General features: G+C 49.7%; 1 protein-coding gene across 1 annotated transcript; it reads right to left on the reverse strand.

Moving 5' to 3' along the window:
* Positions 1–7,557: 7,557 nt before the first annotated feature.
* LOC115942161 (gamma-2-syntrophin) lies at positions 7,558–50,364 on the reverse strand. The gene is made up of 7 exons (XM_081797263.1): positions 50,239–50,364; positions 42,018–42,074; positions 41,877–41,934; positions 29,255–29,298; positions 29,117–29,158; positions 13,025–13,112; positions 7,558–8,197 (listed from the first exon to the last, which is right to left on the reverse strand). The coding sequence occupies exons 4-7, from the start codon at positions 29,282–29,284 to the stop codon at positions 8,076–8,078; spliced, it is 282 nt and encodes a 93-aa protein (XP_081653389.1). The 5' UTR covers positions 29,285–29,298; positions 41,877–41,934; positions 42,018–42,074; positions 50,239–50,364; the 3' UTR covers positions 7,558–8,075.
* Positions 50,365–72,089: the final 21,725 nt, after the last annotated feature.

The following is a 72,089-nucleotide window of genomic DNA, read 5'->3' on the forward strand; positions in this document are numbered from 1 at the left end:
TACTTCTAACAGTTTTTGGTAGTGTTTTTAGGGTTTTCTCTATATAATACCATGTCACTGCAAATAGAGACAGTTTCACTTCTTCCTTTCCAATCTCGATGCCTATTATTTCCTATTCTTGCCTAATTCCTCTGGCTGGGACTTTGAGTCCAATGCTGAATAGGACTAGGAAGGGTGGCATCCTTGTCCTGCATCTGACCTTCGATGAAAACCTTTCAGCTTCTCACCACCGAGTACGCTGGTAGCTGTGGACTTATCATATATGGTGGGCTTTATTGCGTTGAGATACATTCCCTCTGTACACAGTCTGTTGAGCATTTTCATCATGAAGAGATGTTGAATTTTATGAATGACATTTTTCTGCACCTATTGAGATGATGGTATGATTTCTGTCCTTTGTTTTGTTAATGCAGGGTAGCACAGTGACTGAACTATGGATAGTGAAACCTCCGTGCATCCTTGGGACAAATACCCTTGACCAAGGTGTACGATCCTTGTACTGTACTGTTGAATTCAGTCTGCGAATATTTTGTTGAGGATCTTTGCATCGATGTTCATCAGGAATATTGGCCTGTAATTTCTTTTCTTGCCTGGTTTTGGAGTTAGTTTGATGCTGACCTCGCACAGTAAGTTTGGAATTCTCCCCTCCTCTTCAATTTTTTAGGAGAGTTTGAGAAGATTGGTGTTAATTCTTTAAATGTTTGATAGAATTCACTGTTGAAGTGATCTGGTCCTGGACTTTTCTCTGTTGGGAGTTTCTGCTTACTGATTCAGTTGCCTCACCAGTAAAGGGTCTGTTCAGATATTCCCTTTCTTCATGATTCAGTTCCAGTTAGTCATATATTTCTGGGAATGTATCCATTTCGGCTGGGTCATCTGATTGTTGGCATGTTATTGTTCACAGTGGTCTTGTGATTCTTTGTATTTCTGTAATATCAGTCATTTCTTCTTTTGAGTCCCCTCTCTTTTTTCATGGTGCGTATAGGTAAAATTTTGTCTATTTTGTTTATCTTTTCAAAAAACTAGCTCTTGGTTTCACTGATCTATTGTCTATTTAGTTCTTATTTCATTTATATCTACCCTGCTCTTTATTATTTCCTTCCTTCTACCAGCTTTGGGCTTTGTCTGTTCTTCTGTTTCTAGTTCCTAGAGTTATAATGTTGGGTTATTTGAGCTCTCTCTTTTCTCCTAATGCAGGTATTCATCACTACCAATGTCCCTCTAAGGATTACTTTGGCTGCATCCCATACACTTTGGCATGTTGCATTTCATAATTTTCATTTGTCTAACGATATTTTTGGATTTCTATTTTGATTTCTTCACTGACCCATTAGTTGCTCAGCAGCATGTGTTTTAATCTCTACATATTTGTGAATTTTTCAGTTTTCTCCTTGTAGTGGATTTCTAGTTTCATATCACTGTGATTGGAAAAGATTTCTGATATAATTTCAATCTTCTTTTTTTTTTTTTTTTAAAGATTTTATTTATTTATTTGACAGAGAAAGACACAGCAAGAGAGGGAACACAAACGGGGAGTGGGAGAGGGAGAAGCAGACTCCCCGCCGAGCAGGGAGCCCGATGCGGGACTCGATCCAGGGACTCCAGGATCATGACCTGAGCCGAAGGCAGTCGCTTAACCAACTGAGCCACCCAGGCGCCCTAATTTCAATCTTCTTAAAGGTTGAAATCATCTGTGGCTCTTAAGTAGTAAACTTAGCCTATTTATACATATTTTATTACTACTATATTTGTATTCATATTTAGCTTCTTACTTTGGTTCTTTTGTTACCTTATTTTCTATTATTTTTTTCTTTGTGCATTTTTAACTAAGAGTTTTTTGCAATTTGTTCTTTTTCTTCTGATCTTTAATTTTACTGGTAGTTTTACAATTTGTGAAGCAGTTTAACAACAGAGGGACTTCCACACATTCAATCCAGTCCTCTGACTCTGAGTAATACACACTGTGTTCACTAGTCTGTATCTCTGCTCTCTTCAGCTGCTAGTACTTTCCACAGACTATGTTTGTGTAGATTCACATACATATTTGCCTCTTTTAATCTCCAACTGCCCTTCTGAGATCACTTTAATTTCTCTTCCTGAAATATGTTCCTTAGAAATTCTGTTAGTGAAATTCTCTGGTGACACAGTCTTTCAAATTCTCTTAATATTACCACGTCTGTATTTCTACCTTGTTCTAGAGAGATGGCTTTATGAGGAACACAAAGATATATCAACAGTTATTTCTGTCTCCATAGTTTTGAAACTGGACTGTTATATGTCTTCCTCTGTTACTGTTGAGAAATCAGCTGTCAATAAAATTATCATTTTTCATAAGTGATCTACGATTTCTCTAGTTGATTTTAAGATTGATTTTTGGCAACAAATCAAAGTATATGATTCCATCAATCTGAAATTCAAAAATTTTTTAATTAATCTATGTTGACTGAGGTCAAAGTAGTGATTATTTTTCCTTGTCAGGGGAGGGGTAGCTTTGAGAATCTGTGATGTGCTACAGGTTGACCAGGGTGTTTTAAATTTCTTAAGCTGTTGCTTCTGAATTGTATACTTCCCTGTATGTGCCTCATCCTTCAATTAAACAGTTAACTATCATTCACTCATAATCTCTGCCTGGAAGCCCAGCTGTTCTTTCATCCAGAAAACTTTATTCCTTATTTATATATTTAATATTTGTTACATTGTTTTATTGGTTTAATTATTTTTATGTCTGCTTTTTCTTTTTCACAATTATTTACTAGTTTTTATCTGTTCTCATATAATTTCTGTAAAATTTTATTTTGTGTTTTGATGTATTTTTCCAGTACATTTCTTGAATCATTCAGTTCTTTGAAATGACCTCAGTCTTTTTGAGTTTCTGGGTTTTTGTTTTGTTTTGTTTTTGTTTTGAAATCCGTAACTTGGAAAACCAGGTATTTACTATGAGGTATTTTTTCTTTAATTGCAGCTCCTTATTCATTTTTGGTAAGGTTTTCTTACGAGGGGAAGTACTCAGAGCAGTGTTATTCTGCCTCTGCCGCAGGTGCAGCAGGAGACAGGCAAGGGTCTGGTGTCTCAGGATCCGGTGGGCGCCCGAGAACCCGAGTGAGAACACACAGTGAAAGCACCCACTCTCAACTCAAGACAATGGAAACCTTCCTGACATGAAAACGTCAAGGAGTGGTCTGCTCTGTGCCCTCCCTGAAGGCCTGCGTGAGCACCAACCAGGTATGTAGGGGGCCAGGGGGGCTTGCAAGTGGGAGGTCAAGGGGACAGAGGAGAAATCACCTAAATAGATGATATGATGTGAATGAGACTTTCTTTGTTGTAAACATTCGGTGAGGATTTCTGATAGAGAAATAGTGTAGCAAACAGATGAAGTCAGAATTTTAAACTGTGTGAGGCACACCCAAGGGCTAACCCTCGTCTTATGGGAGGGGGTGGGGAGAAAATGTCACGTCTGGGAAGGGGAAGGGGTGGTTAAAAGGTTAGTTCAGAATAAACAAGGCAGCACAGGAAACCCGTCCAGTGATGGCGGACAGGAGAATGTGCATTCCACGAGGCTTGGCCACCTCTGCACAGAGAGGCTGCAGATGCAGCTGGGTCAGAAGCATAGGTTGTAAGAGCCGGAAACCCAGCCCTGAGGGATCCTGTGATTACAGAGCTGCTCTGAACTCTGTCTCTTGATGAGCTGGGCTCAGTCCTGGGAGAATGAAAGTGATCTGAGCAACTCTGAAAATGTCACCATTAGAAATTCTGAGAGTCTAAGAATGATTCCAACTCACTTTTTCCATAAAACAAAGTGCAGGGCAGGGTCTGTTTATTCTCTGACCCACAGATGCATGACCACTTCGCTGTGTTTGACATAATCCACTGTTGAGTGCAAAGGATGACTGCAGTGCTAAATAGCATTTAGAAGAGAAAAAGCCCAACAGCTAAGAATGTGGAGCAAGCCAGCTGCTGGATTATTAATGGGATGATTAGTGTTTCCATCTGGAGAACCAAGTAGATGGTCTTTAAAATTTTTATAGGATTTTGAGTCTTGGTATCTTTTAAAAAATGATGATTTTCCGACTCTCTGAGATTCAGATTCTCTGTAATGTGTTTTGAACAACTCTTGACATTTTGTTTTGAAGGCGAACTGTTTGACTAGTTAGAGAGATTGATAAGCTGTGCATCCCTCTTTCCCCCTTTTGTGATAAGGATGAGGAAGATGGCTGAGGACATGCACTCACAGCACCTCACGCTGGGCACTGTGCCCACACCAGTGTAAGGATCGTGTCCACTGAGCCCAAGAACAGAGATGGCTCGAGGCCGTGAGAGAGAGGTGCTGGGGAGACAGTGGGTAGGTTCTCCCCAACCCGTCTGCTCCTTTCTCAAGTGCGCACCCCATCTCCCACAGACTGCGTCACCTTTCCTGAGTGACTCCTGGGCATGTGTCCCACGCTCTGTACAACTCTCTCATTTAAGAGGAATCGCATTAACGTGATCCTTGATGGTCTTAAAAAAACAGCCCTCAGCAGGCAGTTCAACCAGGATACTGTACAAAGGTGAAAAAAGCAGTGAAATAAAAATCTTAGGAAATTTCCTAGAAAGCAGCCAAATGAGAAACAAAAGGAAATGTGGAGAAGTAACGGCTCTGACTGACAGAAGGAGGCACTCGAGCACGCACGGATTCTGAGTTCCAGGGTGGGGGCCGGAGGGAGGCCCGCAGGGTGCCGTGCACCCTGATGAAGGCCGAGGACGCAGCCTCAGCAAACACGAGATGTCAGAGACAAAGAAGAGGCCATATTCGGTCACCACGTTGGAAGCTGTCTGAGCAAATGCCCCCAGACCCTCAGCCACGTGAAGAGAAAACTTCCTGGCATTGCCACTAGAAACCACAAACAGTGGAAATAGGCTCAAGTTTAGAGAAAATAACCCATTTTAAAATAACTTGAAACAGACTGGCCACCCACAGGCCTTGACTTCCAGTCAGAGTCCTTGAGGAGAAAGGATGCTGATTCTGTAAGAGCATCAAATGCAGGAGTCCTGATGAGGTCAGGAGGCTGCAAACTTCTCCACATGGAGTGACCCTAGAACTCATGACTTGTGTGGGGTGAGAGTGGGCTCACACACATGACAGCAGCAGGGGAGTTACAAGGACAGAGTTATAAGGTCCTTGCATCCTTCCAGAAGGAGTGAAAAGACGTATGTTTCTATGTTGTAAACCAAGTAGATATATGGCAAAAAAGCAAGGGCAAGCTCTAAATAAATGCAAATGAAGTATATACATTTCAAGCATGCAAAGGAGAATTTTAGAAAAAAGACACATGAAAAACTTAACCAAAAGCATATAAAGATCAAGAAGAAGAGAAAGAGTATAGTAAAAAGGGACCAATAAAAATTCAAAGTCCGTGATTAGAAACAAGCTAGAATACACATCAGTCATCACCACACACTCCACCAAGGGGCACAGACTATCAGATTGGAGCATAAGAAATAAGAAAGCACAAAAATGCAAATAAAATGAAAGGAATAAGGGAACAAAAATGAGTAGAAACTGTGGTATGTGGATCCATGGAGCCAAAAGGTGGTAAAATGAACAATCTTCTGTTGAAATTAATCAAAAAGAAAAAAAATAAACTCGATTGAAAAATATTAAAGAAGACCTAAGATTCTTTCAGCAATAGGAAAGATGACCCCCGCTATAGATCTAAATTTCATACAGTTACAATAAAAATCCGAAGACTTCTGTGGAATCTGATCAGAGGTTTTAAAAATTCCCAAGAAAAACAGGGAGAGAGAGGATGGGAACAACAGAGTGAATTAAAAGGAGGTAAGGCTTTTGCCTGCAGATAAAAATGCATTATAAACACGTAGCAATTAATGTGGTACTGGCTTTGACACTGACAAAGAGAGTATAAGCGGGGCTCAGCGGTAAACCTGCGGCCAGGACACGTGGCTGAGGATCCAGGTGGCACCACGGCCCCTGAGGAAACAGGTCACAACAAGTCGTTACACAAGAAAATGAATCTGACCCCCATTTTTCACATGTTTTACAAAAACAAATCTCATATGCTTTAGAGATATGAAGTGAAAAGCAAACAAGAAAATATTTAGAAAAAATACAAGCAAGTTATCTTTTATGAACAAAGGATAAGAAAAGTTTCCCTGAGGGCGCCTGGGTGGCTCAGTTGGTTAAGCGACTGCCTTCGGCTCATGTCATGATCCTGGAGTCCCGGGATCGAGTCCCGCATCGGGCTCCCTGCTCGGCAGGGAGTCTGCTTCTCCCTCTGACCCTCCCCCCTCTCATGTGCTCTCTCTCATTCTCTCTCTCTCAAATAAATAAATAAAATCTTTAAAAAGAAAAAAGAAAAGTTTCCCTGAACCAGATTCTAAATCCACGCAGGAAGACGTGGATGTGTTTAGCTGTGCTGAAATTAACTTCTATTTACCAGAAAATAGTGTAAGTACAACAAAAAACTAGCTGTAAACTGTGAGAGGTTTGTGACCGACAATCAGCAGAGTATTAGCTCCAAGCATATGTGAAGAATCCTGATGGGTCAGAGAGGGAAAGACAGACAACCTCATGTCCACATGCAAGCGTGCTGGACGGCATTTCACCGATGATGAGAAACCAAAGGTAAACACAGAGGAGGAAGCAAACAGACCTCCTCTGTGATGGCGGAAATGAAAATAAATCCCCAGCGAAACAGCCATTTTACACACACTGTATTTCAAAGCATTAAGCCCCAAAAGATACCTAGCAGTGCGGGAGTCGCGGGCCAGCAGGGACTCCCCAGTGCTGCTGGGAGGGGGAGCAGGTGCACGCGTGCACGCGTGTGGAGAGAAGGAGGCGTTACTTTAGAAACCAAACACTGGCATACTCGACCTCTGTCTGTGGCAGCCTGATTTCAACAACACTGAGAGAAGCCCACAGAACAAGTCAAATGTCCATTGCTGATCAATAATCGATAAATAAATTGTAGTATATTCAGAGAATTAACATCACATAGCAACGAGCAAACAAAACATTAGACCCATATGCCACAACATTTGTGGATCTTAAAAACGTAACGGTAATTAAAAGTGTAAATCCCAGAATGTTATAACAGAGTAAAATTTTATAAGGCTCAAAATGAAATGGCACCTTTTTAGGGATACACATATATACATATACACAGACAAAAACACATACATATATATACACACACACGGATAAAGCTATCTTCTGTTAAAGGGATGACAACACAAGATTCAGGATGCTGTTTATTTCTGGATGGGCCAGAAAATGGTACAGAGATGTGACACGTAGATTAAAAAGCTAGTGACAATATTCTAATTATTGATCTGAGTTGAGTTTGTGGCCTTTTGTGTATTTTGCTTCACAGCTCACAAAGATGCTAAATGCAATCTTTAAATATCAAGAGCTACATTAAAAGGTTAAAACGAAAAACAATGTTATTTTCAGAATGTTATGTCTGAACACGGACCTTGTTCTCAGGTCCCACTGCAGGCCCAGCATCCGGTGGTGTAAGGAGTGCAACTGGGTATGATTTCTGATAAAACATTCTCAGACTGTTTACGGGATTCTGATTTGCGTCCACTGATGCCGTGGACGAGGAGCCTGCATCCTGGAAGGAGGCTGCAGCAGGCCCTCTGTGCGGAAGTGGGATCGGGCCCCTGTGGGGGGAGGCCACGCGGCCAGGCCACTGCCCTGCTCTGGCCCAGCTGCGCGGTTCTCTGGGTGGGGAGGGGACTTGGAGCATGATGAACACTCACTGCAAGTACACAGTATCGTGCTTGCTTGGGGGGCTTCTACTGATTCGGGAACAAACCCTGTGTAGTGTCCCTGTCAAGGGAGCCTGACAGAGGCGTCCTGAAAACAAGGTCAGCCTTCGGGCAAATCAGAGCAGGACTGTGAGATCTGCCTCAGAGCTGAGCATGCCCACCTGCTTGCTGAGATATAACGAATCACGAGTACAACATACTACACTGTGGTGCCGAGGCCTCCCCCATCCTGTCCTACGTCTGTCCTCTGCATCTGTCACCGTGCGTGACCTCTCCATCTTGGGGCGTCTGTGCTGACCGATACCCCGCTAAGTTAGAGGAAGAGAAGCCGCGCTTACTGTGCTGGTGGGGTTGCCGTTCAAATGCAAGCCGCTGTCAAACAGTGGAGAGCAGGCCCGGCTGCCGTGGTTGCTGGCTGGCCCTGGGGACCCTGCGAACAAGCAGAGACGTTCCCTCAGACAGAGCACGGGTAGCCCTGGACTAGAGCACCTGCTGTTTCCCGAAGCACCAGGCAGGCACCCAGGACCCCACACCCACCCCTCACGCGGAATGGGCGGTTATAGGCTGAGCCGCCAACACCTGCCTTGCTCTGGGGCCCTGTGGCCTCCCCCGCCACTAATCCGGCCTCACACAGGAAATGGGGCAGACAAGGGACGACAGGCCACCTGACCGGAGGCTGCAGCACCAGGGTTCAGAGCCTGCGTCCACAGGGCACGGGGGACTGTCAGCATGGGTCCTGGGGACTCTACCCTGTCCTTTCCAGCACTAGCATCACATCGGCTGATTTTTTAAACACTAGTTCTGATTTTCTGTTCTTAATCTTCAAATTACTTATCTGTTTGACATTTTCTGACTATGTTGGCACTGCAAAGTGCTTTAGTAGAAAACACAAATATGAAACATATAGATTTGTGGACAGTGGTATTTAAAAACAAACACCTTGTGATCGGGCCAAGAGCAGAGGTCCAGGGCCAGGAAATGCCCGCACCTCACCTGCAGTCAGCCAGTCACCACTCTGAGCTAAGGGTTTCTCTTCTCAGTCACCTACACCCACCCCTCTGAACGAGGCCCCCTGCTGGGGAGCCATGGGCACCCGCAGCAGCTCCCTGTAGGGCAATGAATCCCATTTGGTGGGGCCACCCAACTGGCAAGGGGAAGCGGACTCTGATCTGTAAATCTGTTTGTTTATTGTGAGAGGGGAAGAAGGGAGAGAGGAGGAGTCAGGGAGGGCAGAGGGAGAGAGAGAATCTCAAGCAGACTCCACCCGCAGTACAAAGCCCAATGCAGCTTAACCGACGGAGCCACCCTGGCACCTCTACAAATCTGTTTTGTGTGAGAAAAGCCAAGGCACTGCATTAAAAATCCAGATTTCTGACTTTCCACCAGCCTTGCTCACTGTAGACAGAAATGTGTGCTGAGCTACGCGGAGCTCGGCAGCCAGCCTTCCCTGCCTCCAATCCTGCCCCGTCGCTGTGTGATGCATGGGGCACCCACTGATACACCCCTGTGGCATCCCTCTCCCGTCTATATAAAATCTGTGAGGACCTCACATTCCCACTGAACGCCACGTTCCTGTGTGCATGGCGAAGTGCATAGCCCCAAGAACTCGGGGGAAATGCACCCGGTCCTCCTTTGTTCCAACAGTGGTGCTCGCTCGTGTCTGACAACCATGCTTCTTTCTTGCTTTCGACCAGCTGCCGACTGCACAGTGCTTCCCCAGGCCAGCACTGAGTCTGCCTCTCAGCGTCTCCCCCTGGGCTCTCCATACTGGCTTAACATTGACTCGAGAGCAGAGTCAACACCTCCCTAATTACCCGCACCCTCCACAACTCCCAAGGACATGGACTGATGGTTCCAGATACAGACACGGATGGGGTGTGAGGACAGAGCTGCAGCTGCAGAAGACACGGGACTGATGGTTCCAGATACAGACACGGATGGGGCGTGAGGACAGAGCTGCAGCTGCAGAGGACACGGGACTGATGGTTCCAGATACAGACACGGATGGGGTGTGAGGTCAGGGCTGCAGCTCCAGAGGACACGGGACTGATGGTTCCAGATAGACACGGATGGGGTGTGAGGACAGGGCTGCAGCTGCAGAGGACACGGGACTGATGGTTCCAGATACAGACACGGATGGGGCGTGAGATCAGGGCTGCAGCTGCAGAGGACACGGGACTGATGGTTCCAGATACAGACACAGATGGGGCGTGAGGACAGAGCTGCAGCTGCAGAGGACACAGGATGGACGGGTCCCAGGCTCGTTCCCTGCTCTAGTGTGTGGCTGGCTCCCACCAGCAATGACCTATCGTAGGATCGAGGGTTGAGCAGGCAAGAGCGAGTTTGCCTTCGCTGTGGCTTCACCAGAGGAAACTGCTTGAATTTTGGGAGAGATTATGACCACTATAATTAAATTTTTTAGGATACTAAAGTTTTAACTCTTGTAGATTATAAAGAACCAAATAAAAGCAAAAGAGACATTTATACTGAATGGATAGAGAATTCAACGTCCCTGCCACGTGGGAAGTCTGGGAGGCAGAGCTCACATGGCTCAGATGGCAGGCCACGTCTGACTCCCCATGGGAACCGTGAGCACCTTTACAGGAATGCTGACCCATGTGCCCAGCTGAGCTCACCATGCAGGTCCCGAGGACTCAGCCAGGTGGTGCCAGGACATCAGCAGCAACACGGGGGAAGTGACGAGGCTGCTGGCTATGCATCATTGTGATCATCTCTCAACAGAACAGCCTCCAGGAGCTCCGGCTGACGCGTCAGAGTTCCACAACGATCCCGTGACCACGGGGGCATGGCCACCTCAGGCCGGGGGTGGCTCCATATTGACAGGCTTCAGTGCAGGGCATCCCTCTCCGACCACAGCTTCAGGATGCTACTGTGGTTGTTTGAATTCTGCGCTGTCAGTCACGTTAGTGAAAGGTGGCCTGGAAACCCCACCCATCCCACTCTGCCACGGAAGTCACCTCCCCTAGAAGACACGGCAGATGAAGCCAGCACGTGACCATCTTCAGTGTCGATGCGCCAGCCCCTGCCCGTCCCCCCGTGCCTTCTGCTGCAATGTTACGTGATAAGCTTTCTAGCCACGCACGAGGACACCAAGCGGATAGGCGCACAGGTAGACAGACTGATAGAGAGGCAGACACACAGACCACCTGGTGGCACCGCCCTCCGTGGACACGTTGCCACGCACGTGATATCCACATGCACGCCCAACACTCACCAGCCTTTACATTCTTCTGGAAAGAATCACTGTGAAGCCCTTGCTCAGAGTCTGAACCCAGACCCAGAGGGTCAGGAGGCCACTAAGCCCTGTGTGCAATCAGCTTCTTCCAGCCATGTTTCTTTACAACACTCTGAGATTTAGAAAAAAGAGGACAGACAATTCTGCAGCCCTCTTGCTGTCAGGGAAGGAAGCTTCCGCTGCACTTTCCCCACCTACACTAACCTCTGTGTCTCACCCGAACCTCTCTCTGTCGTGAACTGAACGTCCGTGTCCCCAGTCCCCCGACGTGAAGGTGCTGGGTGCCTGTGGGAGGTGACGAGGTCACCTTGTAAAAAGCCCCCACAGCTCCCTTGCTCCTCCTCATAGGACACGGCCAGGAGAGGCGTGTACGAACCAGGTCCTCACCCGACGTCCAGCCTCCAGAACCTGGAGCGAGAAGCCTCTGTTGTCCAAGCCGCCCAGCTGCGGTGCTTTATTACTGCAGCCAAGCAGACCGACCCACACCAGCCTGCCTCCTCACTCAAACTGCGGGACGTGCCCGCGGGCTCCAGTCCCTGCGCCCCAGGACCCGGTGCAGCTTGCCACGGGCAGGAGCTACTAGCGTCGCCTGCAGGCCTGAGGCTCCTCCTCTCCCGTGAGCCGGTGGGCAGGCCAGGGGCGACCCGGGTCGACAGTCCACCCAGGACTGGAGCCCCACCAGCTCCCAGGACCTACACACATCCTGCACCGTGGCTGCTCCTCTTGCAGTCCATATTCCCCCAAGCCCCACAGGATGTGACGCGGTGTTACGTATGGTCTTTGCTCGTCTTTGGATGGCTGGCCTGACGGCTAAAACTCCCACTTCCGCTAATCTGGGCACGCTGCCTTCCGCCTCTCCAGCCCCTCGGGCTGTTCTCCTGACCCCGGAACCCTCTGAGCACTTTCATTGAGCGCCCCAATCGCAACGGGCAGGCTTGCAGGAAGGTAGGCCATGCGGTAAATCTTACTGACGTGTTTGTACAGCAACAAGAGGGATGGCCATTTTCCCACGATCAGTGAATACAGGTGAAGTTACCCCACTGGGCTCTGATGGGAAAACATGCAGTTCCTGAAACTGATCTGCTCAGGTTCTCCAGGAGGGAAAGCAGAAAGCTGAATGAGTTCAACGACCTGCTGTCAAACGAGGATCCTCCTGCCACCGATGTGCCCAGGGAGCCGCACCTGGGCCCACGGACGGCAGCAGATGGCGGGCTCCACTACAGGGGAGCAGAAGAAGAGGGACAGGAAACGAGGCAAACGGGGTGAGCCCAGGGTGAGGGCTGCTCTTCCACGTGAGGGAAAGGGGGGCAGGGCCCACGCTCGGTGAGCCAGAGACTTGACTGCGAGGGGCCCCCAGCAGAGCCGCAGCCCCCGCGAGCATGAAGGTGCCTAACGCCCATTCTGGCTGCCGAGGACAGCACCCCAACCCCTTGTTCAACCCCTGGAAGGAAGATAAACTCACACATGTTGTAAAAACATGGCGGCCGCATAGAGTCAGTAAAGGTCATGGTGACTACTTGGAGTAAAACATCCTCATGGATGTGTGATTCATCACTTACAACTGGATCACACCTTAGGCACGAGAGAGAATTAAATCCCGGCGTGAGCGCGGGGAAGGCACTTCACAGTATAGACTTACTATAATCCTTTCTCGGCATAAATTCCTCAAGTCGACATTGATATTTTAAGAGCAAACTTGGTTTCTCTGTATGTATGTGTATGTAGGTGACTATAACCAGCGAGCCGACCTAAAGAAGGAGGTTTACGGCTAATCAATCGACACAGCAGTCTGAGGGCGCCTTCTCTAGAAAGGCCTGGGGGTGTGTGAAAATGCAGGGTCTCAGGGACACGGACGGCTGAGGTGTCTATCCATGTCCTTCATCCCCCTGAGCACGAGCTCGGGCCCTGAGTCACACCCACCAGCCACTGCCGTCCGTGTGGATAAACAGTGTTGGGAGAAGGAAACGCCACTGGGCCCCTGAAGATCTCGCCACCCCTTACCTAACGGGAGCTTCAGAAATGATGGCGCGTCCCTGAGATACTCAACAGTGATGGTCACTTCGTCGCCAGCATTTCTCAAAAGATGCACCTGTCAATGTGACAAAAAACAGCTACTTTACCATCACAAAAAGACCAGACACAGAGTTAAAAAAACCAAGATTCCTATGCACCTGGCCTATTTCTCAGCAACTCTAGGTTGGCGATTACCCGAGACACTGAGACCCCGCGGGCTCCAGAAGAAGCTGCACGCCCCGCAGTCCACACCAGTGTGCCATCTACACGGACACTCACACGCACCAGTGGGGGCGTGCCACCATTCAACCACGGACCGGGCTCACTGCAACCTCCAGGGTGATCTACCAGAAAGTCATGTCAGGTGAGGAGTCGGTTTATTGGCACAAACAGCCAAATTTCAGACATTGGCAGAACGCAGGCGAGCTGGGTAATGAAGACACAGCAGATCACAAGCACGAGCTTCGGGGTTTCAATGACATTTGAATCCTGGAGACGTGAACGGGCGTCCCTTCAACGTGCCCACGCTTCTCTGCTGAGTGTCACATTATCTTCAGGGTTCGGTCACTTCATCCACCATCGCTGGGCTTCCATTTCTCGTGACATCTCCGCACACTCACTGACATGGAAGCAAGCATGATGTCGCCGCTCCAGAGCCCAGAGGGGACTGGAACTTGCCAGAGTGTGGCTGGTGCGCGGCCAGCCCGCCCTCAGCAGCGTGGCCCTCCCCCACTCCTCCCTCCCCTGGCTCCCACTTCCTTATTTGTCCCGTCACCCTGGGGCCAGCGTCTTACATGGATACCACAGCTTTCTCAGACACCTGCTATCATCCCCTCCGTGGCCCAGAGAGCCACACATGCTCTCCTCTATCATCACACACAACCTCAAGGGCACCAGCATCTCCGCCCCATGGACTGTGCCTGTCCATGGCCCGTGTCCCCTCGACCTTGACCTCACACCTAGGGACCCAAGCCCTGAATTCCCCTCAAATACGCCAGGCTGGAATCAGAGAAACTGCAGACGCACCTCCCTGGGGTCCTACTCCTTCTTCCCCCTGGCGGTGCATGGACAGCCTCCTGCCTCCCGCATGCCAGCCTGCGCTTCATAAGGATTAAACTGCACGATCCTGTGGCCTCACCTCCATCGCACACGTGGCCAAGGCAGCCAGGGCCATGCCTTCTGTGCAGCCACCTCATCCTCCCACTGTCTGGATGCAGGTGCACACAGGACACACAGGCCATTGTCGGCCCACTGTCATGGGCGAGGTGCAAACCCGCCTTCACACACGCAAGAGACCAACTCACTCAGAAACGGACGCACTTCTCCAAGGAACTCATGGGAGAGGTCACAGCCCCCAGACGAGGAGGCGCGTCGGGAGCATCCCAGGCCTGCAGCCACCTGTCCGCACCAGCCTCTCCTCGCTGACAGGACGCAGCAGGACCTGACCATCGCTGTGGTGCCAGGGATCCACCGTGCACCTGTGGGAAGCTCAGTGCAACTGGGTTCTCTCCATCTGACCCAAGAGACCCCAACCAGCCACACGGGCCGTGAGCAGCCCTCCTCTCTGGATGGGGGTGGGATCCTGCGACTCAGCACTTCCGAGAAACGGGACAGCACTGAAGCATCCAAAACATCCTGAGCTCACGTAGATTTAAACTTCGAAGGGCAAGTGTCCCCTGGACAGCAAGAGTCCCAGACCTTGACCCCGCCGCAGCAGGCAGATATGCTCCCAGCCAGCCCGCTCCAAATTCTTCTTGAAATGAGACATGCACACCCCACCTGCTAAAATTTTACGTTTAATAACTTTCACAAGCCTTTCTGAAGACGAAATTACTTTGAAGCATTAAAATCTCCTACCCATTTGGTAAAGGCTGACTGACCCCAAAAGGACCCGCTGCATCTTTCCACGACTCTGTCCTTGAGCTCGGTGTGCTGGGTCCTCAAGGAGAGACCACTGTGGACATGCTGATTTTGTCTGAGGGACCCTGAAGTGTGCGGCGAGTGGCCCGGAGCATCAGGCATTTTTACCGGAGGACGGGTCTCCCCTCGGCCCCTGTGCCCGCCGTGATGCTCGGGGCTCCCAAACGCGGGTCACGAGGGCTCTGCTTCACTGCGCACCTTCCCCAATTCGGTGCAGTGTGTATGCGCGTTCAAAAACATCTGTGAGCGCTGATCACTGATGCCTCCAAACTCACTGAATGGACGGCTTCAAAGCGCTCTCTCCCCCCACGCCATCCCTGAAGAGTGACAGCCGCCGGGAGGAGACCCCCTACTCCAGCGTCCAGGCCAGGCGGCTCCTTTCCGCCCAGAGCGACACGGACCCGCCTTTTGCCTCTAATTAAAACCCGGCATCACGCCCGTCCGCCTGCACTGCTGACCCCGGGGCACATCCGTTCCGTCCCCACCGGGAAAACGGGAGCGGATTCCAGCCTCTGATTCGCAGCTGTGCCCTCAGAGCCCGCAGGGACGTCAACGACCTTCCTCCCCAAAGCATTCAGCTTCCACAGGAGCTCTCCCGAGCTCCCAACAAAAGCCCCTCAAGGCTTCCAAGAGCCGGGCGTCTTCGCAGCTGGGCGGGGAGTTCGTCCGCCAGGGTTCCGAGATCGGGGCCGAAGGTCGGGGGCCGGGGGCTCGACGCCGGGGACCCCTCCCCGGCCGCAGACGTGCACGGGGCCGCGCAAGCTGAGAGGTCCCTCCCTGCAGGGACATCGATCCCGCTCGGGGACCCCGACCTCACTGAACTGATCACCTCCCGACACCACTCACGGGGGCACAAGCCCTGCGTCCACGTCGGGGGCTGGACACGCGCAGGGCAAGTGCGCCACGCCGTCGGCACAATTTTCCCACAGCGCCTTAAAACTCACCTCAATTCACGACGCCTCTGAGGCGAAGAAACCACTCGGCGTGGTCCTGCACGCCGCTGATGCGCACACAGGCGCACGCTCGCACGCATGCGCAGGCTCCCACACAGGCGCATGCTCTCTCTCACACACGCACGCATGCACGCGGGTGCACGCTCGCACGCATGCGCAGGCTCCCACACAGGCGCATGCTCTCTCTCACGCACGCACGCACGCACACAGGCGCACGCTCGCACGCATGCTCTCTCTCACACACGCACGCACGCATGCACGCACGCGGGTGCACGGTCCCACACAGGTGCATGCCCGGCCCATGGGCTCCCTGGCCTTCTCCTCTCCCTGGGGTCGGATCGCTCACCCGACCATACGAACAAGGTCATACGTCCGGCCTTGCTGCGTGTCCACATCTGCACCACCACGTCTGTCCTCCAGCTTATTCCCGAGGCTGACCCCACTAACACTGTCATCCCTGGGACCATCCGCCCCAAGCTAGCACCTGACACCCCTCCTTGTTCAGCGTGAATTCCAAGATCCGTCACCCTCCCCCTCACCCCCGGCAGCGCTGCACCAGCCACGCTCAACCGACCCCCCACCCGCCCACCGCTAAGTCCCTGGAAACGCACAACTCGGCCGGGCTCGGTGCGTGTCACGTGGTCACGCTGTCGGCCCTGCGGGCCCAGCACTTCTCTCTTACGGAAGCTGAGCCCAGGACCAAGCACACGTGCGTGCCATCTTGACCCTACCCCCGCCGGCAAACAGAACGGCTGGTGTGCACGGTGGGAGCCCGACGTGTAAATCCTTCCCTCAACTGCCTGGCATGCTAAACGCACCCAGCTACAGTCTGTTGAAATAACCTGCCTGTTCGCCGTGTGACTTCCTAAGTGCTTCATTCCCATGCAGGTAAGGGAATAAAAGGTTAGTTTATGAGCGCTCCCCTTAAGCTCAGGTGTAGAACCAGCACACTTTGAACAAAGAAGCTACGTCATTGTAAATGGTTAGTGCCACAGTCAGCAGCAGGGTATCCTAAGTCAGAAACAGTTCATGCAGCGGGTCGTGGGAGCCACACCAGATCTGCTGGACCTGGGAGCCTCAGCCGAGACCGGTGCATCCGTGCACCTGATGGACCAGGTACCAGCCTAGTTGGCAAGGTGACCTTGACGCACGACCTTCTGTGCGGAGAGGAGACCGTGCAGGGCCAACTACCTTGCCTTATAAATCTCTGCAGGGACGGGAAGCTCAGCATCTGTCTCCAGCCTCGGGGAGCACCGCTGCACGGGGTCCTGCTGCCCTTAGTCAGAGCCAGCGCCCACGCCTCACACTCCTCATATGTGTGCATGACGGAGCCGCTTCAAGAGTCTGGAAAAAGGGTTTTGCCCAGAGACAGAACTGCACTGTGCTTCCCAAAGGAACATGATGTTAGTTGTTTCTACCTGAATCGCTGCCTTATCCCCAAACAAAACTTACGTGTTAATGCCTCCTCACTGATAACTTCCCTCTCGTTGCTCCTTCCACATGTGAGCCTGGCGCGTGGGTCCATGTGGCACCTGCCTGAGCACCGAGAGTCTGCATGGGACCCAGAGTCAATCCTGTGAAATCCTCTTTGCGGGATCTCCGCTCCTACCTGTGTCTTTGCAAACCATAACCACAAACCGCCAACCTGTGACCTAAGTGACCCCACTGTCCACTCTCAGCGTCTTGAACTCCTTCAGTCCGTGAGGAAAAAATGCTGGACACTGTGCAGAGACTGACAGTAAAAGTCACTTGCTCCAGGAATCGCAAGGACGCCCGTGCGCGAGTCCAGTGGGCATTACACCCTCGGGCCTACCCAGCACACGTGGGTCACTATTTACTAAAACCAGATAAAGCTTGGCCGCCTCCCTACTTGGCCCCTTGTGACTATTCGTTTGCTGATGTGTCATCACTTCATGCCCCAGCAAGGGGCCAGTGACTCGGACAGTGGATTCCTGGCCCTAATGCCCTCGGGGGTCCCTCTGAAGCCTGCGTTTAAAGAGGCACTGGAGGTGTGGTTCACAACAAGGTAAATCCCCGGGAAACAGTGGCTTCGCTCTGAGCCTGGGCTCCCCGCACACCCAGTGGCCTCCACATCTGTCCTTCACCAAGTCTGTCCACAGGGAACCTCACATCAGACACTGCTGTGGACGTCCCCACACGACGTCCCAGCTTCCAGGTGTGCCCCTTCCCAAGCTCCCAGACACCTGCTGTCATGGGTAACACCTGCTTCATGCTCACATTCTCCTTGTGTCCCTCGAGCTCTTGCCCTATGCAGCCGGGAGGTATCGTGAGAAGCCCATTCCTCACAGCCTGCTCCAGCTGCCCAGCCTGGCCCACGTGTCCGTGCCCCTTCTCCTCCCACACTCCCGTGCTCCCTAATCACGACCTCTCCGAGAGAATGCTTCAGCCGCTGGGCTCCCCACTGACGTGACTTCACGTCCACCCTCCTGCCTTCTCCCCTACAGGACCTCACGCTCCCCCATCACAGCCCCACACCCCAGAGACTAAGAACGCCTCTTCACCAGTGACGCCCGTCGGGGTCTCCAGTCCCGGCCGCGGCGCTGGGTGTCCCGCTAAGCAGCTGCCCACCGCCCACACACCAGGCAGGACAGTGGGGCTGGAGAAGAACAATGTCTGGCTGAGGAGTCTCACGCCACACTCATGGCCGCTATTCTCGGGGGCGTCAGGAGGTGTTCTTATCCACGCTCCTGCAGGGGACCTTCCTCCTGGTCTTCTCCCCTCAGCTGAAACCCCAGCGTCGCCTCCTCTTCCCACAGCTGGTCCTCGCGGGTCACAGGGCGTGACTCCCTAGAAATAAGACCATCTGCACTGCCATCGTGACGGGTATCACAGCGCGTAGTGGCCCTGCCTCCCCTCTCCGCAGAGGGAGGCCCCTCGGACTGTGAGTCCACCTGCGCAGCCTGCAGCCCCCGCCACCTGGCGACCTGCTCCCCTCGGAGCAGGAACAGACCACCTCCCACCCCAGATGTCCCTTCATGCACATATGTGTGCGCAGCTGCGGCAGCAGAAAAACCCTGAAAGACTGTCTGTCCCTCCGCCAGCCCCTCACTTCCCCAAGCCGGCCCCCGACCATCACACTGCAAGGCCGGTCCTCAGCCTGCGCCTCCGCCGGCCTCCCCACGCTCTGCCCTGTGTCCACTCCCCTTGGCCTCGGGATCGACGCCATCCTCACCTCCCTGCTCCCCCCTGGGTTTCTTTCCTGGTCTCCCAGAACTCGGAATGGCGGAGCTCTAAGGGGCAGTCCCTGGGCCCTCCCCCCCACACGTATAACCGCCATTCTTAGCTATGACATAACGATTTGTATTTATTCCATTATTTATATTCTTTTTTTAAATTTTATTTTATTATGTTATGTTAGTCACCATACATTACATCATTAATTTTTGATGTAGTGTTCCACGATTCATTATTTTCGTGTAACACCCAGTGGTCCATGCAGAACATGCCCTCCCTAATACCCATCACCAGGCTAACCCATCCTCCCACCCCCTCCCCTCTAGAACCCTCAGTTTGTTTCTCAGAGTCCATAGTCTCTCATGGTTCATCTCTCCCTCCAATCCCCCCCCCTCATTTTTCCCTTCCTTCTCCTAATGTCCTCCATGCTATTCCTTATGTTCCACAAATAAGTGAAACCATATGCTAATTGACTTTCTCTGCTTGACTTATTTCACTTAGCATAATCTCCTTCAGTCCCATCCATGTTGATGTAAAAGTTGGGTATTCATCCTTTCTGATGGCTGAGTAATATTCCATTGTATATATGGACCACATCTTCTTTATCCATTCATCTTTTGAGGGCATCTCGGCGCTTTCCACAGTTTGGCTATTGTGGACATTGCTGCTATGAACATTGGGGTGCATATGGCCCTTCTTTTCACTACATCTGTGTCTTTGGAGTAAATCCTCGGGAGTGCAATTGCTGGGTCATAGGGTAGCTCTATTTTTAATTTTTTGAGGCACCTCCACCCTGTTTTCCAAAGTGGCTGTAACAACTTGCATTCCCACCAACAGTGTAAGAGGGTTCCCCTTTCTCTGCAACCTCTCCAACATTTGTTGTTTCTTTCCCTGTCCATTTTTGCCATTCTAACTGGTGTAAGGTGGTATCTCAGTGTGGTTTTGATTTGAATTTCCCTGATGGCTAATGATGATGAACATTTTTTCATGTGTCTGTTAGCCATTTGTATGTCTTCTTTGGAGAAGTGTCTGTTCATATTTTCTGCCCATTCTTTGTCTTGATTATTTGTTTTTTGGGTGTTGAGTTTGAGAAGTTCTTTATACATCTCGAATACCAGCCCTTTGTTTGTAATGTCATTTGCAAATATCTTCTCCCATTCTGTGGGTTGCCTCTTTGTTTTGTTGACTGCTTCCTTTGCTTGACGAAGTGCCAGAAGTTCATTTTTGCTTTTGTTTCACTAGTCTTTGGAGATGTATCTTGAAAGAAGTTGATGATGGGTGATGTATTAGGGTTCTACTAGAGAAACAGCCATAGAGGGAGATACTGGATTTGTGTGCAAGACCGAGAGAGAGAGAGAGAGAGAGAAATCTGTAGGTCAGAATTCAGACTGGAAACCTTCAGCAGAATTTGTGGCTTCAGCTGATAGTGAGAGTTTTTCTTCCTCAGAGAAATCTCAAATTTTTTTAATCTTAAGGCTTTCAACTGGTTAGATGAGGCCCACCCACATTATGGAGGGTGACCTGCTCGACTCTAAGTCACTGACTGTAAACATCAGCCACATCTACCGAATACCTTCACAGCAACACCTAGCTTAACGTTTGACTAGGGAGCTGGGTGCTGTAGCCTAGCCACATGGACAGATAAAACTGTTAATAAACTGACATATTGATATATGATGGTTATTTAAAAATATGTAAAGGAAAAGAGCCACATTTTAAAAATTGGATTATCTTGGGCACCTGGGTGGCTCAGTCGTTAAGCGTCTGCCTTCGGCTCCGGTCATGATCCCAGGGTCCTGGGATCGAGCCCCACATCGGGCTCCCTGCTTGGCGGGAAGCCTGCTTCTCCCTCTCCCACTCCCCCTGCTTCCGTTCCCTCTCTCACTGTGTCTCTCTCTGTCAAATAAATAAATAAAATCTTTAAAAAATTGGATTATCTTTGTTTGAATGACACATGGAAAGGATCTACTCCTTTGAGTTATAAAGACAATATGTTATTAGGAATATAAATATATGGAAGAATAAATGATCTAAGTATAAGCAGAAAGCACGTGACCGTCCCTCGGATGGACGTGGTGCACAGGCTACTGGCCAGGACGCAAACCTGACTGGTCTTCCCAGAGCCAAACATCTCAGCTCCACTCCAGTGAGCAGAGGCCGCTGGGGGTTCTGCCGAGGATGGGCTGGACTTGGAAACAGATCAAATGAGGAGCAATGATGAGTTGAAGGCCCCACATTGGCATCGCAGGCGGCACGGGGACAATGCAGGTTGGATGTAGCAGGCCTCCTGGAGGGATGGTACACACACAGCGGCGAGAGCAGAGGGCTGGCGCAGGTGGGATTCCAGGCCATTCCAGCTCAGTGACATGCGTTTGGACGGAACCTGGAACATGCTGGTTTTCTGGGACATGAAGATGGGGCAGGGAATCTCTAAGTGTCCCGTCAATGCCTGGCTTCCTTCAAAGGGATGCAGGATGGCAGATACTTTCCACATGATCACAGAACACGGTCGATCATGTTCTACCTCAGAAGGAAGTAGAAGTGTTTGTCAAACACATGACAACCAATCAGGCCCCCAGTCCATGACCTCAAACCACGACCGATCAGTGAGCGCACTCTGTAACCACCCTGACACCCACCGGCCATGGGTCACGCTCTTCGAGTCCATGGATGTTGGGTAAGGAAGCCCTTAGGATGCCCACCGACTTTCCCCAGCAAGGCAGGGTTCTCGCTCAGACAGCAGGAAAAGGGTTCGCTCCGATTCTCACCGTGATACTCCCAATTCCAGCTGGGCCTTCTCCTGGCTGATGCACCCTCACGTGGGAGTCTCATGACCAACATGGGAGTTTGATGAGCAACACATCCCACACCCAAGAAAGGGCATTACTGCAGAATGCTCTGCACGATGACGTGCACCCAAGGAAGCTGGGCAGGCAGGCCAGAGACTGTGTCACAAACTGCTCTGTCTTCCTTTTCCGACATGCTAACCCCACAGGGACATGCACAGCCCCGGGGGGGGGGGTCCCAGGAGAGGCATGAATGGGTCTCCGTGTTTTATGAAGCAAGATGCTCATTGGCATTCCCTGCAACCGTCTGCCAGGCAAGCGCTTGCTTGGTAAGCATCAGAAATATGAGCTCAGGTGTCCCACTGACCCCTTTCGACTGTTCCCTGAAAACCATCCACGTCAAAACAGCATCTGAAACTAGTTCTCCAAACCTTCAAGTACAGGCTGTTAAGTGTGATTCACTATTTATTACGGGACTTGTGATTATGCAGTCTTTCCCAAGGAAACATTATGACATCAGTGAGCAACATTTTAATAATGGAGAAATGTCAGATAAAAAGTCAAGATCAAACTTTACCCCTCAGTTCAGGATGGGCATAGATAATTTTGTCACCAGCACCTAAGTAGATAGATTCTTCCGGCCTGCTGGTTCCCCACATCTCAGAGCCGTAGACTTCTAAGGGCATGAGAGTGGCCACAATGTGCAGATCCGCAGATGGGGGTCTACCGATGGGAACAAGGCAGAGCTGTGATCTCTACCACCTGGGTTTCCTTCCTGTTGGAGTTGACTGGTTTAGAGTGACCCTGTTTGCTTCCAATCCTATTAACATTGATACCCTTACGTGATGTAATCAGAACTGGCTCAACAGTGAGGAAAATGCCAGAAATGTCCATGTGTCACATTGCCAAACCCTCACCTTGCCACCCCTAACCTCACTTCTCCCAAACCGGCGTGCAGACACGCGCCCACATGCACACTTGACAAGAACATCCGTGTTTTCACTTCAATTTAACCACTGACTGGTCCAGCGACCCCCACGGGATGAACCAGGGGATTGCTCATTTACTTTTCTTCCCAGGACATGTCTCTAATACTTTACTGACGTCCATGGAGAATAACTGGAATAAAGAGGTGCACTCATGGGGGCCTGCTGAGCATCACCACCTGGGCTTTGCAGGGAAGGTGGCGCCCAAAGCCGTGGTCAACCTGGGGGTGCAGGTGGGGGCGCAAGTGAGGCCGCAGCCGCGGGTTGGACAGGGACTTCCCACACGGCCCCGACCGTCCTCCTCCTTCCTGGCTTCTGTGTCCTTCCTTCATCCCCGGAAGCCCACTCTGTGCGAGCTGGAGTGCAGCCCGCTGTAAGGAACACCCACACGGCCTCAAGGAGCCGCTGGCCCGTCTTCCTCATCTTTGAGGAAGATTCTGCAGGAATCGGCAGCACGCTCTCCTGCTCTGTCCTGATCACACAGTCCTGAGGACCTCACAAGAGAGCAGCCTATAAACGTGTCCTTCACGTTCCTGCTTAGCACTGTGCTGGCCGGACACAGGAACGTGCCACGTGCAGCACAGTGTCCCCGCTCACCACCCGTCCTGGGCTCTCAGCTGTGCATGGGAGTGGGACCTCCTGGAGCCCCGGCAAGCCTGCTCCTCCCCTGCTCCTCCTCCATGTTAGTCCACACAGACAGGAGCAGACCACCAGGTCCCTGGTCGCCTCAAAATCCTCCTGCGTGAAATGAGGGGCTGGACCAGGTATCCATGAGGTCTCTCCATATTTCATGTTTTTAAAATACCCCCAGGTCCACGCGACAGGACAGTTTGCTCTGCGATGACCATGGAGGTCATGCCTCAAGCTGTGCTTGCTCCTGAAATCTTAGCTGAGGAGCTGCTCTTACTCAATCCAATAACAGAGATGAAAGACCCAAACAGAATGCACAATGAGTTTTTTCATTTCAACCCCTCCCTTTAAAGAACACGGCTACTACTTTAGTTCCTTTAAATGTAAAATTAAAATATAAGACACTTCCAACTATTGATTCTCTTCCTTCAAGAAAGACCACAATCAGGCCTGTATCATCTTCCACTGCCTCAGCAAATTTCACATTCTTGACTCTCCCAGAATAATATTTGTGAAGGTAATGGGCACTTCCACGTGGTGTTACCATATCTGAGCCATTCAGGATCTTACACCAGGCGGCTGCAACTCAGAGTTCCCTTCTGTGTTAACTTGCACTGTTTTGGGTAAATCATCTAAAATTTCCTTTGCTGTATGTGATCCTTGACATAGTCCTTGGATTACTGCTTGGTGGCTCTTATGCCTGAAGTCCCGGCACAGCAGGAAAAACACCATGGGTTACCACGGACGAACCACGTCATCTTCTCTCTGTCGGGATGTTGGCCTTCCGCCAACAGAAGCCACCGTGAGAAAGAATTGAGAACTTACGGAATGAACTGAAATTTGAGAATAAATCAGTTTCAAAGAAGGAAAACACTTTCTTCAGCATGTCTGCTCTGGGGACTGGGGCAGGACAGCTTAGGGGGAGAGGGGAGGTGATCTGGGGTCACCACACTTGGTGAGCGCAGATTCCGTCCCACAGCAACTCACAGACACGGCAGCCACTCGCCTTCCCGAGACTCCCCTTCCTGAGCTCTCATGGGACAGACCTGACTTCTCACAGCAGAGCCACGGAGCCTCAATCAGCCTCCAGAACCGAGTCAACTCAAGGACCGCTGCCCTTGAATCCGGGACAGAGTCCTCAGGAGGAACGTTTGTACCACCCGCCTCCCCACTGGCTCCCACAGAAGGACGTGCGTCATCGGTGCTGGATCCGAACTGAGGCCACCTCCCAGGGACCCAAGCCCACGATGGTGGGCCAGCGACAGTCGCCTTTCCTTCCTCTTGAGCCTACCGCACACGCGTCCTGGGGCTGTAGACGCAGCCTGCGGTGATTCTTCCCTTTTCTGAATAGAGTTGAAGAGACGTATTCACTAACCGGCGGCATCTCCATGCTGGCTTCCTGACTCACGGTCAGAAGGGGCCTGTGGAAACCCTCAGAACCGCTTCTTCTGGCGCAACAGAAGCCCAGCCGCCGGGCCACAGGAAGGACGGGAAGAATGGCGGTTCGTCCTACGCTCCCAGTCCGCGTGCCTCTCCGGCCCAGGCGGAGCAGGTGAGTCAGCCATGACGACGGCGCTCCACTGTAAACATGAACACACGGACCCCGACGACGACTACAGAGCTGCCCCCGACGTGCCCTGCTCCTGCTCCCTCGGGTGCGGCCGCTCACGCGGCCGTCTCGCCTTCTCCATCCTTGCCGGCTGGAAGCACTGTGTCCTTCCTCTCCTGCCTCAGGGCTACGCCGGCCATCTGTCCGCCTGTCCTTCTGTCGTCTACAGGAAATGGGGCCTCTGCCAGGGCTGTCTGCTGGTTTGCTACCTCGGTGGCATCATGCTTATTCCACTTGGGGAAAATGAGGTAACACCTCGGAGAATTTGGTAACGTGCCAGGGGGAGCGAGACACGGCCCCACGGCAGACGCGAGCCTGCAACCTCCGTGCGTTTGCTGTTTGCTGGTGGCCTGGGGCACATCAGGCATTCCAGGCTGAAGGACGAGTCACTGCAGGTCGGACCTCCGGCTAGGAAGACAACAAAACTCCCAGCGGTCTCTGTGGGTTCTGACGGGAACAGAAACCACATCTGGCCATGCTGCTCTGCCCACTTACCCGACAACCCATCAGGCAGCCAGTTTTGAGAAGCAGCATATCCATGCTACCGTCATGCAAGGGTTCCGCCACCCAAGGTGCTGAAGCGTCCACATAGACGGGACTGCTAGGCGGCGTCTGGGGGAGGCTAACAGGACAGTCACATGCATACCCTTGGGTCTGGGGATAAAGCCATGTCAATAAAACCATATCTGCTAGTAAATGCTGTCTTCTTGGAGAAGCTCGTTGGGATAGTGAGCTGCTGCTGGGCTCTGGCAGGGTCTGAATGCTTGACCACAGGCCCACGAGCCACAACACAAAGCAACTGTCCACCAAGGCTCGAACATCACCTGCCCTGCAAAGCCACACAAGCTGGACGTGGGCAGCGACCTTTCCAAGGGGGACTGGTCTATACAAGACTGGGCTGGACCAGGTCTCGGTGGAAGAGGTGAGCACATGAGCAGGAGTCTCGACCCCCTACTGCCGCCACATGACACTTGTGTCCCATAAACCATACCCGCGACCTTACAACAAGTTGTGTTCCCCACTCCTGTGATTTTGAACACTACTAATTAAGAGGTCTGGAAATTATGGAGACATCATGCTGAAACTAACGTATCTCCTGAAATCTCTGTGTGGTGCTGATTCTAATGTGCCCTGGGGTGGAGAACCACCTCCCCCAGCAATTTCCCAGCTCATGAGTAAGAAAATATTGTCAGTTAGTTATCTTTACATGTCTCTGTACCCATCGGTCATCTAATCTTCTATCTATAATCCACCTGCCCACCCATCAGTCTAATCCATGCTTTTTGGCTCGTGTCTGATCCAGCTCCAAGGCTCCTTTTCACGAGATGGAAAGGCTTCTGGAGCCACCTGTCTGTTCATAGTGATGGAGCTTCTGGGCACATTCTCACCTGAGCAGAGACGCAGGGGATGATAACACCTGATCCCAAAAGACAGGATGTAGGGAGGCGGTGGGAGGAGACAGAGGGCGACTCCACTGGGACAGGGTGAGGGGCGTCTCTGCCAGGAGCTGAGCTGAGAGCAGAGGGTGGCTCTCCTCCAATGTGAATGCAGCGCGTTGCTCCGCATCAGACCACACTCACCCTTGAGGGCAAGGCCTGGCTTATGCACGATTCGATGCCCTTAGTTCCAGCATAAGACATGTTCCATAAATATCTGTCAAGTGAGAATGGCCTGGGGAAAGCGAGCCCCCCTTCTAACAGACGGAGCGAACCTCGGTGAGGGGCGCCGGGTGAGTGGTGGTGCTCCTATGGGTGGGCACAGCCTGGGACACGCAGCTGCTCTGAGCTCCACACCATCTTCTGTTCTGTGTTTAACACACGTGACTGACTTTGTTTCTGCCCTGAGGCCTTACTGAGGCTGGATGGGTATGGAAACATGTGAAAAAGGACTGATTTTGACTCAACTAGGAGACTTAGGAATTTTTACTGATCAGGGCAGTTCTCACCAATGTGTTCATAGTACCCAAGAACTCAGTCTGCTACATCAGACTAGAAGTAACTTTCTACCACGATGCTCTCATATCTGAAAGGTCTTTTTAAAAGTTCTGACCATATTGCAGGGAAAATGAAATCTGTCCGGTGGGCCATTCTGAGGTCCTGTCAGCCCAGCCCACTCAGCCTAGCCTGCCCGTGAGCCCCGCCTGCAGACCTGCCCCGGTCCCTGCTCCTCCCCGCACACGTCAGGCTCAGTGACTTTCCTTTGTCTCGGATGACGTGTCTCAGAATTTGCCCAAGACACAAACTTGCCCATGGACAGTCTGACCCTGCCGCGGCTGCTGTAACAGCAGATACCGATGTGGAGAAAAACCCGAGTGTATTAAACAGAGGGAAGCTGTAGGCTTATCCCCACATATGTATTACATGCAAATAAGCAGATTTCTGCCCCTGTCATGTAGCAAAACTATTCCGAAGCTTGGGACGGTATGTCCATGAGGAAGATTCATTTTGTGGATCCTTTGTGTTCAAGCAGAGCTGACATTCTTCCTTTTAGAATTAACTGAAACTAGGATTTACTCTGAAAAATGAGGGTGTGAGGCTATGTGATTTATGAGGCCTTCACAAACTTAATATTTTTATGAACTTTATGAATCTGAAAAACGGAATCTGTCTCATTAGTAGTGCTAAAACCACATCTTTTCTGTCACATAAGAATCTAGACATATCATTTGATAATGTGATTTAAAGGTATATTTGTACCCAATATTGGAATAGCTCTGTTTACAAGATTTGCCCATCATTCATTCAAGGATGAGCATTTGGGTGAACACTGCCTGCTTTCTCTGGGCTGGGGCGGGGTGCACGGGGCCCTGTGAGTCATGTCTTTCTTCACCCTAAGAAAGCAAACCTGCAGAGAAAACACAGACGTGCAGCTTAGAACGTGGACAGTTGGAAACACTCCATGCACATACACCCCAAACTGTGTGTCCCTCGAGAGCCAGTACGTGTTTATGCTGACTGCGAGCGCCTTCTCCAGGCCTGGCGCAGATCAGGAGCCATGCGTGGGCCCCACAGGAAGAGGTGGGGGTGCATACGGATTCTTCGCAGGTGAGCAAACAACACGGGCTGTGAGCAGGTGTCCTGGAAGCTCAGTGTGCTTCATCTCGGGGGACCTTCCAGCACAGCGGCTGTCTGCCCTCACCTGGAGCTAACGGTTGGTTTCCTGGGAAAACAAACCCTGAGGCAGGGGTGTCCACACGCCAACCCTTCAGGGGATGTTCACAGACTGAAAGTGTGCTGGGAACCCTGTAACCCTCAGAATAAGCTCCCTGTGAGAGGCGTCCGCACCAGTGCCTCCGGGACCAGGCGTTCCTCCTGGTCTCGCCCCCTCTCCCCCAGGTACCACCCCTGCACTGAGCTGCACCTGTGGCTGTCCCCATCGCCCTCCCTCATCGACGTCACCCTCCTTCATCGACGGCACCTGCGACCTTGACCCCACCGCTCCGCGGTGCCGTCCTGGCATCAGCCATGCCCTGTGCATGGACGTCAGAGCTTCTCTGTGCCCAGCATCCCGTGGGGTGTTTATTCCATCCTTCCTTGCATCCTGCGGTCTGACCTGACCACAGAAGGAAGTCCGGGGCAAATGCATGTTGATGAGCCCTCGTCCCAGGTATCACCAGGTGTGTGCGTCACGAGATGTCCTGCAAGGTGTCTGCCCACATTACACACAAGCGTGTGAGAGCAAGCCAACAAGGGGACACCTGACAGACTCGTCTCACCCCGGCCGGGCAGCATCCACACTCCCCAACGCTCAGTCTTCCCAGTTAGAATGGGAGCGGCACCGTTCACCCTGCACAGCTTGTGAAGGCCCATCGCAGTGTCCAGGATGCACCTCCCCGCACACGGGCATCTCACAGGGCCTCCGGCAAGGCACCTGCTAAGTCTTTCTAGCGTTCTTTCCGGTTCACAAATACACTCAGTGAAATATGATTTACAGAGAAAAGTAATCACAACAAAAGAATATACAACAAGCAGAACAAAAGTTACAAAAGGAGGCACACTCACCACTTCTTCATGGGTTGCATCTTCTACGTTAATGCCGTTAACCTGAAAAGACGACAAATTGAAAAGTTTGAGGATGATATTGGTCACTAGAACTTTAAAGTAACAACAGAGCCAAGGGCTAACATTTGCAATACTGACCTGCAGCACGGCATCTCCTACGAACAACATCCCTGTCTGGTCAGCTGCAGGGTTGCAAAAGGGGCACAAGTGTTAAGAAACATTCAGGGACGTCATGCTTTGTTAGGGCACTTGTCCAAGCTTAGTGTCAGCAGCAACTGGAATGGCTTGTGTGTTGGCACATGCGCGTGCATGAGTGGGAACGTGCGTGTGTGCATGTCTGTGGGTGAATGTGTGCATGGGCACACGCATGCAAGAGTGTGCATGTGTGGGGAATGTGTGTGCCCATGAGTGTATGCACATGTGTGTGTATTGGGAATGTGTCGTGCATGTGTGTGGGTGAGCGTGTGAGCACGTGCACACTTGTGTGAACATGTGTGTGAATGCGTGTGCACGAGTGCGCACATGCGTGGGGAATGTGCATGCTTGTGAGTGTGCACACATGCATGTGTGGGTGTGGTTGTGTTGCACATGTGTGTGGGTGACCGTGTGCACTCATGTTGGTGAATGTGTGTGAACATGTGCATGTGAGCATGTGTGTCAGTGTGCATGGGGCGTGCAAATGTGAGTGCACTTGGGCGTGCATGGATGTGTGGACTGCATGGGTGCACATGTGCATGCATGGGCCCGTGTAGGTGTGGGAAAACATCAGCAGCCAAGCAGCAGGCACCCCACCCATCAGGCTGAACAGCCAATTTGAAGCACATTAAGAGAGTTACTTCGCAGACATGTAAGTGTTGTTTAATATGGAACACGAATGTCACCTCCTCCTAATGAAGAATTTCACCACCTTATGTGTAAAGTCTGATTCCCGGCTTTCATTAAGTCGGCACAGACAACGGAACAGGAATCCCAAAAGCTGTTCAGCATTTCCGCACTTTCTCGGGAACAAATTTACACAGACAGTTGTAATTAAGGAGACGGTGCGGAGAACACAGATGGGAACATGCCCTGGGGAGCCCGACAGAGGCTCACGGCACCATCCCCACCGCCCCTCCAGTCCTCAGGGGCGGGGACAGCTGCTTCCAGTAGATGAGCACATCTGCCCAAAATGCAAAGCATCTCGAATTCCCACCCTCCTATGAATTTGTTTCAATTTTTTAGTCTTTGGTTAAATATTGGAGACCAAATAATAAGCTATTCTTTTAACACTGCGATTCTCTATGTTCCCCGAATGCATTTAATGCTAATTGTTAATATTATATCTGGTCATTGACAAACTTTTTTGAAAATACAGTACAGCCTTTATTTGACTAAATGTAATGGTACTGAATTTAGGTAATTAGCAATGTTCTCATTTACACAGCAACCTTGCCCAGAAAGCCTGCATGGCCTGGCGGTGTGACCTGTCTCTCTCCGTGTCTATCTCTGGGTCTCTCTCCGCTCTCCCCACCCTTCTGTTTTTCCGAACCCTGTCCAGCTCTGAGCTGGGGGCAGGGAACAGGACAATGCTGATTTCAGGGGCTCCAAGTCTATCAGGTGACAATCCACACAAGGCAACAGAAGGATTATTGACTACTGACTATACAAATATTTTGTAAAATTATGCATGGTAGCATCCATATCCACATATAGCTCTAACAAGCACGAGAGGTGCAGACGGTCTGGTGAACCCCAGGTGCAGGACTTAATTGTGCAGGACCTCGGAAAAACCTAGAACACACACACAGTTCTGCCCTGAAGCTGAACAGAAACAAGGGGGGGTCCACACCAGGCTTGGTCAGGTGGAACGGGGTGAGGCAGGATGGGCAAGGGACGGAGCACTAAGGACAGGTAGTCATGGGTCATGGTGTGAGGCCCTAGACACCATGTCACAGGAAGGGACTTAATTTCACTGCTATCATGCATCCTTCAGGGCCGGGCTACCCCTCTGAAACCCTCGCTTAGTGACCTGCACATACTTGCCACGCAGTGAACATCAGTGAAGGACACTTTTATCCCCCGAGTCTTTCTGGGAAAATGTCATCTATATGAACAGTGAACTCAGGCAGTGAGAAGTTCAACATTATCTGAAAAAATATTTTTTTTTGTTTCCAGACATTCAGATATGAAGTCTTAAGAGTTTGAATAGTGAGGTTCTTATCTGCAAAATTACACAAATCTACTCAATAAATATTAACATATTTGTATATGGACATTTAATTGTTTCAAGTGTATATGTGATCTATCCCTTTGACGTGTCTGTGCCTAGAACCCACTGACTCCCAGCTCTACCTGACCTGTCTGAACCCCAAGTTCTCAGCTCTCTGGCCTTGGGACCAGCCCCTCTGTGGCCGTGGGACCACCCACTCTCCAGCCATGGGACCAGCCCCGCTCCAGCCGTAGAAGCAGCCCCTCTCTGGCCGTGGGGATCAGTCTTATAACTGAGGCAACCCCTTGACTCTTCCTGGGGCCGTGTTCTCACGGTGTGATCGAACTGACTTCCTCCCTGTGCACCACATGGCAGCGCTCCCACAGGAAGCCTCTGCCAGCTCTCAGGGGTCTCTGTCTTGCTCCTTTCCGCAGAACGCTGACCAAGGAAAAGCCTCAGGTGGTGGCCAGTTTGTGGTCAGGCCTCCCCAAAGACGCTGCACAGCCCTGCCCTTCCCCACGGTCTGTGTCCCCGTCCCTGCCGTGCACCAACCACCTCAAGTCACTGCTCCTTCGCAGAGCGTATCTGTGGCCTTTGAGACTGACCTCTGCTCAGGTATTTAAAACAAATATTCTTGTCTTCGCTTTTGTGAGAAAGAAAAGGACAAAAGTAAAAGTTTTTTCTATTAAAATTAAACAATAACAAAAATGTGATGGTGTTAGGGATCTGTTAAAAATAATCATTTGGTATCTTTTTGAGACCGATGTCTCAAGAAGAACCCACGCAAGGCTCTGCAAAACCAGAATTATCAGAGAGAGACTCATCATCTTCCGTGGTCTTGGTCTAACTTTCTGAAAACAAGCCCACGTCCAGGACATCCCCCGTTCTCGGCAATTCTGCCTAAAGCACAGACTCACATCAGCAGTGGGGCTCCACGTGATTCTTGGCGCCGTGTTCAGCCCGACTTCAAGGGCAGCCTTGCTTATGGATCCTCCCAACGCTGAGGGAGGTGAGATGCAGAGGGAGAGGCCACCACCCACATGGTCTCCACCATCTCCGCAGGTACGGGACACGCACCAGCCCTGGTGCTCACCAAGGAAGCCCTAAAAGCTCATGACCACCAACCTCAGTTCCACACCCTGAGCCCCACAACATACCCGGTCCAAGCACATGCCAGTCCGTTAGCCATGTGCGCGGCGACCTCGTGTCGTGGTCATACGTGTTTCACCTGATACTTCACGTCAGGTGAAGCAAACCAGTGGCGTCTGCAGTAGCCAGTCAGAAGACGGGCCCCACAGAGCGACAGTCCTCGGGTCTGAGCGCAGTCCCAGCGGCGCTTGACAGTGTCTGCACACCACACTGAGCTCATTTCCAAAACAGCACCCTTGTTCACCGTCTAGACTCTCCCAGATGCCATTATTCCATGTGCACAAGGGAGACTGAGTGCACCTGCCTCGAAGGCCTGCAAGGGCTGCAAGGGCTGAACGTCAGTCCTCGGAAGTGTTCACAGAGGACCTCTCCTCTCCTTCCTAGGAGCCCCGGGGAGATGTGCTTTTGACAATGGGAACACCTAAATTTTTGAAGTAATTTAAGGGATTTCAGACCTTTTGAAGTAAATAAAAAGGTATTTCCATCTCCCAGGACGGCCCTCAGCAGCGGAAGCCGACGCAGTCAATGGAATTGGCAGAATGTAAGGAGTGACAGCCAAGCAGGTCCCAGGCCAGTGCCTCTGGGGCAGACGGCACCATGGGGGACGCACCGGGGGACGCACCGGGGGACGCGCCAGGGGACGGCCGCAGCCCAGCCTACTGGGTCCTTGGTGCAAACCTGCTTCCCTTGATCTTCACACGCAGCGACCTTCAGAAGCAGGAATGTCGGCAGCCTCCAGTCCCCTGCTCTGCTTTGGTCAAGCTCTCTGCCGTGGGCTGCTGAAGATGAAGACTCTCCCCACACAGGAGTCACGTCCCACCCATCCTTCAGAGCCTGGGATCCACCAGAACATCGAGGTTTCAGCATTTCTCTTCAGCGCTGAAGTTCTCTTTTATTGTCTGTTTAAGTTGTTTATTTTGATGGCTGTAAAAACATACCTTTCATTGATTCGTCTACAATAAAGAAGAAGGAACGTTGAAATACTCCTCGTTCAATTTTCTCCAGCTCTAACCAGGCCCAGGGCTGGACCTTGGGACCCTCTCCCTCATACAGCCTGCGCACTGGAGATGAAGAGTAGAACGTGGTTGGTTACAGAAGCAGGGGGAGGTAGTTGGTCTCAAAATTCCAAATCCAGCTCCACACTCACCCACCCCAAGGTGAAAGGACTTTCTCAGGCTACATCTACACAAATCCGGTCAGGTCCAGGTTAACCCATCTCAAAGAGAAGGAGTCTACCAAGATTCACAGACCCCCAGGAAGAGTTAGGGGAAGGGACTCCTCTACCCGTGTGGGCACACGGGCCTGCATGTCTAGCCTACATTCTACACTCCTCTACTGAACGGACGGGAAGGTGAGGAGCTCTGCGGGCAGCAAGACCAGAACCCGGGACACAGGCCCCCAGGTCTGAGCAGTGACACCCCAAGGACACGGTGCTGTGAAATGTTCAAGTCTACAAAAAGGCAGCTCAGACTCTTCCATCCGCTCCCTGAGGCTGGCCCTCTGCTCTCCTGGTACCTGTCATACACTTACCAGGGTGTGCAAGATGGCAGGGGTCGCAAAGACCTCAACATGGGCTACACATACAGGAGTTCTGTCAAATGGAACAGGGGTCAGACGGGAAAAGCTGTAACATGCATTTGTTAAACTGATGAAATATCATGGGCATGAAAATAAATCAATCACCGATCCTATATTGTGACGACATGTTCATGGCAGCAAGATGCTAAATACAAGTGAGAATACCAAAGCAAAACAGAGGGGTGCCTCAGTGGCTCGGTCAGTTAAGCATCTCACTCTTGATTTCAGCTCAGGACATGATCTCAGGGTCGTGAGGTGGAGCCCATGTCGGGCTCCTCTCTCAGCAGGGAGTCTGCTTGAGATTCTCTCTCTTTCTCCCTTTGCCCCCCCCTGCTCATGCTCACTCTCTCTCTAATATATAATTTAAAAAAAAAAAGTAAAATAGAAATCAGGGGTCCAGGAGACCCACAGCTGCACCCCACACAGCTCAGACACTGGAGGAGGTCTGATAAGCACAAGACTGCAACTGCGGGAGCTCGGCCCCTTGCAGGCCGGAGAGCAGGGCACACCAAGAAGTTTCTGCGATCAACAACTGAATCAGAGAAGCTTATGATGTTCCTTTTGCTTTTTAAAAACATAAATATCATTAAGAAGGTACGTGTGTGACTCAAGACACTCCCTTCATGGGGACCCTGTTTGTGACCAAGCACTAGGGGCGAGTGGGGGAGTCCGCATCCCGAGAGGGTGCGGGGAAGCCAGGCAAGGTGGAGCTTCTGCAGGTGGGCATGCGCCTCAGGAGACCTGTGGGTCAGCGGGTGACCATGGCCAGCAACACTCGAAGGGCTGGATGTCCACCTGAGCATTTACGGTTTTCTGAGTGGAGAGGGTCATGGGAGATTTCTAGAGCTGCCACATAGAGTGTTAAGTATTAAGTTCAAAGGATGTGGACACACACAACACACGTGTGTTCTCAGTGTGAGTGCCACACTCACACAAAACTCCTCTCGGGCTCTGATGAAATCTTCATAGTAACCTTTACGGAAGGGGCCAAATCCTACTGCCTATGGCCATTTCAGGGCTTTAAGTGAGATCTGGGGTGATCACATCGCCAGCACCCCGCGAGCCACCCCGATGAGCCTGCACTTGCAAATCCTGAGCAGGTGGGCCTGGGCAGGTACACTCAACACCTGGCGGAAGCAGGGAGCGCACGTCTGAGACCGATCTCGTCCCACACAGCGGGCTGGCTGGGCTCAAGGCACACAACACAGCATGACACACCTCTCCACTAGTCTGTGAGGGGAATGCCACACGCACTGAGCAAGTTCTGTGGGGCCCCTCTCGCCTCCCAGGTGTTGCCAAGACCAGAAAGACTTCCCCACCCACTAAATACCACTCTCCTCACTGGCAGAATCAACAGGATCCGCTTGAGCTGCACGAGGTGGGGATGCCAGGAACAAGCTCTGTGCACCCCTGGATTCTGAGAAACCAGGGAGGGGCCCTGACTGTCAGCACTGTGGGGGCAGAGGCCGCCGGGCAGAGTGCAGCTCCCCAGAGCTGTGGCACCCTCCTGAAGAGAAGAGGGAGTGAAGGCCTGGTCACAGCACCCGCCCAGGGGGGCTGTGATGCCCCCCACGGCCTCGGTGGTCACCCAAGGACCCAGCTGGTCCAGCTTCCCGCTGTCGTGTGGAATCTCAGCATGCCCGCTCAGAGAAGCTTGACTTCCAGAGCCAGGCAAGATCTCCACACTGATGACTTCACAGCAAGGACAGTGAAGCCCAACCAGGACAAGTGAGCTCCTCAGGAACATGCTTCAAGGCTCCAGGGCCGGCTCTTCTGAAAGGCCATCCAAAGTCCACCACCCACAAAGCCCCAGGATCGTGAAATTTAATTACATCCTCAGACAGACCTGAGCGCAGCTTATCCTGCTTACTGGCAACAGCACATCTGCTCTACACACCTTAAGAGGTAATTAACCTTCAACTATGAAGCTTAATCTCTTGTTGGTTATGTGCATGTTCTGTCCATGCTCACACATACAGTGTACACATGATACATAGAACAGGCTCCGACGTAGGCATCCACATGTGCACATGCACATACACTCACACAAACACAGCAACTTGCATGCATGCATTCAGGGAGGCATGCAAAGGTCCTGTGCATCCCATCTCCGTGTCCCTGGGGACTGGAAAGGAAACAGGCATCCAGGATGTATTTAGGAGATAGAGAAAGTTGTAAGAGAAGGGTGGAGGTACCAGACAGAGGGGAACCATATGCAGATTGGCAGAAAGGTGGCACTGGACCCTAGGTGTCCTGGGTCTAAGTTCTTCACTATTTCATTTGACCCCTATATTCCTTCGTATTCTCATTAAAAAAAAAAAAAAAAAGCCCACAAGTGTATAGGCATTTCCTGTATACATTTTAGACATTTCTTCACAAGGTAAATGCAGCATCATCTCAGATGCATATTTGGGAGACAATGAAATAAACAAGAGACTTGAGGAATAAGTGCTCACCGACTAGTCCCCACTATCCAGAGGGTGGACTGGTATGAAATGCTGGAGTTTTCTAATTTTAGTAAAGATAATTTTACTACATTATTTCTAAGATTTTTTTTCTAGTTGGTAACCATTTATGGCTCATTAATTATTAACAAATGGAGTAAAAAGTCATATAGTTAAAACCACATATTTTAGGAAATTTATGCATAAAATACAGTAAATTAGGAAAAATTTCAGTGTGAACTTGGAGTCTGTAAAAGGAAGTGTTTTCTAGCTCACTACATTAAATGTTCTGACAGCTGCCATACCTGCTTCTCTACTTGTCACCACGTCCTCGTGTCCCTGGCTCCCAGACCTCGTGCACCAGCAAGAAAGTGCTCCCCAGCAGGTGCCGATTACACACTTGGCACAGAAGCAAGCACACAGGTTGGGAAGCCAGTCATGAGCTTAATTAACAGAAGAACGAAAGAGAGGCAGCACGAGAAAGTGGAATACAGCTAGAAAGGTAAGGACCAAGTAGGGACTTTGTCATCACAATGTGAAGAACTGGTCATAAGTATTAAGAAAAAGCATCCAATGGCGTGCCCCAAAATAAGGATTAGTCGAGGTTTTGAAAAGCAGGGCTAATGGACACACGAGATCCTTTGTCTCCAAGGAAATGAAGCTGCTGAAGGCACAGTTGCTGACAAAATGCAAGTGAGGGCCCCCCATGCTTGCCCAGGCCCCCCCCCAAGCCACCGCTCCCATGACAGGTGCATCTCCTCGTACTGTTCCAGCAGAGGGTGGGTCTCCTCCTAGTGAAAGGAGGTCCTGCCCTGCCCTAAACCCAAGCTGGAAAGAGCTGTCCCAACAACACGGGGCATGCTCATTCCCTCGGCCTTTCTGGGGGTGGATTTGGGGTCCAGTTCCAGTTACTGAGGTGGAAAAGATGTTTGAAGGCCTTCTTGAATGAAGAGATGGCCCTTCCTAGGGGTGGCCTCCCCCATTTCTCTTCTGCCCTGCATCTTAAACCGCAAGTGCTATTTTGCAAACGTGAAACAGGTAACTCGAGGAGAAGCCCTAGTTGCTAAGGATGGCTCCGCGGAAGGACGGGAAGAAGCTGGGGCCTGGACAGCTGACTTCTTGTTGAGTGAGAACAACAGACCCGCATTCCTTTAGGCTGCTGTACATTTAGGTTACTTCACAGCCAAACACATCCCTACCTGGACCTGAATCCGGATTTTCATGATGCTAATTTATCAGGGCAATACCTACTGAGGACCTCAGAGACGGGCCAGTTTGGCTCTTTGCCGGCCGTGTGTCTGAGGACCATCTCTGCCGTGTATCTGTGCCTCAGTGTTCTCATTGTACAGTGAGGGTGGCCACAAGAGTCCCTATCCAATAGGGTCCTGAAAGGTCCTAGGATTCATGGCTGGGCACAGAAAGCATTAGCTTAAGTTTATATTACATTAGGTATGGGTACCTAACTGAAGGCGTGTGCCTCAGCCTGGCTCGGGCCACGGTGCATGGGGGTCGGCCAGCGGGCTCCCCACGGAGCTGGCGAGGGACAGTGCCTGAGGTGTGCTGGCAAAACCTCTGGCTGTGTCCTGCGTGCAGGCCCCGGAGGGACTTCAGATGCTCGCTGGAGGTGGAAAAACTGTTGCGGAAGAATCAGAGGTGCCAGAGGCCAGCCCAGCCCAGGGCCTCTCTCTGTGCCTCTGCACCCCGCTCAGGCCCCCACTCCTTTCACAGCCCAGGTGGTCAGCTGCTCCTGTTCTCCGTGGACATTGCATCCTTAGGACATCACCCATTAATTCAGGTGCTTCTCCTGTTTATTCCCCTGAGCCTCACACAGGTAACTGGGCCCAGTATGCCTGCACCTGCCACCACACGGATCCCCACCCCCACTCTCATTTCAGCATTCACCTGACCCCCAATATCCACTGTGTCATTTTACCAAATGCCACTGGATGCAGCTGAAGCTAAAGATACAGGGACTCCAACAGGAGTCCTGTGGAGTCTCAGTAAAACCGCGCCCGGGGCCCCCCTTCAAAGCGCAGGAGAGTCTGGTGGCCGGTGTCCACATCCCCGAGCTGCTAGCATGACCACTTCCTACAGCAGCCAGGTGATTGCTCGTTAATGGAAAACAGATCTCACCACCCTGCGTTTGGGAAGTCCTCAAACCACGCTCTCACTCACAGATACAACCCAGGCTCCTTGCAGGGGCTTCGGAGCCCTGAAACCCTGGCCACTGGCTTCTCCCTGCCCTGAGCTGCTGTGTGTCCTCTTGTCCATGTGCAGAATGCTCCTGCCGAGGGCCGACTTCCCCTGACCACGTCACACGATCCCCCTCACGTCCACCCCCACACGGTTTAGTCTCATAAACAGTGGTGGTCACCACCTTCTCCAATTCCCTGTAACGGCAGGCTCACCACTGAATGCCCAGAATAGAACCTCTTCTAAAGAGGTTATCTGTTGAATGTGGTTGCACAAATTCGCAGATGAATGAGTGGACAACCCAATTTCCCCTTTGACCTTCTAGTTTATAGCCCCCCGGTTCCTGAACGCAAAGCCAGGTAGACGTCAGGTTCCCACGGTAAGAGACTGAAGCTGCGGAGAATCCCTCAACATCTAGGCCTTTCTTCTGGGGACAATGACCCCTGCCCCCAACAGGAAGGGTATCCAAGCTATGGAGGGTGCTGGCCATCTCCCTGGGGACAGTCAGTATCCCCACTTCCCACCGCTCACCCGGAGTCTCCGGTCTCCACAAGCAAATCCTAACTCGTCAAGTTGCTGGACTGGGTACCAGTCTTCGATGACATGTGATGGCGGCCACGCTGCGTCCCCGGGGCTCCGGCACACGGAGGCCCCACACCGCTCGCACCAGGCACCAGATGCAACGGCAGCTCTGCGTGGATTCACGGCAGCCAGAGCCTCCCTGCCCGCGAGACACCCGCCCTGTGCCATACTCGGAAGAGGTGAACTACACCAGACCAAGCCCCCGGTCTCTCAAGCTCCCAGGTCACTGAGCAGTTTATGCTGACTCTCAAAGTGCTCAGGGTGTAGAACATGCAGTCGGTGGAAAAGGGAAGCGAGGGTTCTGGATGGCAGGCAGACCCTGGCAGCAGCAGGGTGGGGGACACCAGCCGTCGCATCCAAGAGTGGCCTGAGCTGGTGGGGCCTACGGAGCAGAGGGATAGGTGGCCACGGGGTGGGGACAGGGCCCTGGCTCTCAGTTCGCAGGCCACTGACGCTGGAGACAGAGGCAGCCTGAGAAGACAGGACAGCTCCGTTCTGAGACCAGCCGGGCTTGCATCCCTCGTGAAACTCCCACCAGCACAGGCAGAAATCTCGGCTCAAGAGGGAGACCTCAGCGTGTTCTGGCTCCAGGACTGGTAAGAAGTCTGGGAATCCACTGGGTCCCAGGTCCCCCGGGGAGCCCCCAGCTCACAGCGGATGAGATGCATTCGGGTGACTTGGCGTCTTTCTTAAAACTGCAGCTTGGTTTCTCACGTGTGGACACGGTGACCTGTTCATCCCTCCACAGATATAGGAGGTCTTCTCTCCAAATTAAGCATGAAATCCCTTTCTGCTTTTTATCTGCTGGTTAATCTTACTTCCTTGTTGTTGTTCTTTTCTGACACTTACATTCGTATCCATAAGTCAGAAACTCCACTAATGCAAAATAACTGTGAATGTTCACAAGATTACAGAAACAAATACCTCTGAGCCACCTTCCTTCAATTACCAGCCAGCCAAGCAGCTGGGCCCCAGGGCGCAGAAGTAACCAGATGCCCTCATTCAGGAATAAACTGATTTCTTTGCACCTGGCCGATTCTCACTTTAAAGGCACTGGAGAACTGTGCTCTGCAAAGCCTCAGCCCCACAGTGATGCTCCGGGTGGTGCACACCAGAAACACTTCAGTGCCTGGAAGGTCTGTTTGGAGATGCTTTAAAAATGTCAACAAGAACGACCATCTGATGCGGAGACCAGTGGAGCTCCGTCCTGCCGTACATAGTTTTAATAAAACCATATTTTCTTACAAAACTGAAACTCTTTTGTGTCACCAGGAAAAGCAGACTCAGGAGTACCGTGCTCTGGCTTCGCCTCGTGACCTGGTATCCTTGGAGGCCCCGCTTCCTGGCAAGGACGGGGATGGTGTCTTTACAGGCTCATTTGCCTCAATCTCTGAGTAAACAGGATCCCATCTGCTGCAAACTTCAAAGGCTGGTTTGCAACTTTGCTCAACAAGGGGAAAAATGTGTATTGTTGAGCCGATTCCACAATGTCCTTTTGGTGAAAAGGAGTGTTTCTGCAGATACAAATGTGGTGATTAAAATCCTTCTTCTCTGCACCAATGAGTCAAAGTTGGTGTGCAGAAATTCACATTCCTCGTAAACACAACTCCAGCCACTGACCCATCACCACTGCCCTTGTGCACGCACACCTCCAGAGCACGCAGTGTGGGATCCCAGGCCTGCACCACCTCTCCCGGCAATCGCTGGGCTGCCGTGTGCTCTGACATTGGGCTGTGGTTTGGCAGATGGGGTGAACCGTATGAGTGTGCTGAGTAAAAGCATGAGCTTATTCTCCACTCTTCACCCACACAGGAACGATTCTAATGTGTGGGCTGCCAGTCCACGGTGGGTCACCACATCCCTTACCCCCGTTTTCAGGGTCAGGGACCTGAAGTGGCCCCTTCCCACGTCCTGTCCAATCCTGGCTCGGGGACAGGAGTCAGTCCCCCTGCACACACTGGCCGCGTGCCCCCCTGGCTCCCACACCAGGCAGGGGACGTGGTCCCTGAGTGGCAGGGACCAGGCTCCTACAGACAGAGTAGAGGGCCCACTAAGCCGAGCTGGTCTGTGCCATCCATTAAAGTGATCTTATTAGAAAGATCTCCCAGCTTATGAACAACAACCCCCCAACACTGGAGGTGACCAGAAGTCCCACGTCCCCTTTCCGCTTCTGCACACAGTGACCTCAGTCAGTGGCAGCTGTGGTCTGATCATCCCTCCCGAGGCCCAACGGTCCAGCCGTTCCGGCCTCCCCGCCGAGCCGCTCCTGGAGGGTGGGATGCGATTTTCACCGCAGACCTCCAGGAGCACCGCTGACGGCCAGCAGTGGGGGCAGGTCTCCTTTGCTGTCACCCCGCTGCAAACACCCAGCATCCCAGCCTCGGCATGTGTCCCCAGAGCACTGCTCCCATCGGCCACACAGGGAATCGGTACCTCTCTTAAGGGCTTGCAGTGTCAGCGGAAATGAAATAGGCACAGTCGTGTCAAGGGGAGGAGAGATGAGGCAAAAATAAAATGTCAGCTAAACGATGAAGTAAATGAACAGCAACTGATTTCCATCATTTTCAAACACGTGTTATCTTACAAACTGCCGCGAGGCGTACTTGGGACATCCTGGCCGTGTTACCTGCGTGGCCTCTGAATATCCTCGATATGACGACAGGGACCCTGTGCTCGGCACCTCCCTGGAAGACAGGCAGAGAGAGGGGTCAGGCTCAGCGCAGACCCACACACAGAAAGAATGTCACATGGAAGAATGCATTCATACCTTTATACTCAGGCCCAAGCCACCAACGGGCTCTCTGCGAAGCGTAACAGTTCTGTGCTTTAAAAAATTTTAGAAAACAAAGCAAGTTGAGGTTAAAATGCATGATCAGAGAGCGAATGCAAAATGCAGATATAAATTCATAATTTAAACTTAAGTAACTGTTTAAATTCAGCAAGACACCATTTCACATCCTCAGTCTGTGGTATTACCTAGAGGAACAAAGACCTTGATTAAAAAAACAGGCAAACAAACGACAAACCAGGCCCTACTGCAGCCGTATTTAAAATCCGCGGGCAATCCCTGCACGTTGGCCCTGCCTTCCCGTTCCATGTCAGAGGACCGCAGGCCCATGAGAAACGGCCCACACTCTCCCAGGGAGGGACCAGAGAAGCTGCAACCCATACTCAACCCGCCTTCAAAACCTGCTCTTCCCGCCAACCCCCAGCCTGGCTCCCTCCCACCGTGCCTCTTGCCCAGACCAACCACTTTTAGGCCCATTTTTAAGTAGTCAGTGTTGACCCATGCATGCTGGGCATCACCCTGTCCTCTGACCACGGGGCCGGTGGTGATGAAAAGCTGGAAGCCGAGCAGCACCCGTAACCAACAACGCCCCCAAACCTCTCACTCCAGTAAATTAGCAGTGCGCATTTTGCTTGGTCTAAAGTGACCAATCCTTAACCAGATGCACCAGATCTGTGGCTGAGGGTGAGAAACGGGCCCAGGGGTGGAGGAAGCGGAGGGTCAAGCATGTTCGTGCCTCAGAAGGATTCCATGGGAACATCAAGAATGACTTGCGCTATCTGCTTTCTAAGTGACAGCGCAGACGCTTTCGGCCTGTACGGTGGCCAAGAGTGTGCTTGCAGAGCAGGGCAACCGGGGACAAGCCGAGGTCAGCAGGGCCCCGAGGGGCTTCCGCACGAGTGCGAGACCTGCCTGCCGCCAGCAGCGAGCCAGTGGGAACTGTCTGGCCGAGGAGGACGCCGGGTCTGCAGCACATCTCAGGTGTGACTCAGGTGTGACTCCATTCTTGGGAATGAATTCACCATAAGCTCAAAGTAAAGAAACCAAAAATTGGAACAAATACAGCTCCTTTAAAGTGCTCATGTAGGCATCCATTAGGTAACACTTTAATAGAAAATTTTATATTTTGAGCTTCCCTGTGGCTGTAACATTCTCAGCTGTTGATAGTTTATGCAATCACAGTTCGGGGACGCAACTTCACGGCGATGGCTCGTTTTCTCCTCGTCTCCGGGCGCACCCGAGTGACGGTGAGGAGCGGGCCCAGTGCACGCCCGGGACACACTCATGGGGCTCCTACTGGGTCCTTTCCAAGTACTGAAACACCAGCAACCTGCCCCCCGACTCCACACAAAGGGCAGCAGGAGCAGAGGTGATTTAAATCACCTGGCGGGAAGACAGAGATGCTCCTGTGTGTGGGGAGCTTCCCTCCACAAACTCCCAGAGCGGACTCCCAAGTCAGCCAGCGTCTTGGGGAGCGTGAACAAGTGAACAAAGCAGAGGGATATCATTTATTCACACTCTCACTCATTTCATAAGCGCCGAGTTCCTACTGTGTTTGGGGTGACATGGGAATGTGTCTCAGGCTTTCCCAGGAAATACTCTGGGCAAGAGAAGACTGGAAAATTGGGTCATCCGATATTACACTAATCAAAAATCTCTACTATAGGGAATTTGTCGAAATATTCAACAATGGTTTTCAACTTTCCCCATTAACAGAAGCATTTGAACCTCACTGAGAGCAAGCAAATATACATCAGAGAAAAGAAACAAGAGTGTTTCTGTTTTGACAGACTTTGTCACATGACATTATAAATCTGTCGTTTTATTCACACATAGATCTCAAGAGGATCATTCAAAGAAAACATCAGAAAATGGATCACCTGTGGCAAAATGGGTTAACGCACACCAAAACTCTGGACTAAGAGTCCCAAATTCCCAACAGGTGAAAGATGAAAACATTATGTCATCAACTTCTTTAACGTCTCGTTAACAGAACAGAATTATCTGTTATTAAGCCAGAGTACTATTTATTCAAATATTTAGTCGATGCAATCTGTCAAAATTCCTTTTCCAAGCAAATGTGTCTCAGTCACATAACCCTCTGCAAAACTGAATTTCTGCATCTGGAAAATGAGGGTTTTTTTAGATTCCAAACTTCATTCTCCAGAAGTCTCATTATACATTTGATTGTCCTACCATAGGATGTCACTGTGGACTGAACTGTGTCCCCTCAAATCCCTATGTTGAAGTCCCATCCCCATGGGACCGCATCTAGAAGTAATTGAGGTTAGAGGGGTCACAGGCTGGGCCCCGTACACAGGGCTGCTGTCCCCATAGGAGCAGGACGAGGGGGACCCCAGAGCCCTCTGTGCGCTCAGAGTAAGGCCGCGGAGGGCACAGCAGGAGGATGCTGTCAGGGAGAGAGCACCTGACCTGTCCTGTGTGGGCAGCTGGGCCCACAAAGACGAGCCAGCCGAGGGAATTACGGGAAACCACCAAGTTTCACAGAAACCTCTGGATGGCAAGTCTCTGGGTGAAAAGTTCTTCTTCCCGATCTTCCAACTCCCTCAAGGAGCGTGGAGGAATCTCGCATTTCACCGTTGGGAGGAAAGTTCAGCCAGTCCGTGTTCTCACAAATGAAGAGCATGTAACTACTAGGGCTCTAGAATGATTGTGGTGTTGTCATATTTAAGAATTTTGTTTTTCAAAACAAGATTTGTAAAAATTGGTTCATGGTGATGAAACCGTCCACAGGGTGGCCTGGCTCAGGCCCCTCCTTCAGGTCCCGATGTCTCAGGACCTCACAGCTAAGTGAGAGATGGACACATTAACTTAAAGTCCTGGGAGAAGTTTCCAAAGCGGTTCTGCTAACATATGCAGATGCTAATGTCATCACAAGGCATTTTCTAATTCAACCGGCCTGTCGTTCTTCACCGAGCACACTCTGCAGAGTCCGTTCTCCCGAGCAGAGGGACCTCCTCCAGCGAGACGCACCTGCCCCATAAATATGCTTCTCTTTGGTGTCTGGGGGCGGCTCTCACTTACTGGAGGAATGAATTATGAATTCAATCAAATGTATAATGAGACTTCTGGAGAATGAAGAGAATGAAGTTTGGAATCTAAAGTAACTATTCAATAAACTCATTTCCAACCCAATTCAGCTGTGTTTTTCACAAACATAAGAGATAAGGTCCTAAAGAAAATATTCTGTTTTATCATTTAATCCCAAACTATGTTTTGACATTTACCGACTCCTGATTTATGGAGCAAAGAATAGGATGCAAAAAGGAACTAGAGAAAGGATATAAACTTAGGTGGATAAAGGTAGTAATAATGTTTATTTTATCACAAACAACAACAACGGAGTCGTGTGCGCTGAACACAGAATTTATCAGTAGGGCCAGCACCCCGGCAGGCGAGACAACAAATTCATCTGTCTCGGGAAGTTTAATACAAGTTTAATTCTTTACTCCAAACTAAAATATCAGTTTGTTGATAGTCCTCACAGTACTTGTTATGTAAGAAATGAGCCTAATTTTTGAAAATGATTTTATTAAGTTCATTCGTTGTGATATACCTGAACAATCTGTAGGAATCGCTGAAGGAACGGCCGGGCAACTGCCAATCACTCTATTACTTATGTTCTTCCGCATCTTAATTTACATGTTCCTTATCGCTTTTTCTAAAACTTTTGAACTTTTTAAAAACTTTAAGCCTTTTTTTTCAGCAAAAATGGGGGGACTGACGATTTTTCTGGAAGGCATTGTAAGCTCAGCTGACCATCGGTGCCGCTCTGTGGCCCCCTCACAGGGTTTCACAGATCCGTTTCTAGGGAAGGGGTTTTGTGCTCAAAACTGATCAACTCTTTGTCCTTTCTACCAAGATAAGTGACACCCAGGACCCAGGAAATAAATATTCCAAAATGCATCTTCTGGTACGTATAAACATATGTGCGGGAAGGTGGAAACAGGCATGGTCTTGGATGTGAAGTCTACAGGGTGGCAAAGCCAACCTACAAATACCCAGAATGGCAGAGTGTGGGCCACGACCTAACATACTTATAGGGCAAAAGCTGAAAAGCCAGCACACGAGGAGCCTAGAATGCGGAGCCAAAATGTCCCAGACCTAATCTAGATCCCCAGTCGGTATATAGATCTGTGACCCTCGCCAGACAAAACCTGCCCACGAGGAAGACAAGAGCGAAGCCGCCCCAACGCATGCAGAGGGGAGAGGGGAGAGCGAGCACCGGACAGCAAAGCGAGGAGAGACTGCAGGTTTGCCCTCTCCACCCAGAATCTGCCAGGCTCCTGCAGCCAGGGCCTGACGCCTTTCATCCACCAGGTGAAATCGGCTGTTCTGCCTCACGCAGCGGCAGCGCCTGCTCATTCCAGGGGTCCCCCCTTCACCTGCGCTCAGCACCCACCACCCTGGGGTCTCCCGTCTGTGCTCACGTGGGATTCTTCAGACGCTTCCCGGACTGCGACTTTCGTGTCTAATGTGTTGTTTGCCCGACACACAGAGATTCCGGTTCCGTGCTTGGTTCTCATCTTTATTTCAAGACGTTCCCTGCTTGCAGGTCTGCTGGGTCCTCTTCTCCCCCGTCACACTCCCATAACCTCTCGTGTCTAGAGGCATGGTAAACACCTGCGCTGCAAAGCTGCCCGTTTTAGGTCAACGTCTGCATGGGTCTCCAAGTCCGCTCGTGAAGATGTGACTTCCCGGTGCTCGTGCAGAGCAGGGGAGAGAGTTGGGGCTCCCGTGCCCGCCCAGCCCCTGGACTGTCTCCCAAGGTGTCAGGCAGACACCAAACCAGGCCGTGCGCAGGCAGACGCCAGCTCCCTGTTCATGCCAAGTTGGCAGTCCTCCTCCTCTCCGGCGGACATTCCGCTGGCTCGTCCCCCTGCATCTCATGCTCCCCCTGCGGGGCTCCCGGGAGCCTCCCCTCGGCCCCATGCGAGCAGAGGAGCGGCTGAGATCCTGCCTGACCTCTGCCACTAACTGGGAGCTGAGCTCAGACACTCCTGAACCTTTGTGTCCGAAACAGTAAAACGAGGACACGGAACCCTCTCAGGTACATTCACTGTCACTAAAAGTAGTGAATACAACACAGATTTATTACAATGTTGTCTTTGTGTGCATCTTCCTGCCACATTCATTCAAACCACAAGCATAAACTCACAATTAAGGAAAATGTAATGTGTCACATGTGCAGTGAGGATTATAAAAATAAAACAATCTAAACAAAAACTCTGAAACATGAGAAAAAGCTAGTTCTTTCCCCCAACAAAGCACACACTTTCTTTAGAAGATAATTAGAAATCCTCAGATTTTCCACATTCAAAATGCCCTGTTGCTATGGATAGAAATATAAATGAAATAGGAGTTTGTGGATTTGAAACTCTGGTGCTACCCTGGCAGATTTTAAAAATCCACTAAATTTAGTTTTGCCTTCTCTCTTTTGTGACAAGAAGAACACCTGTCCTTAACTGACACTTGAGTTATTTTTCAGCAGGTTCAAATTCAGCGCCCAGCGGTGTTTTCTGGAACGGGCAGCCTGAAAAGCGGATGCAGCTGGAGGAATGGAGTTCCGCGCAGACTCTGCCTTCCGTTCCCAGAGAACCGAGCTCCCGCCGGGCGTATCCCCAGGGCCAGTGCCGAATCACAAAGCTCATGGACGTTGACGCGACATGGACCGTGATGTCGGGCCTGGCGAGCAGGGCGGGCGCTCTCGGGCTCGGGCCGTGTGACTGGCGTGTGCGCACGCAGGAGCTGACCCCATGCCCTAAACCCTGTCGCCTGTGACGTGGGGGTCAAGGTGCACCTGCTGCATAACCATGCTGTGCGTTTTTGGTGAATTAGGGTATAGAACACACTCAGAAATGCCCTGGCACCGGGGGCAGAATCATGCATGTCAGCAATGACTGTTCACGGTAGGTTTAGCATCCAATCTTGGGGTCCGACTGATAAGCTTATCAATGTCTGCTAGAATTTAATATCTACACTGTGTACCCAGTAAATATGTGTTGCACCAAATCTGACAATTTTCATCTCCCAGGACCCACATGGAGACTCCAGGTTCGGCGAGGCATGAGGCTCCCTCATTCCTTCTGTTGATCCACTGTGGATTGATCAGACCTTCTACACCTGCCCTTCAGAATAATTTTAAGTGGAAAACAGTCATGCTCAGCCAGCTTCCCAGTGCAGGTGCCTTGGACACACTCAACATATAATGCGGGGAGCTACTGCTCTGAGACTCCCCAGAGGTGCTCTGACTCCAACTCTAAAAACCACTGTGACCTTTGTTAGAAAGAGTTCTTCCTGTTCTTCCAACACATGATGAGTTCTCACAGCGAGATGGTGTTATTCTTATCAACTGCAGAATTCAGGGTTCCGGTTCAGGTTCTGATCTCAGGAGTGGATCATGTCTTCCTGCAAACAAAACTCTCCCCAAATTGCCTCCGAAACCATCCAACCCAGGGACGCGTGTTCTGGCAGAGATCGCTGGAAGGGGCCCGGCTGATGCGGAACACAAGTCCGCGTGCCCCGCGGCTCTCCTCGGAGCAGGGCGGTTTGCGGGCATCCAGGAATCACTGGAAATTATAAACACAACTCTGCAGCTGTGAACACACACTCCTAGGAGGGAGAACTTAACCTTAGGTAGAGAATCTGACGTTATGAATAAAACAACGTAATTTACTTTTCCTGGACAATTTAGCATAGAAACATCAAGTGTTTTTTGCTATAAGCTGCGTGGGATTCTCTACAGGTTATGGACTCACTGTGAAGAAGGATAATTTTTTAAAACAGTTACAAACTCTTCTCTGACGCTGCTCTCCCCAAACCCACCACTGCTGGGTATTCAGAACAAGTGGGGGGACAGTAGGTCGAATGAGGGGTTAGTGACCCTCGACCTCCGACCCTGCTGGGGCCCCCAGGGAATAGCAGCAGGAAAGGCAGCCCCCGTCCTCTGCCCTCCGTTGTGGTGACTTCACCCATCCTGGACCCACAGGGAGCGTCCAGAACGGGACCAGAGACCCAAAAAGGGCACAAGAGGGGCAGACATGGGTCTGGGGCAACATGGGGGGGGTTTCAAGTGGAATACAGGAGCACTTCTGTTCTCCACGCATGTGGCAGGGGCCGCGCATGTGTAAGACATGCACATGAGCCCGGCATTGCTTCTGTGGGGGTGAGGGGGGCCACATCGGGCCTGCCCAGGAAAGATGTCACACTCTGCAAGCACCTGCACCTACTGAAGAAACACCGATTTGGGGATTACAGATGGGGAGCAAGTGCCCTGTTTACTTTGTTTCCAAGGTGAAGGTCATGAGGACCCAGAAAATCATGAAGTAAGGGGTCTCCAGGGCCCACGCTCTACGAGACCCAGCCGTGAACCGGGGAATGGGAACGCTTTGGGGATATTTTCAAAAACACACTACAAACAACTTATTTTCAGCAACATGATTTCTTGAATATCAGTTTTTGTAGGTCCTGGGTAGGGATATTCGAAGGACAGAGCAGTGAAATGTTGATTCTGTAGAAATATATATATATATAATTGCAGGTATAAATATATATATATATTTATACCTGCAATTATCTGAGCTCACAAGAAGGAAAATAGGAAACTGACTATGGTTTTAATAGAGTATACTTCATACACTACACTGCATATTTCCTCTATCACTTACAGCTGTCCTGTTTGACCTAAACTGAAGTAACACTGGCCAGAATTATTTTCCCTAATCTTTACTCGATATTTAACTGTATCTGCTCAGTACGTTTCTTACCCTTCAGGAAAGTTCACTGTGACTGAAGCCAAAAGAAGGGCGAGCCTTAGCGTGGAAGCGCCTGTTCACGTCCCAGAGACCAGGCAGAGCTGACACCTGACGCGGGCGAGTGCCCGCTCTGTCTGCCGCTGCTCATGGTTTCAGATGTGAGGAAGCCCTCGGCAAGTACGGTACTCTCACGTTCCGTCTTCACTTCCGACAGAGTGTGTCCCATGGCACACCGTGGTGTGTGGGGAGAGCTCCTCCCGGGAAACACATCAGCGAGGAAATTACGGAAGGCAGGGAGACAGAAACCTGGTCTTGTTTTGTGGCTGGGGATGTTTAAATAACAGGGGAGCAAACAGTCCTGAGAACGGGACCAGAGTGGGCCTCCCCGGCGCGTCCACGCGGAGCCCGGCGCCGCAGGCACTTACACGTGTGCCGTGACTGCTCCCACCGACACAGACCACGTCTCGTTTCTGGATCGTGAGGACCTCCTTTGTCAGCTCCAGGCGGACGTCACGGGTGCTTCCAGATGCCTCGCGGTGCAGGAAGGCAAAGCCAGTTCTGGTCTGTGGGGCAAAGTGGAGACACAGGCGGAGGGTGTGAGCGCAGGGGGCGTGGGTGAGAGGCAGGACCACGGCTCGCTCGGCACAACCCCCAGAACACGCACCCGGACGGACCATGTGGGGACCGCAGAGCGGCATCCCTCTGGCCATGGCTTCATTAAGTGAACACACAGTAAGTATGAATTCTGAGTAATTGTTTCTCAACAGCTTTTACAGGATTTAAATACACGTTTTTAAAAGAAAGTTAGGGTTTTCTTTAAAAGCTTGAAAATAGTAGTATTTTGTTCAAATCAACTTTTCTACCTTTAGAAAGGCTCTAGTTCCTACTTTTACCAAAGCTCTTTGAATGATAACCACCCCTTTCAGAAGATTCAGAGAGTAACCGTTTGAAGATTTATTGGTCTGGAGCAGGAAATGCTGAAAATCAGCAAAACGTGTATCAGAGTTCTCATCAATACATGGAAACCAACTTTATCAGAAGTACCCAGTGGGGCCCACTCACTGGGTCCCGGAGGGCTGGGGCCCGCGGGCTTCCTTCCCCCGCCGCCCGGCAAAGCAAACTGGGTTTGTCAGCAAGCGCAGACCAGGAGGGGACGTCCGCAGGTAAAGGCCTTCTCAGCAGACGAAGAAAGGAAGGTCAGACAAACACCTCTGGACAAACTAGAGGTGGCCTCCTGGTGTGTGCAAGTCACGGTCAACGGCGTCTAAAGGTGCCCTGCTTCACTCGGGCGCCCCCCGCCAGGCCCAAGGAGGTGGGTCTCAGGGGCGGAGCAGGCCGGTATTTCTGTCCGTCTGGAGCACCAGGTGCCGTATGCAGAGTGCTGCCTGCACAGCCTTAGGTGGTCACCCTGCCGGCCGGGAGGAAGGGAGGAAGGAGGGAGGCGGGATGCTTAGTGGGGTGGCGGGAGCTGCACCCTCAGGCCAGGACCATGAGACGGGCCCACGCAGGGGCATGCGTACCAGGGACCCTTCGAGGCTGGCAACCAACCACAGAAACAGAAAAAGAAGAAACTTACAAGATCACTGGTAAATTCCAAAGATGGCATTTGATAAAGTTAAATATTAATTAAATATTTAATTAATAGCTTCATAAATTAATAGTTAAATATAAAACGTTAACCTTTGGGAAAATAGCTAAAAAAGACTAAGAGCACTTGTCATTCACCATGTTGAATTATCAAAAGATTTCCTCCGGGGACAGAGGCTGAAAAAAAGATGTGCGTTCACCTTTGCCATTTCTCTACCACACTGTGCTCCTGACCAGTGCAATTATATATATAATATATACTTTAAATATTTATGGTGCATAAAGGAAAGAAGAAAAATGAAGCTAGTTCACAGATGGAATCTCTGAGCATGGAGATAGTTCAAAAAGATCTATATCTACGTCTGTCACATGAACACTTGGACGTTTAATCTATGGCCTTAACATCATTACCAGTTAATGGTGTATTACGACAATACTGTGAAAGTATGTTTCAATATATCAGCAACAAATAATAACAGCTGAAATAAAAGGATATAATTCGCAGAGCATTAACAACCGCCATATCCAGAAACCAACTAATGAAAACTGACACACTAGGTCTCTACACAAAAATTTGAAAGTGTTACTGAGAGGAAAATAGTAAGACCTAAGTAAGTTACAGATCATGTTCATGAACTGGATGAATTCATACTGTGAAGTTGTCATTTCTCTCCAAATTAATCTACAAATTAATCTCTGAATTAATCTGTTGTTGATTCAAAACAACAGAAAATCATAAACCCCAGTAAGTTTTTAGAAACTGACAAAATAATTCTAAATTTCAAACAGAAACGCAGTCACGTACAGTCAAGGCAATCCTGAAGAACACCCAAGCTGAAGACTTATAATGCCAAGTATCAAGAACTATTTTGAGGTTATAGCAATTAAAATATGGGGTATTTACTCAAGAAAAATAGCTCAGTGGAGAAGAGAGAATACACAGTCCAGAAAAAAATCCACGTATGTGTGATCTCTTCGCTTGTGATAAGTGCAGCATGACAGTCAAGTCCGGAAAGAATCTAGGAAAAAAATGAGTTCACCGCCCCACTGCAGAGCATAGGAAACAATCAAATCTAGCTGGACTTCAGAGCTACATGTGAACAGTAAATCAACAAAACGTTTAAAAGAAAACAGGTGAAAATATCTCTATGGACTCAGAGTAAAGTTGACTTGAACAGCATGCAAAACAGTTCTAGCCTGGAAATGTTCTAATCTTGAAGTTCTAATCCATAAAGGGACTAATTGTTCTACATAAAAATTGAGAAATTCTGTTCAATAAAAGATACTATGAAGAGATCAAAAAGTTACCCACAGAGTGAGTGATCTTGACATTACATATATTTGATAGAGACTCATATACAGAACATACAAAGTGCTCCTAAAATCAGCAGGAATAAGAGTAATTTTGTGAATTTGTAGAAGAGTGACCAGTTAAACCCCTCCAAAAACCTCACACGGAATGGTGAGAATCCCCACCTCACTGCTGTTATTCAGCATTTTTCTGTACAACTTTGTCTCCCATGAGACAGGAAAAAAGAGTTTAAAGGTATAAAAATTCAACAGCATTTACAATATTTACAGGTGATACTGAGGTCCACAAATAAAACCAGGAAGTATGCAAATGTTAGAAATCACTTATATGGCTGGATAAAATCACACTCGACAATGTAATCTGCAAATACAGTTGCATATTTATACAATAATTTATATACAATAATATAAATACACAGTTATTTTGCAAATATAATTGTATATTTACATAATAGAACCAAGAGAAGAAAATTAAGAATTTCCTCCAAAAATCCATTAGGTACCCAGAAATATATATACCAAAACAACTTGAAGACTTCAAGGGAGAAAACTGAATCCTTTATTGAAAACATTAAAGGAATACTAATTAAAAAGAGAAATATCTGTACACGGGAAAATTAAAGAAAAGTGTGTCAACTGTCCCAGAACTGATCTATTTGGTCACCGCAGCTCTGGTCAGAATGTGCATCAGCTGGACCTCGACAGAAAGACCTGGAATGCCTACAGTGGAGGGGTCCTGGGGGCTAGGAAGGGCAGAGGAGGGGTGAGGGTCTTGCTCTGGTAGGGATCAGTGTCTGAAGTCGTCCACGGGTCCCCAAAGGACTCCTCTCTGGGACTTGGCGCCCACGCCGTCAGGATGCCAACTACAAAACATTCTCTCCCCATTTCCTCGGCTGCTTTCCCTGCCCTTTGTAGCACTACAGAAAATAACAGTTTTTATTCATGTTATTGTTGATGGCATCCCAGAATTGAACAACTCTGGCATCGTCAATCTGTAAGAGCTACAACTGTGGGTAAAAATGGCCCAGGGTGAGAAAAACGGCCCAAGAGCCCAGCCAGGGTCCCCTGTGAGCACGGACGCTTGCAGCAGCGCGGACGCCCGCCAGGAACGAGACAAAATGCCACGCGGGCAGCAACTGAGCAATATGGGAGTCAGAGTCCCGCAGACCCTCCCGCGTTCCAGGGATGCTGAGATTAAGCTGGAAACTCGTGCAGTCAGAATCTCTCGGACTGTCGGCCTTTTCTAACAAGGCGCACAAAGCAGAACCACGGGGGCAAGACTGGGCACCTGCACCACAGCCAGACGTTGTTCCGCCCAAGGACCCACCAGGGCGGCCCCAGCACACACCTGGGAGGAGGACCCATCGCTCAGGCAGCCGGCATGAGGCCACAGGCCAGGAGCTCACTTTCTCTCGGCCCAGCCAGGTGCACACACTTCAGGATCTGCATCGACAGAAGACATGGCTTTTTCAGCAAGCCTCTAAATGCAAATTAACATTAGCTTCCAGTGAAAATCCATCCACTTCACTTGATTCAGAGTTGACAGAAAAAGCAAAGTGAACAGCAAGCAAACTCAGAAACCGAACAGCTCCTCTGACAGACAGCAGGCCCTGCTTGTCACACGCCGTGTTTCTGAATCATAATTAGCATCAAAGTCACGGTGGCAGAAGGAGGAGCCCTCCGCTACCTACACCTGCCATTATGCTTTCAACCGCATGAGAAACGGTGTTTCCATCACTTTGAAATGAGTCATGCCATCAAGTATGATATGAATTTTATAGAAAAAACCCAAGTCATTTTTAATTTGGAACACAAAAAAGGGAAATTCGTACCTTAGGAGATGGTTCCCTACCAGCAACAGACTAACAAGATCGGTAGATCCACGTGGATTTTGAGAAGGCAGGTAGAGACCCCACCTCTGTCCCTGAGCTTCTCTAGGGACCTGGAGGCCAGGAAAGGGCAGCCACCCCAGAGCCGCGGCGGGCTGGGTAGGAGCGATGGGGGCGGGCTCACAGGTACTGAACAAGAAAAAGGAGAGGGAAAAGTTGAGGCCGGAAGCTCAGGGCCGGGCAAGGGGTTCTAAACTGGGCTGCCCCCTGAGATCACCTGCTGAGCATCCAAAGCTCCGGGCAGAAAGGTTGAGAACAACCATGGGGAGCCTGGCTGGTTAGAAATGAAAGAAGGGAGCCCAGATCCACACAAAGGCAAGCCCTGGGGGGCAGATCTGGGATGAGAATCAGGACCTGGGGATGCAAGCGCCCTCACTTCTTCGAAGACCTACATCCTTCCTCAGATAGCTCGAGTCCAGACAGGGCAGCCATCTGTTATAGCCAGGAGGATCTCAGAACTGGACCCTCACTAACCACCCCAGCCATGGAAAGACACAGATGCAAATGTGCACCCAAACCTCCTGGGACAGCACCGGCTTCGATTCTCAGAGACATGGCTGCCGGGTGGTGTAACGAAGCGGGACATACACTTTCCCACAATCCAGGAAAGTGCCACAGATTAGGTCTCTTAAATGTCTGCTTTAAAAGTTGTTTCAAATCAAATCTTAATCAGTAACACTGACCAGGTAACTGCCATTCTGCCGTCTGATACAAAGTGATTGGCTCCCCATCCCAGCAAGTTTAGAGCTATCAAAGAAAACAAGCAAGGTCTGTCAGTAATGACCTACTTATAATGTATTTTTAGGGGAAAGAAGGTAGGGCTTCATGCTGCTAACTGATTTCTATTTCTGCAAAAAAAAAATGCTATAAAAGTCACAAAGATCAGAAGACTCTAACAAAATGGCATAACATTTGAATAACTTGGATTTGATAACACACACACACAAATAGCATTTCAATGTTATTTAAAATAGATACCCACCTGCTTAAACTATATTTTAAAATGCAACCAATTGTGAGTAAAATATTGGGAAAAAAGTCCTATAGTATACACATTTGATAGCCATAAAAGACATTAAAACAATCAAAGCAAAATAAATGAATTACCATTTATCGTTACTAGAATTCAACTGTCAGTCACTCAGATACTACTGTTGAAGTTGTCAAAACAATTCCTTTTTTTTTTAAAGATTTTATTTATTTATTCATGAGAGACAGAGAGAGAGAGAGAGAGGCAGAGGGAGAAGCAGGCTCCCAAGGAGCAGGGAGCCCGATGCGGGACTCCATCCCAGGACCCTGGGATCATGACCTGAGCCGAAGGCAGACACTTAACGATCTGAGCCACCCAGGTGCCCCAAAACAATTCTTTATAGATATATATTTTTTAAAAGATTTATTTATTTTAGAGAAGGAGAGAGAGACAGAGAAAAGCGTGGGAGGGAGGGGCAGAGAAAGCAGACTCCCCGCTCATTGCAGAGCCCGACACGGGGCTCGATCTCATGACCCTGAGATCTCGACCTGAGCCGAAACCAAGAGTCGGATGCTAAAGTGACTGCACCACCTGGGTGCCCCTAATATATATATATTTTTAAACAGTTCTTTATATATTTTAAGTGAGAATTTATCATCCCTTTCAAAAAGCAAAATTAAGGACAAACCCTCATTCCCAGAAGAGGTACCGCTGCTTTTAGAAGCAGAGTCTGCAGGTGCTTCACACATTCTCCACACGCACGTGGATTTGCAGAGGAATAGATTGTCCAGGTGTGTACTGGTGAGTAAAGATGTCATTCCTCCAGAAAACATGGCCCCATTTGGGAAGAACGAGCTGCACTTGGAAAACGGATGACGTACTAGCAATGTATCTAAATTTTACTGATGTAGCACACATTTCACCGGGGATACCTATCACATCGGACTCTGACTCCATCAGGCATAAGCTTCTGACTTGTTTAACGACAACGGCCTGAGTTCCTGAATTCAGCAGGTTCGCTAGCATCAACTGGAACATTCACAAAACCGGACGTGCACCTGACTGTCCACGTCAGGACGATCCTACAGTTGGTGGCGTTTTACAACCATGTTCTTCAGAAGACAGTTTCGTCATAAACACACTGAATTCCTTTACAGTTGGACTCATTGTATTAAAAAAGAGAACGGCACAAGTGGCTCATCTGGACGCTATTAAAACGAGTGGGAGCCTGGCTGATGGAGCCCATGACCTCAGGAAGACGCGGTCCCCAAGGTCGAGGGCACTGCGGCTGCTACCTGTTCCACAAGGGGCTTCTCCAAGAAGGTACTTTGAGAAGTCACTGTGCGTTTCATAAGCAGATCTAGCTACGCCATGGCTGAATTCTTTTTCCACAATAATCTGTTTTTTTATTTTTTTTTCAATCTGGTAGCAGAAACAGATAGATTCATTCTATCAGGCTGTAGTTAGAGAAGAAGCAACTGGCTAAAAATTATTATGGAAATGAATAATGCACAAATATCCTAACAATTAAAGATAATAATAGTTCACTTTAAATATTCTGACCACTGAATCAGTCCTGGTTTAATTATATCTATGGAGATATAGATATATGTAAATATATAATATATATATGATATTACATATATAATCAAGCTGAGGCACTTGAGTATTTTTTTAATAAAGATGATAAAGTGGCACCAAGGATAAGGAAGCAACTCTGACCAAAAATGAGGGAAAATTTGACCAATGGTAAATAATTCCTCAGCTTGAGGAAGGGCATCTATTTCTCTAAAATCATGTATATATGCACAAGTGGTACACATTTCACAGTCTCCTGATGAACAGTTTAAATGCTCACAAATGTTGACTCAATAATTTAATGCTTGCCTTTATTTTAAGAGACCAACAATAATTATATTCAAAAATACTTATCAGATAAATGTGTTGCAAATCATTCACAATAGTGAGACATATGAAACCACCTAAGTGCTCAATGTGAGTGATTAAAGAAATGATTTTGCAACACATTTATCCAATAATATATTTTTGAGTAATTGTATTCAGAAGAATATGAAGTGAGGTAGTAAATACTGGCATTAGGCTTGCGTGGCAAAGCAGAGAACAGCTACTGAATTACCTATCAGGACAGTAGGGGCGTCTTCTGGGGAAGAACGTCACAGACACACACCCATGCGTAGAAAAAAGCCTGGGGAGTGTACCCTGAAATGCTGAGTAGTTTTTTGTCTGTGCTGGAATGGGTACTTCTTATATTCTCCATTAGGCTTTTCATTCATTCAAACTTTGTCATTTTTGAACACAAGATGTATGTCTAAAATACAGGTTTCTCGCCACTTCAACCCCTCGGGTGGCCGTCTTCAGAAGGTGGAGATGAGCAGGTGCTGGTGAAGCCCAGGAGCTGAGGACCCCCTGGGCGCCTGCAGAAAAGCTGCCCCTTCCTCCCAGGGACTGAACACTGAGCACCCACACCACCCACCAAATCCACTGCCACGTACGGAACCGACAGAATCAAACACGTGTCCACAGTGGTGTCACTCAGAATAGGCGAAAACCACCCGAATGTCCATCAAGTGACGAATGGAATACCACCCAGTCACAGCAGAAATGAAGTTCCGACAGACACGACGACGTAGATGAGCCTCGCGGACACCGTGCCGGTGAAAGCAGGCAGCCACCAAAGGCCACAAAAGCTCCGGGACAGGCAAATCCACAGAGCACAGACTTGCGGCTGCCGGGGCGGGGATGGGGCAGGTGCGAGGACCCGTCGGCCAGGGCATGGCGTTTCCCTCTGGTTGACAGAAGTGCTCTGGCACAGCTCCCTAAGTATAATTAAAACCACTGAATCGTACACGTTAAATGTACGACTTGTATGGTCTGTGAATTACGCCTCATTGAAGGTATCATGTATAAAATATATTTTAGGTTTTCTGAGTTAGATAGCAAGTTTGATCTCAGCTCAGATCCACGGAATTAATAAAAAAATATTGTTGAGATAACCCTCACAATCCTGATACCAAGGGAACGGAGACATTCACGCACCATGAACCATGTGAAATATCTTCTAAACAACAACAATCGTGTGGGTCTCGTGCAGCCACGTGCCATCCAGTCTGGGAAGGAAGAAGGAGAGCCTAGGAGGAACCAGCTATATACACGTGTGTTTTCTGTGCATCCTGTGTACATATGAAGCGTGGGCCGGCCAAGGGGTAGCCCGTGGGCACAACCGGAAGACACACGCCACGAATCGGGGTGTGTCCCATGGGAGTGTGCCCACATGTGGACACAAGGACAGGATGTGACCGGGCTGGTGCTGCAGACACACAAACCAAGCCTGTGAATTTGCCACGGCTGAGAAGTGGGAAAACCAGTGGGGCTAAGCAGTGTGTATTTTAAGAACATACAGTTGCTAACAATAGAGATCCACTGGGAAAACCAGAGGAAAGTTATGCCAAATAAAAGTATCACAGGAATCAGGAGACAATTTATTAAATTTTGAATTCAATGTTTGCAGTGCCACTTGAGAAAACACAACGTCTATAAGCCAAAGTAGAAAAGAATGTGGATGAAAGAGGCTGATGTAGGAAACGAGGCCCCACCGGGAGAGGCGCAGCGCTGCACAATCTTCCTGAAGTCGCAACCTTCTGTAGAAATTAACTTATCAGAACTCAAGATTTCAGACAATGAACAAACTCAGAATTTAATCAGCGCCTTCTTTATAAAGGACTCAAAGCTTAGATGGGTAATGGGTACAGACTTCTGAACTTTCAAGGAAAGAAATCCTAGGCTGCATAAAGGATTTCAAAGTACAGGGAAGAGGGAATTACTCTCACCACATCTGACGGAAAAATTAAAAACCTGACAAACACAGAGAAACAACAGAAATAAATGAAGAATGAATCTCACTTCTGAATATAAATAGACGGTCTTTAGCTCTCCAATCAGTTCAGAAGTAGAATAAAAGAATAATATGCCAAATACATGGAGACAGTTACATGTCAGCAAAAGAATATCCTAATAATCCACATGTAATAAATCACCTAAATAAACCGGAGGAAAAATCTGATAATCTTGCTAACAGGTGTCAAAAATTATTATAAAACACCAACTACCATCACTACTGTCTGACGTTGTTCTGAAAAATCCCTAGCTCAATTAATAAGGCAGGAAATAGAAGTATGGTGTTTAATGACTGGGAAAGAAGAGGAAAAAATTATCATTTTTGGCAGACAATGCAACTGTTTATCATGGAAAAGAACAGATTTCCCACATACAGAAGGGAAGTGGTTGTTTCAAGTTTGAAAGCTTTTCACATGAGATCTGCAGACAACAAAATAATGACAAGAAATAAACTGAAGACACATGAAAATATGCAAAAAAGTTGAGAAGGAAAGGACAGTGATACATGAACTAAGGAAATATGAATTTCCCAAAGGGGGGTCAAACCAATTTAAACCCATTCATGAAAAAGAAAAAAAAGAACAGATATTCCGGCAACAACAATAAGGAAAACATTACAACAACACACTGATAAAAGGAACAATAAATCAAGGGGCACCTGGGTGGCTCAGTTGGTTGAGCATCTGACTCTTGATTTCGGCTCAGGCCATAGATCTCAGGGTTGTGAGATTGAGCCCCACGTCGGGCTTCACACTCAGTGAGGAGTCTGCTTGAGATTCTCTCTCACTCTGCCCCTCCCCTGCACAGAGAACATCTACACAGGACACAATCCCAAAGAAACATTTCTGAAATGGCCACCTAAGAACATCTGAAAATCCAGACCTCCATGATAGCTGGAGAATATTGGCAAAAATCATCAAGTTCAACCATTCACAACTTACAAGATTAACCAAAGGTCAAGATAAGAAGGAAGGTCAAGGGGAGAAAAAAGTTGAAGGGCAGAGGGAAAGTCACAGGAAGGAGGAGGTCAAGGATACAAGGAAGGTCACAGTGCAGAAGGGGGTCAAGGATGAAAGAAGGTGAAGGCAGAAGGAGGTTGCTGCCCTCACCCAGTGGGTGAGGACGGGGGTCCCGATGGGCTGGGTGTGGGGGCGGCAAGCACAGGACTCCAGCAGGGGGAAGGGAGAGGGGGGTCATGCAGGGTCGTCAAAGGCGTCACGCCCCGGAAACACGAGGGGCCGACAGTGCCTTTTCACTTGAAACATAGAGTCTCCCTCACTCATTTATTTGTGTTTTTGGATGTTGGCAAAAGCCAATCTACAGTTTCCTAACCTACTTCCCGGGGGATGTCCTTGTACTGTGACCTCTACCGAGTTCTCTGTGTATCCAGTAGCAGGCATGGAGCGAATGCCAAGGAGCACCTGAAATTTGGAAGGAGGAGGACTAATTTCTTGTCCTCTATTCTATTCAGTATTCACATAATAGTGCCTGAAGAGGGACACCACTCGAGAGTCTGATTAATAATCCTGAAATTCCACAAAACAACGCTAGAGCGGTTTTCAATTAAAAACCATGTGTCTGCATCTGGCACTGAATGCTGGGAAGAACTTTCAGAAATTAACTGTCCAGTAATGACCAATAGCTATTTGCGTTTCCAGACATTGAGTAACACGTCATATTAAAATGATTTATTGCTCTTGGACTGGTTTTAAAAGATGTATTTTAAACTCCAGAAATATGAAGCAAAACAAAATAAAATAACAAACCCATTTGTGGTGCTGACGTGGACATCGGAACTTCTGGGTTTGAGATCTAGTCTAGCAAATCCATGATCTTGTGGGACCCAAACTTCCAAATCTCCCAAATGCAGTCAGTCTGTCCCAGGGTCTCATGAATGAATGCACACATGAATGAATGACACTGCCCATGGTATCAGGCGCCGACCCTTCCTAGGAGCTTCAGGGGAGCGTGAATGTGCACAGCGTTCCCACGGCGCCCACCCAGCCCGGCCCTGCATGCTGTCCGTGCTGACCCGCACCCACCTTGCAGTTGGCTCTCCGTCACCAGGCACTCCAGGCCCCCGGGGTCCCCTGGTTGCTCCAAGCTGGAACTTCCTTCCCACCCAGATGCTGTCCAGTTACCAGTACCGCCGAAGCCCCAAAAGGGAAACCTCAGGTTGATCCCCTGTGATTTCCTCCCATTTTATTAGACTCTGCAAGACTCTTGTCAATGATTTGACAGAAACAGTCTGATATCTGTTTTGAGTGGGAATGTAGTTTCTTACACCAATTACTTAATCTATTTGGAATGCATGTAGTAGATCTTAATATTTTTTTCAAAATAACTACAATTATATCAGTGCCATCTACTACTCCCACGGATTTATTTAACAAACTTCCATGCTGTTCGCTCCCAACGGGCTGCAGACACCGATCTGCGTGACCTGTCTCACGCCCCATGCCACACACTCTTTCCATTACAACAGCGTTTGACAACCTGCTCAAGTTTCCTAGGGCAGGTCAGTGTCTTTTTATTTTTCAAAAATGGCTTGTCCATTCATTCTTACCTGTTCATTATTCCAGATGAACTTCAGAATTAATTTCTTCTATTTAAAAGTACCCTTGGCATTTTGACTGGTGTTATAGTTAAACTATAAATTCATTTATAGAGAAAATACAAGCAATCTCCTGTATCACGTCATGGTGTAACCTTAGTCAAGTCACGTATATATTTAAATATTTAAATCTTTTAGTTTTCTTCATGTTGGTCCTCACTTTACTTGGGATTTTCCAAATAGATATTTTCTTCTACTTTACTTTCTAAATCAGGGATCGGCAGACTGGCCCTCACACCAAACCTGGCCTGGCCCACGGCGCCCTGAGCCTTCACTCCCCGATCAGGGCAGACGGGGTCATGAGACAGAGCCCACACAGGAAGGCCCTCCACTGAAGTGGTTACTGTGGGTGCAAAACTGCTTTTCCCACATCACCAGCCACTCTGTGTCACTTCCCTCATCCGTACCAGCCTAGGCTTTCGAGTGCATTTTCTTCCGTGTGGTCATGGGACGAGAGGTCCTGGAGCCACACCTGAACCGACTACAGCCTCACCTGAGCCACACCTGAGCCACCTTGCAACCTCACCTGAGCCACACCTGAGCCACCCTGCCTCACCTGAGCCACACCTGAGCCACCCTACAGCCTCACCTGAGCCACACCTGAGCCACACCAGCAGACTCACCTGACCCGCACCAGCAGCCTCACCTGAGCCACACCTGAGCCGCACCAGCAGCCTCAAGTGACCCACATCAGCAGCTGCATCTAGCCACACCTGAGCCACACCTGACCCGCACCAGCAGCCACACCTGAGCCACACCAGCAGCCTCATCTGAGCCACACCTGAGCCATCCTGCAGCCTCACCTAAGCCACACCAGCAGACTCACCTGACCCGCACCAGCAGCCTCACCTGAGCCACACCAGCAGCCTCATCTGAGCCACACCTGAGCCACCCTGCAGCCTCACCTGAGCCACACCAGCAGACTCACCTGACCCACACCAGCAGCCTCACCTGAGCCACACCAGCAGCCTCACCTGAGCCACACCTGAGCCACCCTGTAGCCTCACCTGAGCCACACCAGCAGACTCACCTGACCCGCACCAGCAGCCTCACCTGACCCACACCAGCAGCTGCATCTAGCCACACCTGAGCCGCCCTGTAGCTGCACCTGAACTGTACCTGCAGTGCCTGGATGTGAGCAGTGAACAGCTCTCCTTGGAAATGGCTAAAGACTGAATCCACTTGTCCTGGCAACACAATCTACCTAATCCAGACTGAATACCCATGCCACGGCTGTCCTGGCAGGTGGGACGGTCACTGGGGCCAAGGCCAGTCGACCTGTCCTTCCAGACTGACCCTCTGCTCCAAGGGGGCCAGCAGTGCAGAGAACTGAGACGACCCAGCACAAGAACATTCAGATTTGTGCTGCCGCCAACTATTCTCATCACAGCGATCACTACCTCTCTTATGCACATGGCTGCCCTCCTACTTTAACAGAACCCTGCATTTAACAGAAAGTTTAAAGTCTTTTTATCTCTGCTATCCAAAACAAAGTCTCAACACCATCTGTTTGCACATTCTGACTGCAGAGAATTGCTTTAAAAACAGGTTTCCCACCACCCAGACTCAAATACAGTGTGTCTGAACAATTCCACCCCATTTTATGGACCCTAACCTCATGCTGCATAAAGGGAGAAAAACACCCTCGGAGCTATATCCATCTGCTCCTACCAAGAGAAGACACCACCACACAAGCAGAGTGACCACCCAGGCCAGGCTCTGAGGCTGTAATTCACACCCCTCCAGTTCAACCAGGATAAACCCTGTGGCTCCAGCCCAGTTCCCAGCTGAAGGAAGTCCAGGGGCCAATAGTAAACAAAAACTACTTGTTACTCATAGTGGCTTAAAGATCAAGTCAACAAGGATTCATTTCAACGCATCACCACGGTGTACAGAATCCTCTCTCTTCAGTCGCCTAGTCGGAGCTCATGAGCTTAAACTTGGCTACAGACTCGTCTGTGACCCCCACACCCTCCTGGGCCACCGGCTGCATCCTGGATCCGGGATCTTGTCCCTGGGCTTGTCCCTCCTCCTTGTTCTCTTGTCTCTTCTCTTCCTGAAGTAAATCTTAACTTGTCAGATACCCTAGCCCTTCCCTAGCCCTTGTTCTTCATGGTCTACAGATGCATCTCCGCCGTGAAGACTGCACTCTCACTGCGAACCCCAGAGACTTGGCCAGCCGGGGAGGTCCTCCCCGGGGTGGAAACGTGCAAGGTCAGCGGGAAAAGGCCACTTCTCTTTCTTGGATGGTGGCGTGGAGTAATCCTATGTGGTCCTCACACATTGGGAATACCGAGTATCACATGCACACATCACATGTTTACAAATATGCTTGAGCACCGTCTCATGCGCCAGGCCTATGGCGGGCGCACACGGCCAAGAACAGCCTGCCCCTCCGAAGGCCTCTGAAGCGCATTCCCTCCAGGGCCCAGGGCCAGTGGACACATGCCCTTCTTCTGCCCTTCAGCTACTTAGGAGCTTCGTTGGACCCCCCAGTCCTGGAAGAACGAGCCATCATGATTAGAGCAGAGCATCGCGCAGGTGAGTCCCTTCATCCCTGACTGAGGGCGTGGTGACAGGTGTATCTCCCTGAGGCACTGGGTACCTGACATTCACTGAACACCAGAACTGCTGCTGGAAAACACCATCTGACAATGACCTACTCGCTTTGACTCAACACTGTTTTACTGACCGTTCTTCCACTGAACTGGCTGGTTGTTTTGGCACTTGGTCTGCTCATTTGAAAAATCAGAACGGAGAAAGAAAATCCAATATGTGTTCTTAAAGAAAGGGAATAACATTTCCCGAATTAAAGTCATTATAATTCCCAACTCAAAGAACTGATAATGTAAGCTAACACAGCATCATGAAAAGCAACCTTCTTTCTTTTGAAGACAGTGTTATATCTAAGAGCCTTTTCTATATGTAGAAGCAAGCACTTGACAGTGAATTTCTATACAGCTTTCTTAATATCTTTGGGTAAATCTATATGAAATAATCCAGCTAATCTTCAAACCTAATTTCATGAAACCTCTCACAGCACTGAACTCAGGAACCGCAGGTCATTTTTCCCCTTAACGTCCAAGAACTTTTCGAATACTTCAGTATGCCCATTACAGGGCCAACCCCAGTACTTCATTCCATGATTTTACATTTAAAAATAAAATTCAGTCCTCCAGTGTATTGAATGTAACACTCAGTCTTGGACTCTTCCTTCATATAACATCATGTTTCTTACTAGAAAACTCTTTCTTAACAAAAAAACATGGATGTTAATCAGATATAAGATAAGAAATGAACATAGTTTTTATTCTTTGAATAAACAGTGATTCAAATACTAAGTAAAAATGCAGAATCCATGCCGGAATCCTTCCAGAATCCACTGAAAATTGGATTCCATTCCAGAATCTAAAATCATCCTTATATAAATGCAGGGGACAGGCATGTGGGTATCCCCAAACTCCCCGTGTCCTAGAAATGATTGTCCCAATCATTCCCAAAACCCCGAAAGGTTGTTTTGTGTGACATAAATAAAACTCCTATGCAGAAAATACACACTGAACAATAATGTGGTCAGAATTCAAAGGAATTTACCAATTATGCATGACCGTGTGTCAGCAAATCATCATAATTTTGAATTACAAAAATGGCCTTTGTTTTGTTAATTACCATTTAGTATTAAAACAAATGATTTAGTAGCATTTGCAAGAGAAGCCTTTGGACATTTTTAAGTGGAGACATATAGCTACCTAATGCAAATCGGAGTTCTAATGGAAAGTTCTGGAATCACTTTATTGCACTTAAATATCCTTAATGGTTGTAATGTTACCATAATAAACTGAATAGCTATTCAACCAACTGTCTGGAGGTAATCCTGTAATAAAATACCTTAATTTCGTAATTGTACACTAAGTGTAATCTGAAATGTCTATTTCGATTTGATGGCATACAGCAGACTTTTCACATGGGAGCAAACGCAGTTGAAGAGCAAAATGACAGCCTTGTTGGGGATATCATTTTAGAGATGCCCTGGAAGGCAGACTGACTCCCACCATCTGTGCAGCCCATGCTCCCGCACACCAGCCCCGCGGAGGAGATGTTCCCTGGTGTCTAGGAGAACCAAAGTGAAATAGCTATTTCTATTGCTCAGTCAACACTTTATACAATGACATTTATAATCAAACCCATGTCTGGTCAATACATAATTAAGAGTATCGCAGCAATACTACTATAAAGGAAAAATACTTTGCACAATTAAGTTAGAGAGTTAATTTCAGGTTCTCATTAGAAAACTGTAGCTTTTTAAATTTAAATTCCTAGACATCTTTCAAAAAACCTTGCAGACCCCAGGAAAGCAGGTGAAACAGCCCACAGCGTGTGTCTGAGGTATGAGCAGGGGACAGATGACACTATACATTTGTGTCTGCTTGAGGACGTGAAAATACACATTTTTGACCAGAAGCACAGGCCCTAAGTCATCACCTGAGAAGTGATTTATCGGTGATCTCACCCATAAACAAACAAACATGTGAAAACACCCTCCACTGGTCAACATCTGAAGGAAACTGCGGTCTCCTGAATTGTTCAGCTAAGTGCAAAACAGTCCTACCCCAGAAAGAGAAGTATGCATCACCTAATAAATCATGCATTTACTTGACATATTCAAAAATTAAATGAAGTCCAAGAAAAATATTAAAACCCAAATATTAGAAACTAATTTAAATATCCAAGCTAACTGTATGTTAAACTGATAATATGACCACAAACAGAAAATAACAACTTCAAAAAACTTGTGCACATCATACTGGTTTGTCCATTTATAATTGATTACATTCTAAAGATCAAAGGTGATCAATAAATAAACCTTCAGTCAATCATTTTAGTGCTGAGATTTTGATATTATAACCTGGAAAGTATTTGATGTACACACAGGACTAATAAGTATGTAAACATGGTAAGATTAGTATAATTCAAGATTTTCACTGAAGACATAAAGGACGGAAAAGAAAAATCAAATCTAGGCAAAAGTCCTGTAATGTGAAATTTGAAAGTCTCAACAGTTTAAAGGTACTTTTTCTTGCTCTGTCCAGTGAATAGTCTTGGAAGCTTTGTTTCTACATATTCAATTAAGCTCAATAAAAAGAGCAACCGCAACTCCTTGGGAGACGGGGGACCACATTTTTGGGCCCAGCAAAGTGACGAGGGTGAGCCTGAGCTCATTTCGTGTCAGAACAAAAGGACCCAAAGACGGGGTGCATGTCGAGACTAGGAGGCGGGCTGCAGAGCCTCCGAATTGGGGCGCGGGGGACCTCACCACCACGGCCGGGTGATGGTAACCGGCTGGAACACACAAAAAAAACATGCGGCCCAGCGCGTGTAAGGAGGCTCAGAAAGTTAAGGAGCAAGAGAAGTCGAGAAGCAGACAGAAAAGCTGTCCTGCCTGCCACCACCGGAGTGCAGGGTTCCAGACACAGCGAGAAGCGCTGACCTTGCCTTTCTGAGAGGAACTGTAGCATGCCTCCGGCGCAAGAGGGAAGGCCATTCAACCAGGGACTAGGAAGTTACCACTTTGCCAGATCGGACGGGTTAAAAGCTGTCAGGCAAAACCCTGTTGCTAACCAGCATGTTTTCACGGTGCCAGCCACCCACCATGAGCGAGTGGGTGACAGAGATGCGTGAGTTACTCCCTTAACCGAGTGAGAAACTCAGATCATGATAATGGACAGCCTGACATGCTGGGCAGGCTGACGGGTCTGCAGTTGAAATTCATGACTCTCAAGATCTGTTGCTGTCCAGTGGCCTCAGTCTCCTCCCTGTCACCATCCGGCCATCGAGGGCCAGGCACGGAGAAAAGGCGCAGACACTGGGCAGGGGAGAGCCAGCCCCAAACCCCAGACCTGCTGGTTGCTGACCATGCCTTAGAGTTTGGCCCCGCCACTCACCAGTGTGGCCCAAGTGAGAGCTAGGGGTCACCCTGCAGCCCCTCACCCCGTCTCTGTGTCATCAGCCAGGCTCAGGGGCTCCGATCTTTCCACTCTCTGAATCTCATGGCCACCTCCCTGATTCAAAGCATCACCTCTCACCTAAATTGCTCCAATGAACACTTCATCCACCTCTCAGGTTCCAGGACTGGAATATCTACAACATTGTCTGTAACATGACCAAACCTATAGGTATTTGGAAAATGAATTCAAACACATTAAAATAACCAATAATCCCACTTTCTATAGGAAGTTCTCTGTTGCACTGAGCAAAGTCTGAATTTCTTAGCAGACCCTAAAAAGCCTTATCTCTGGCCCCCAATTACCAATCGCCATGCAAATCAACAGACTAAACCCTATCAGTTCCTCCACGTGTCATCTGCTCTTGCCTCTGAGCATTCGCACACACTATTCCATCTGCTTGAGAAACCCTTCCCTCCCCACCTTTCCTATCCTGTCTTGGCTCTCACATCCTCACCTGCAGGGAGCCTTCCCTGACCTTCTAGGTGCTCTGGGGTGTCCTGTCTTCCCATGGAAGTACCTGACCACTGCAGCAAACTCGGCTTGCCTCTTTATTCCCAGAGACCAACTCACATACTTCATTTGGCCCCTGTGATAGTTCATTTTGTGTGCAACTTGACTGGGCCATGGTGCCCAGGTATTTGGTCAAACATTATTTGGGATTTTTCTGTGAAAGTGGTGTTTTTTTTTTTTTAGAGAGATTTTATTTATTTATTTTGAGAGAGAGAGAACACACACAAGTAGGGGGAGAGGCAGAGGGAGAGGAAGAAGCAGACTCCCTGCTGAGCAGGGAGCCCGACATGGGGCTCGATCCCAGGACCCTGAGATCATGACCTGAGCCAAAGGCAGACACTTCACTGACTGAGCCACCCAGGCGCGCCTGTGAAAGTGGTTTTGAATGAGAGTAACTTTTAAATCAGTGGACTTAGAGTAAAGCAGATTGCTCTCCATGATGTGGGTGGGCCTCATCCAATCAGCTGATGGCCTGATAGAATGAAGAAGCGGATGCTCTCTAAAACAAGAGAGAATTCCTCTGCCAGATGGTCTTCAAACTGGGACATCAGTTCTCCCTGCCTTTAGACTTGAACCAGATCACGAGCTCCCCTGGTTCTCAGGCCTCCCGACGCAGCCCAGAACCTACACCGGGTCCTCCTGGGTCTCCAGTTGGTCAGGGGCAGATCTTGGGGAACTTCTCAGCCTCCGTAACTACACGAGCCTGTTCCTTATAATAAGCCCCTTCCCATATCTGCATCTGTCCATCTCGTGCACCTACTGGTTCTGTTTCTGTGGAGGACGCTGAGGAGGGCAGTCTTCCCCGCTCCACAACACCAGCCTTGCGAGATGCGGCCAGGGCTGTGCCTGCAGGTGCGTGATGAGGAAAACCTGCCCTTGTTCTTCTCGGTTAGCTGCTGCTCCTCTGTGGACGGACTGACACCTGGACTGCTACCAGACAATGCCCATCGATGGCTCCGTGTCTCGGTGCCGTCGACTCTACAGTCATCGCTCATCTGAGACCTGCAGCACCGCTGTGCGCACACGTCCCATTCCCGGAGATGAAGCTGGGAGAGCCTGAACAACCTGCTGCTACGGCATTTTTCAGTCACCGCCCCTTCTCTCCCCTCTCCCCAGAGCCACTATGCAAGCTCCAGGGCTTGGCGCCTCCAACCTCGCATTCGGTAACGACGCCCGCACCACCTTCTGTGACTTCAGCTCACGCACGCCCTTCCCACTGCACTCCCTTCACAAAGGGCTCACACCTGTCACCGGCTCTGGCTTGCCTCCTACCCGCTCACCCCTGCACACCACCACCAGGGTAACGGTCACAAGATGTCAGAGTAGGACCAGCGACCGCCTCCCACCGGGAACACGGACCCTGCTCCGCCCCGTCCCCTGGTGGAAGGTGGGTCGGGTGGACGGCTCGGCGCACGGCACTCAGTCTGACCCTCGTCACCCTGCAGGCCCAGTTTAGACGGCCTCCACCACCACTCCCCTGAAACCCACCCGCCGAGAGCTGCCACGCTGGGCGGTGCTCTCGTGGAACGTGAAGCTCCTGAGAACAAGTGCGCAGTGTGTCTCCCTGGCCTGCGGCCCCTGGCCTGGCTGGAGGTGAACAGAGGCCAGCTCGGAGGTCCCACCCGCGGGCTTGGTGAGGGTCAGTGGTGACGCCACGGACACTGTCCTCAGCAGCCAGCACGATGATGGAGGGGCCCCGTCCCCATGCGGCAGAACCGCGGCGACCTCGCTGGGCCGTGATCAGACTGTCACCCACCCCGGGCCATGCGTCCCCTCGTGACGTCGCTGCCAGCACACAGCCCACTCGGAGCCACTCGGAGCCACTCGGAACGGGCAGGGCTGCCCCAGCCTCCCCCGGGGTCAGCCTCTCCTCTCCCGCGCCCCCTGCTGCTGCTGGGCTTCCCCAGGCTGCTCCCAGCGCGGCCGTCCCGGCCACCGTGAGGACCTCTGTGTTCGCCCCAGAAAGCAGGTGTTCCGGCCGGGCGGGCCCTGGCCCGCGGCAAACCCAGCGGCGGCAGCCGGGAGACCAAGTCACCATCCAGCCCCCACAGCTGCCTGTCCCCGCTTCTCTCCTGCAGGATGGACGGCCCCTCCCCTGTAGGACCTAAGAGCTACGTCAGAAATCGGCTGCTTTAATGGGATTCTAAACATCACTGAGAACTCATCATCTTTAAATTATTACATTCCTACCGGTCGTAAGTGGCCGTCAACAGAGGCTCCTAACTGTGCTCAAATCCACACATTTTGCTAAGTGACTCGTTGGCCAGAGCATATCTATGAATGCGTTATGCGTGGATGCCAGGCACACGCCAGAGAACACAGGAGAGCCTCGAGGGTCAGCGGGCAGCCCAGCGGGGCGCGGCCTGGGTCATTCTCTTCAGCCGCTCCGAGTCTGAGGGAAAACTTGAAAGCTCCAACTGACCAGATACAAGATGCCGTTTCCTTGAACATCTGCCACTCCTAGAACACCTGCTTTGTGTCCTCAAGCCGAGTGCTCGGTGCATCGACAAGGTAGCACCCACCTGCCCAGGACGGAGTTAGCCAGGAAGGAGCCTGCCATGGTTAGGAACAAAACGCACTAACCTGAGATCCACTGGCCGTTTTCTTTTGTGTAAGCTCATGGGCAAAATTTAAAATATTTTGTGTATCTAACTACACTGGAATTAAAATGAAAAACTTAATAAAAATGAAATATTTTGTGTGTCTATATGTTCAATACAAGATGTATATAACCTTAATTTATACCAAAATATTTATATATTTTTTGTATATTTTTATGTACTTGTATGTGTGTACATACTTATGTTTACATATCTGCGTGTGTATTTATGCCTATATATGGGTATGTGTATATATTTATATTTACATATGTGTGCATGCATTTATATTTATGTATTTCTACGTGTATGCTTATATACACATATTTATACGTGTGTACATATTTACACTTACGTGCGTATATGTATTTACATATCTGTGTGTGTTTATCCTCACATATTTGTGTCTATATATTTATATATCTGTGTGTATATGCTCACATATCTGTGTGTGTACTTACATATGTGTGTGCATGCATATATACTTTTTATTTTTTTATTTTTTAAATTGGTTTTATCTTATTTTTTGGGAAAGAGAGAGTGTGGGGGCACATGAGTGGGGGGGGGCAAAGGGAGAGAGGGAGAGAATCTCATGCAGGCTCCATGCTCAGCACAGGGCCCCACGTGGGACTTGAGCTCACAACCCTGGGATCATGACCTGAGCTGAAATCAAGAGCCAGACGCTCAACCAACCGAGTCACCCAGGCGGCCCCGCATATACACTTTCTAAAAAATGCATTTGAGGAGCCCACCTCCCTTTTCCTCTTCAGAGCTAACCACAATAATAAATTTTCCATTCAATGGAAGTTTCTATACTTTTACTTCATATTTATGCACAAATAAATATTCGACAGTTTCTATACTTTTACTTCATATTT

The sequence above is a fragment of the Leptonychotes weddellii genome, chromosome 10, assembly GCF_054177405.1.
Source record: "Leptonychotes weddellii isolate Sample4059 chromosome 10, ASM5417740v2, whole genome shotgun sequence".
In the NCBI taxonomy this organism is placed as follows: domain Eukaryota; kingdom Metazoa; phylum Chordata; class Mammalia; order Carnivora; family Phocidae; genus Leptonychotes; species Leptonychotes weddellii.

Bases quoted from the DNA above. Each gene is read 5' to 3' on its own strand.
- LOC115942161 (XM_081797263.1), bottom strand. From the start codon at position 29,284: ATGTTGTTCGTAGGAGATGCCGTGCTGCAG. The intron at 29,159-29,254 runs GTCAGTATTGCA...TCGTCTTTTCAG, and splicing joins TAGGAGATGCCGTGCTGCAG to GTTAACGGCATTAACGTAGA. The intron at 13,113-29,116 runs GTGAGTGTGCCT...TCACATTGACAG, and splicing joins ATGCAACCCATGAAGAAGTG to GTGCATCTTTTGAGAAATGC.